Source organism: Arachis ipaensis, chromosome B2, assembly GCF_059453495.1.
Source record: "Arachis ipaensis isolate K30076 ecotype BB chromosome B2, ASM5945349v1, whole genome shotgun sequence".
NCBI classification, from domain to species: domain Eukaryota; kingdom Viridiplantae; phylum Streptophyta; class Magnoliopsida; order Fabales; family Fabaceae; genus Arachis; species Arachis ipaensis.
The window spans coordinates 23,849,583-23,921,671 of record NC_142437.1 but is presented as its reverse complement, the minus strand read 5'-3'; the positions used below and the strand labels follow the sequence as shown (position 1 = coordinate 23,921,671).

Below are 72,089 nucleotides of genomic sequence, written 5' to 3'. Positions count from 1 at the left end.
TTTTTGTCTTGAGACGATTAAAATCATACCGATATTCCATTTTACCAATGAGTTGCAGCATACAACCCTAATTTTCTGTTATTGTTCTTTTTGTTCTATCTTCCTGCGCGCACTCAACCCCAGGAAACCTTTACATTTACACCATATATTAAATTGATTGAGTGAAGAGTAAGGTGGTTAAATTCGTGAGTTTAAGTAAACTCATAGAGCTGATTTAGACTTGATTCGTAAATTCGTACGAGTTTACCATTATGCATTTTGTAAAAGTATATATATATATATATATATATATATATATATATATATATATACTTTTTTAAAACACGTAGTAATTTCAACCACAAAAAACGTAATAAATTAAAATAGTATGTTAGAATACATTCAAATTTTCTACAAGTATGCATCTATTTTAAATTACAGCACAATCAAAACTTCATAAAAATTCGTCCATTGATAGATTTTGAACAATAATTATACTTTACTTTTTTATCGTTGCTATGAACATCAATTTCATTATTTCATCTTACATAACTTTTATTTTCACTTGCATTTTTTCTTCTAGAAATAGTAGGTATTTTTCCAATGTGAAAGTAATTGCATTATTTTAAGAAAGTGATACAAAGTTCAATGTGAGACCAAAGAAATAGTAGTGGGTTCTCCCAATTGAAGTCATAAGTGACTACAATAATAACTAATAAACTAAAGAAAGAAAAATACACTAGAAAATTAGGAAATTTGTCTTCTATTCATCTCTTGGCAAATTTTTCTTGCGGAGTTCGAGATCTGTTGGATAGGAGTTTTCTCATTTTCAAACACTTCTTTATTACATGCTTTCCACAATGCCCAACAAAGAGCAGTGAAGATGTTGAGGAACATGGTTACCTTCTCTCCCATTTCTAGCACCTAATAGTACTTGGGTCCACCACTCCACAAAGAGGGAACCACTTTTCAATGGCTGCACCAGTTTCAAATCAACTGCTCCCCGTACCTCCTGAGCAGGGTCGCACCATCGGAGGTAGTGGATGATGGTTTTCTGGGTTAATTTATATCTAGGACACAAAGGTGGAGTCGATTGGAAATGCTAGTGGATGAGGCTCAGTACAGGTAATCTTTCATGCACAGCTCTCCACAAAAAATTTTAATCTTTATTGGTAACTGTAAGCCCCAAATTTTTTTCTCCAGCTTCTTGGATTTTGCATGATTCCAGGTAGCTGATTGATCGGCTCATGCGCAAGCCGTACGCAACCACATATCCAGATGCCACATCATATTGCTTCTTGGAGTTCAAGGCCCAAATTAGAGAGTCCTTGCTGTTATTATTCAGCTCTATAGAGAGGATGCGAGTTCTTATTTAAGGGGAAAAGATTAATTCAATAAGCTCTCTGTTCCATCTTCTTCCTGTGGTCAGTAAGTCACCAGAGCTCCTAACCTTAATCTAGGAGGTTAGTGACTCATAGCTTACAATGAAAGGTTCGAATGTAAAAGTGGGTGAAGAAGATATGCTGGAGAGATCCTAAACATGGTTGATCTTCTCCTATATATACTAATCTAATGACTAAGAAGTACAAAAATATGATAGAATGATCTTGTAGTGAGAAAATCCACTTCTGAGGCCCACTTGGTGAGTGTTTGGGCTGAGCTAAGGGTGTCTTCACGTGTGGTACTCCCTCTTGGGCGTTGAACGCTGGCTTTGGACTCCTTTTTGGGCGTTTGAACGCCAGCTGCTCCTTTTTGGGCATCCAACGCCATGAATGGGGTAGGTAGCTGGCGTTGAACGCCAGTTTTGGCCCTTCATTTTTAGAGAAAAGTATAGACTATTATATATTTCTAGAAAGCCCTGGATGTTAGCTTTCCAATGCCGTTGAGAGCGCTCCATTTGGATTTCTGTAGCTCCAGAAATTCTCCTTCGAGTACATGGAGGTCAGAATCCGACAGCATCTGCAGTCTTTTCTCTGTCTCTGAATCAGACTTTTGCCAAAGCTCTTTAATTTCAGCCAGAAAATACCTGAAATCACCATAAAATACACAAACTCAGTGGAATCTAAAAATATAAATTTTGCACTAAAACCTTTGAAAATATAATAAAACTTAAACAAAACATAATGAAAACTATATGAAAATGATGTCAAAAAGCGTATAAAATATCCGCTCATCAGAACACCAAACTTAAACTGTTGCTTGTCCTCAAGCAACCAAAAACAAGTAGGATTAAAAAGAAGAGAAGGATACAATAAATCTCAGAGTTCTCAATGAAACTTAGTTTCAATTAGATGAGCGGGACTAGTAGCTTTTTACTTCTGAATAGTGGCATATCAATTTCCTTTGAAGCTCAGAATGATTGACATCTTTAGAAAATTAGAATCCAGATGATATTATTTACTCTCCTAGTTTAGTTCTTTTTTATTGTTGAACACAGCTTCTTTTGAGTTTTGGCCGTGACCCTAAGCACTTTGTTTTCCAATATTACCACCGGATACATAAACGCCACAGATACTTAATTGGATGAACCCCTTCGGATTGTGATTCAGCTTTGCTAGAATCCCCAGCCAGTGGTGTCCAGAGTTCTTAAGCACACTCTTTTTGCTTTGGATCGCGACTTTAACTGCTCAGTCTCAAGCTTTTCACTTGACACCTTCACACCACAAGCATATAATTAGGGGGAGGAGTTCATTTGAACTTTTTAGGCCAAGATTTTGTTTCTTTTAGGCCCTCCTAACCATTGATGCTCAAAGCCTTGGATCCTTGCTCTTGCCTTTTGGTTTAAAGAGCTACTGGCTTTTTCTCTTCCTTTTTTTTTGCATTCTCTTTGCTTTTTTTTTCTTTTTTCTTTTTTCGTTTATTGCTTTTTACTTTTTGCTGCTTTTTCTTGCTTCAAGAATCAATTTTTGAATTTTTTTTAGATTACCAATAATACTTCACTTTTATCATCATTCTTTCAAGATCCAACGTTCTTTAACTCCAACATCAAATATGCACTGTTCATTCATGCATTCAGAAAATAAAAGCAATACCACCACATCAAGATAATTGAACTATTCTTAATATATAACTCGAAATTCAACTATCTCACTTTTCTTTTTCAAATAAAATTTTCTTTTAAGCAAGGTGAGAAATATATGGAATATTTCATAGCCTTAAGACATGAATAAAGATAATCATGCACTAGAAACAGACAATAAGATATAACACCTGATGAAAAACAGAAAAAAAAACTTAGGCAAGGTGATTAAGAGAACGAGACCACCTTAGTGACGGCGGCTACTACTCCCTCTAGTGAATCCAATGGAGCATTTAAGCTCTTCTATGTCTCTTCCTTGCCTCTGTTGTTCTTCCCTCATAACTCTTTGATCTTCTCTTATTTCATGGATGATAGTGGCGTGGTCTTGATGCTCCACCCTCAGTTGCTCCACATTTGAACTTAGCTCCCCTATTGAGGTGATAAGTTGATCCCAATAGTTTTGGGGAGGAAAGTACATCCCTTGAGAGCCTAGAATTGAATAGCAAAACCTTTTGGTCAGGCTCGAAAACTCTTGAGGCTATCTTCCTATCTCTGCCCTTTCCCTGTAGACTTTGGCATTCTCAAAGGCAGCATGCCAGAATTCGTCCAGTTTATTTAGTTGGAGCAACATTTTCTCTCCTTGCGTTCTTGTTAATGATTACTGTTTTATTTTTCACATTTTTCTCACTCCATCATTTGCTTTCTCACGTGTAATCTGACTTATTAGTGTGTGTTTGGATTGTGGTTGGTTAATTGAATAAAAGTAATTTTATAGATTTGATTTTGAATAGAATTAAGTTTGTGTCAATATAATTTATGTTTGACAACTCTATGTTAAAATTGATTTTAATAAAATAAATATTATTTGGATAATATTAGTTAAAATATCACTTTTAGATAGATAATTACTAAAAATAATATGACATTAAATTATAATGTTATTTTTTTATATATGTTTAATTTTTTTAATATTTTCTTCTTATATGTTTTTATATAGTATATTTTTAGTATTCTCAATACTCTTTTTTAGTACGCTATAATTTTTTACTATTATTATTATTTATAGTTAATTTTTTTGTTTAATTTATTTTATCTAATGGGATCAATAAATTATATTATAAAAAGATAATGATAAATATAATGCACAAAAAAGTACCATTATAAAAATATATAATATCAAACAAAAATTAATAAAAAGTATAAATAATAAATAATAATAAAAAAACTCATATATAAAGAGAAATAATAAAAATTATATAAATAATATAATAATATGTATAAAGGATAAAGTTGGTAAAAGAAAAATAAATATTGAATGTCAATGGCTAAAAGCCAATTAATGTAACGCATAAGTTAGAAATTATAGCTTCTTGTATACGTGGTTTTGTGAATAAAATCACTTCTGCCTTTATATAGAGAAGAATTAACCAAATAAAAAAAGAAGCTTTTAAGAAGTTGTAACGTACTTTTTTTCTTCTAATGTGTCTGTGAGTTTGTCAAACACACCCTTATTTGTAGGCTAGATTATGTCTTCACTTTTGAAAAAAATATTTTTATTATTTTATATTTAGATAAATTTTTAAAAACAAAATTTAAATATAAAAAATATTATAATATTCGAATGCACTTTAGAGTAAAAGACAAAAGATAATATCATATTGGGTTAAGTTTAATTTTGGTCCCTAACGTAGGGGTCGAAAATTTGTTTCGTCCCTAACTTTTTTTTTTTTGCTACAAAATAGTCCCCAAAGTTTCAGTTTGTTTTAAAATTGTCCTTTCTACCAATTTTATTTTTTATTACCAAATTACCCCTCATTTAAAAAAATTATAAAATAAAATAAATATAAAATAAATATAAAATAAATAAAAAAAGAAGAAAGAAAGGGATACGAGAAGGGGGGTGGGAGAGAAAGAAAGCAGGGGGGCGCGAGAAAAAGGGGGAGGGGGGAGGGGGGAGGGAAGGGGGACCGCCGCACCATCGCACCGCCGCCTGCCGCCTTGCCCCCCTCCGGCACCGCACCACACCACCACCACCACCACCTCCTCCTCCTCCTCCTTCTTCTTCTTCTTCTTCTTCTTCTACTCTCCTCGCCGCCGCCACCGGTCTTCATTACTGCCGCCGCTCTTCGCTGTTGCCGCTCTTCGCTGCCGCCGCTCTTTGCTACTGCCGCTGCTCTGCTCCTCGGGAAAAGGGGGAAGGGAACGCGAAGGGAGAAGAGGGGAGATGGGGGGGTTTTGGGAAGAAGAGGGGGAAGGGAAAGGGTCTTCACCGCCGCCACCAGTCTTCACGGACGCCGCCGCTCTTTGCTCGGCCGCTGGGGTCGCTGCTCCTCGCCGGTTTTTGGTTTCTGGTTTCTTGTGGTTTCTTCTGGTTCTGCTGCTTCTGCATGCTTATGATTATCAATCTGGTTTCTGTGTTGTTGTTGTTCTTTTGATTCCATTATCCATTGAGTTCTAAGTTATGAGTTTTCGTTTTTTTTATTTTGGGTTTTGAGTTTTGAAGATGACGATGATTTTGAGTTCTGGGTTGTTATTCTTCTATTATTGTTGTTCTTCTATTTCTTGCTGTTTTTATTATTGTTTGTTTGAGTTCAGATGATGATTTTTTCTGAGTTATGAGTTTTGATGATGATGATTTTTCTGAGTTCTGAGTTCTAATTTGGCTTGAATTTGGAATTTTGATACTGCTTAGATCCATTGTTGTTCTTCTGGGTTTGTGCATCTGCTTCTGGTTTCTGGTTAATGTTGAGGAAGAAGATGGGCGTTGAGGAAGAAGAGGGGAGGGAGGGTATTTTCGTCCGTCGGACGATTTTAAAACAAACTGAAATTTTGGGAACCATTTTGTAGCAAAAAAAAGTTGGGGACGAAATAAATTTTCGACCCCTACGTTAGGGACCAAAATTGAACTTAACCCTATCATATTTTATAATATATTTAATTTAAAAGACAGATAAAATATATATTTTTGTACATATTTTTTATTCAATTTTTTGTATCAGTCTCTAGTTAAGACATGGAGTCACATAATTTAGAGGTTATTTTAATATTTTTTTTACCCTTAATATATTTTGCAAATACTAAAACTTGTCCTTCTTTTATTAAAATCCTAACTTCATATTCTTTTTTTAGTGTTATTTCTTCTGACTCCTCCTCTTCCTCTATCTCTTTTTTTTCTTCATATGTGTTACCTTGGCTTGGTCGTCCCTAAAATTTACCTCCACCCTATGCTTACAGGTATCGTAACTGCAGAAGTAAGAGTGAAAAAGATAAAAGGGCGAAAAAGATGAAGGAAGAATATGAGGGTGGAGTAAAAAAAATGAAGGATTAAGAAAATGAAGGAACAAGGAAGAGTATAAATGTGAAGTGAAGAAGATAAATGTTGAACCAACTGGGATTTAATCGAAAAAGATCAAAAGGACATAGAGAAGAGTTTTCTTTTATTATAAGATGGGATTTGATCGGAAAAATATTATAATTTTTAAAAAAATCAAAAGGGTATATAATGTCTTTTGTTATGTATTTAGTTAATTGTATCTATCTTTCTAAATACAAAACAAAGATATTTGACAAGTTTTTGTCAATTGCTTCCAAAAATAATACAAAAGCATAAAAATATTAGAAACTGTCTCTGTTTCTTTGTCCTTGTATTTCTATCTCTGTATTTTAGTCTTAGGTACAACATTTAAATATTTAAGACACTAAAATAATAAAAATCGTAAATTTGAGTGACTTTAGAGATTTAGTTGGTATATGTAATAGAAGTATTAAAACCAAAATAATACTATAAGAATTTTTTTAGTAGTTATTCAAACCAGTCTCTGGAATTTTAAAAATCGAAAGAATCTCAAATTTTAAAATACACAAAACAGTCTCCAACGTTTATTTCTGCTAGACAATATAATCTCTCTGCTAGTTTGATAGTGATTACTGACGTAAAGTGTTAACTCGCATACATGGCTGTTAAGTATCCACATGTGTTAGACCAATCCTATGGTGCAAAAAAAAAAAAAAAATCTTAAAACAGTTATTAAAAAATTCTAAACATTCCAAAACAATTCATTTGAAATTTTTTATCTTTTTCAAAAACCAATATCTTATAATATTTTTATTGATCAGAATAATAAAATATTATTAAAAATTATATAATAAATAAAGAATATAAAAAATAACAAAATATATACTAAAAGATAATTTTATTTATTAACTCTAAAATGTCATAAAAATATTATTTAATCATTAACCTATGATACCTACATAAATGTAATGTACAAACCATAATAATAACAACTAAATTTAAAAGGTCATTGCATTATAAAGGTCATTGTTTATATACTTAAACTCTTAAGATATTGACCAAAACTTACACATTTGACTTCATAGGTAATTTAGTTTGCATTGCATACAAATTTCGAAGTGTTACCCTTATAAGCATTTGCACAAATATTCTCAATTGTTTATGTGAAAATTTTTTTATTAAATGAGAGTTCTTCTATCTTTTTAAACAATACTAGCACATTCTCTTCTTGATAATTAAAGAACGATCATTAATATGATATCTACAAATTAAATTAATATCTTGCATTGTCAAAAATAAATATAAATTTGTTTATTTTAAATTAAATTTTTTTAGATCACTTTTTAAGGCTTCGACTTTTGTTTCGACTTTTTCTTTGCTTTTTTTCCCAGACAGTGGTGCTCAGAACCTTAGGCATATTCTGTATCATTGGTTCACCACTTTAAGTGCTCAGTCTCAAAGGTTACTTGACACTTTTACACCACAAGCATATGGTTAGGGAAAATCACTCTTTTGAGCTTTAGATCACTTTTGACCCTCCTAACTATTGATAATTGTTTTTGATCACTTTTTCTCAAGCAACCAAAAATAATATAGGACCAAGGAAGAGAAAATACACAAGATTCGAGTTGTCAATCAAGCTCAGATCTAATTACTGAATGGAGCCAATGATACTCTACTTCTGAATAGCTTTGGCATCTCACTATCCCTTGAAGCTCAGAAATATTGATGTTCTTAAGAACTAGAACTCAGATGATATTATTGATTCTCTTCTTTAGGCTCTAGTTGATTCTTGAATACAACTTTTCTTTTCTTTGGTGCTTTTCACCTTTGAGCCTAGCCATGACTCTAAGTGTTTTTTTTTTAAGCTTAACTTAAAATATAAACACCACAAGCACTTAACTAGGGGAACCTTTTGGGCTCGACTTTTTCTTTGCTTTTTCTCCCAGACAGTGGTACTCAGAGCCTTAGGCATATTCTGTAACAGCATTGGGTCACCACTTTAAGTGCTCAGTCTCAAAGGTTACTTGACACTTTTACACCACAAGCATATGGTTAAGTGGTGCGAAATTTATAACCCACAAACTAACCGGCAAGTGCACCGGGTCGTACCAAGTAATACCTCAGGTGAGTGAGGGTCGATCCCACGAGGATTGATGGACTAAGCAACAATGGTTGATTAATTTACTTAGTTAGGCAAGTAGAAAATGGTGTTTGAAGGTTCAAAAGCATTAATAGTAATTCAGAATATCAGAAAGCAAGCAGTAAATTGATGTAAATAATATATGGAGAAATAGTTAAGGCTTCAGAGTTATCTATTTTTCGGATTGACTTTTCTTACTAACTATTTTAATCATGCAAGATTTAATTCATGGCAAAATATATGTGACTAAACCCTAATTCCTTAGACCTTTTTTGTCTCCTCTAAAATTCATCAACCGTCAATTCCTTGGTCACTTAATTCCAATTAGAGAGTGAAGTTTAATTCTAGTTTATATGCCACAGAAATCTTAATTACCCAAATATAAGAGGATTATATGTCACGTATCCCGTTAAGTCCAAATAATTAAAAATTTAGAAGAATATATTTTCAAGCTGTTGTTCAAGTAAAGAGCTTTTCCAAGTTATACAAGAAATCAATTAGAACAAGGGTCATACTTCCGTTCCACCCAAATTTATAATATAAAGAACAAAAACAATTCTTGAAATATAAATCAGTACATGAATTAAAATAGAAAAATAATAGTATCAATCCATACAATAGACAAAGCTCCTAACCTTAACAGTGGAGGTTTAGTTTCTCATGGTTCAAAGAGAAAAACTAGGATTCTAAAAAACTGTAAATTGTGGAATGAGGTCTAAGAGAGGAGAAGAGAAGAGTCTGCAGGGCTGATTCTTTTCCCTTTTATATCTAATCCTAATTAATGTAAAATATATTTCCTAAAACTAAAATAATATCTTTTTCTATTTTAAAATAAAATACAAATTAAATCAAAATTAATTTAGCTTCTTGCGTAGCTTTATACTTCAGCCTGGGGACCACTTGAGATGTTGACATCCACGCTGAACTTGGAATTTCCCAAGTTCAGCGTGGAGTGAGTGCAGTACGTCTTGTTTGTTTCCTTTTGATTCCACGCTGAACTTGGATTATCCCAAGTTCTGCATGGAAGCATGCGTAACTCTCCCTTTGTAATTTAGACTCCACGTTGAACTTGAAAATTCCTAAGTTCAGCGTGGAGGAGGCCAAATTGAACTTCTTGTGTGCATTGGACTCCATGCTGAACTTGAGAAAGCTCAAGTTCAACGTGGAGGAGACAGAGTGAAATGGAAGAAAAGGGTATACTATTATATATTGTTGGAAAGCTCTGGAAGTTAGCTTTTCAATGTCGCTAGAATCACATCAAATTGACCTTTGTAGCTCAAGTTATTTCTGTTTGAGTGAAAGAAGCTCGGGGTTGACAGCATCATTCGCTTTCTTCCTTTTCTGCTACAAAACTCCATCAAATCTATCCGAATGCTACCTGAAATAAACAGAAATTGCAAACAACTCAAAGTAGCATTCATAGTGGCTAAAAGATATTTAAATCTTGATTAAACTCCACAATTTGAATGCAAATTTGCTATGAAAAGATAGAGAAGATGCTCACGCATCATTAGGGGAAATCACTCTTTTGAGCTTTAGATCACTTTTGACCCTCCTAACCATTGATGCTCAAAGTCTTGGACCTTTTTCTTTTGATTTTTCTTTTTATTTTTTTTTCTGTTTATTTTGCTCCAAGAATTAATCTTTTTCTTGTTTCAAAGAATCAATAATATTTTTCTAAGTTCCTGTTCCTCGAGAACCAATATACTCAACTCCAACATCAAATATGCACGGTTAATTCATGGATTCAGAAATAGAGGTGAGGCCACCATGTCAAAGTAACTAAAACACACAAGGCATATATAACTTGAATCCTCAAGCACTCTATTATTACTCTTCTTCTTAAAACTTTATTTAAGTTTAATGGTGGTACATGAGTAATTTTCAAAAAAAAAAAAAAAACTAAAAAAATTTCAAAATTAACTTACTAAACTAGAAATCAAGAAATCCTAACAGTGATCATGTAACTCAGAATGAGAAAATAGAAAATCGAATAAAGTACTGAAAACAGAGATAAGATAAGGGAGATGAGAGTGTAACTAAACCACCTCAGTCATGGTAGCTATTGCTCTCTCCGGAGGATCCCTTCTGGAACTTTAACTCTTCCAACTCGCACCCCTGCTTCTTCTACTCCTTAGTCAGCTTATGAAGGATGATAGACTAGCTTATATGTTCATTTTTCAGTTGGTCAATGGTGGATATCAACTGTCCAATGGATACTGCCAGTTGATTCTAGTGTTTGCACGGAGGGATACTTTGCTCTTGAGGCCATTCAGGCTGCTTCCTCTGAGGAGGGAGAACTGGCTTCTGAATTGGTGCTTGCCCAAGTTCCTGAGTGTGCTCCATGCTCTTCTTGGTGATTGGGTTATCTACTGTAATAAATACATCTCTATCAATCTGGACTTTGGCCGTCTTACACAAGCGAGAGATGAGATGAGGAAAAGCCAGCCTAGTGAGGGTTGAGGTCTTTGCTGCATTATTGTATATCTCCAAAGGGATTAACTGATGAACTTCCACTTCATTGTAAAGCATAATGAAATGGATCAACACAGCTCGCCTCAAAGTGACCTCAGAGCGATTGCTAGTGGGGAGGATGGAGCGTTGACTGAACTCTAGCCAACCTCTAGCAACTGACTTGAGATCATTCATTCTCACCTGGAATGGCTGACCCCTAGCGTCCTTCTTCCATTGTGCTCCGGGGAGGCATATGTCTTTGAGCACTTGATCCAATCTCGGATCGGCTTGTACTCTCCTATTGAAAGAGTGAGGATCATCTTTTGATGGAGGCAGCTGATAAACCCATATTTTATGATGTATTTGGTGCTCAATTTAAGTGATTTATTCAATCCTTCACCCACTTATTCATGTAAATTGCATGGTTTCACTTTTCCTTCCTTATTTTATGATATAAGTGAAAAACATGTTTCCTATGCTTTAAAAATATTAATTTTAATTACCCTTTTATTACCATCCGATGCCGTGATTTGTGTGTTAAGTATTTTCAGATCTCACAGGGCAGAAATGGCTCAAAGGACAAAAAAGAAACAAACAAAAATGGAAGGAAAGCACAAAAATGGAGTTTTGAAGAAAATGGCAACGACGCAAACGCATGGACGACGCGAACGCGTGCCCAGCGCGAAAAGGCATCGACGCGCACGCGTGACTGACGTGGACGCGCGCCTTGAGCAGAACGCAATTGACGCGTATGCGTGACCGACGTGTACACGTGACAAAGAAAACTCCCAGATGACGCGAACGCGTGACCCACGCGAATGCGTGACAGACGCCACGTACAGGAATCTGCAGAAAACGCCCCCAGCGATTTCTGGACCTTCTTTTCGGCCCAAATCCAAACCAGAAACACATAATATAAGTCAGAAAATGGAGGAATCAGAGATATACGGAGAACACATCATACATTCATAATTTTAGGATTAGATGTAGTTTTTAGAGAGAGAGATTCTCTCCTCTCTCTTAGGATTAGGATTATGATTTATCTTAGGATTTAGGATTTAGGATTTCAACTTCTTCTCAGTTTCAATATTCGTTTTATATTTTTTTTTTATATTTATTCTAATGCTTTTATTTGTATCTGACTCATGTTACCAATTTAGCTTATGAACTCTTTATGTTTGGATTGATTTTCTTTTATTAATGCAATTGAGGTATTTCAGATTTATAATTTTTATTTAGCTTTTTATATTCTTGGCTTTAATTGATTAATTGGAGACTGTTGAGTTATCAAACTCATCGTGATTGATAATTGTTATTTTTGCTAATTGATTTGGATTCCAATAACTCTAGCATTTCCTTATGAAGTGACTAGGACCTGAGAATCAAGATTGATTAGTCCACTTGACCTTCCTTTGTTTAGTAAAGGTTAACTCAATGGGATTAAAACCCAATTCTCATCACCGTTGATAAGGATAACTAGGATAGGACTTCTAATTCTCATACCTTGCCAAGAGTTTTATTAATTGTTAATTTATTTTTCTTATCAATTAAATTACTTGTTCAACCCTTTTCAAAACCCCAAAAATATACCTTTGCATAACTAATAATAGATCATACTTCCCTGCAATTCCTTGAGAAGATGACCCGAGGTTTAAATACTTCGGTTATCAATTTTATCAGGGGTTTGTTACTTGTGACAACCAAAACTTTTGTAAGAAAGGAATTCTTGTCGGTCTAGAAGCTATACTTACAACGAAAATATAATTTGTGAAAATTCTAGATCGCGCGAGAGTTCTGTTCTTCAAAATGGCGCCGTTGCCGGGGAATTGCAAGTGTGTGCCTTATTATTGGTTATTGTAAATATTTTCTTTTACCTGTTTATTTGTTTTTATTTTTAATTTTTATTATTTACTATGAATTCTCACCCTTATCGCTTTGAGTTTGGTTCCAATGTTGTTACAAGGAATAGAAATTATAACAGGAACATGCATCAAGGTCAAAACAATCAGAGATGAAAGGAGCCTCGAGGATTTGATCAACCTTTTCGGCAGTAACACCTTCCACAATACCACAGACAAAGACCATCCTACAATGCATGCCAAGATAATTGTTATGGTGGACCCTTTTGTGACAACCAACACCCACCAAACTGCTATAGTCAAGAGCCATTCCGAGGTGCATACCAAAATGATAGATATGGTGGACCCCATCATATACCTATGACCCACCTCCTCAACATAGCTTTGAACTACCATACTCACAAGTCCCCTACAACCAAACACCTCCAGACGACCCTAACCCATATCCACACCAACTCTAATCCAATTACTCCCCAGAACCACCACCTCAATATTCACCATCTTCATATCCTTATCAAGAAGAACCACCTCCGTATTATGAGCCCTCTCTCCCAACCAATGAACCCTCATATCCACCCCAATCTCCAATGGATGACACCCTTCGCATTCTTCTTCAAGGACAAGCGAAGATGCAAAGGGATGTACTGGAATTCACAACTGCCTTAACCGAGGTAGTAAATAAATTAGCTTTCCAACATCTGAGCACTCAGGGTACCCCCATGGCTACATGTAGAGAATCAAAAGAAGAGCGTAGTATGAAGGAGACACTAGAAACTTCGGTGGACAATGAGGAACATGGCTTTGTATTGGAACAAGTGGAGGAAGCCATAATAGTTGCAGAGGAAGAAGTGGTTGAAGATTTAGGAGATGCTGAACCTCCATGGGAATTAAGAACTGTAAAGGACTCCGCCGAGAAGCTTGAATTTGATGCTACGGAGGATAGTGCACAACCTCCAAGGCATATACCTTGTGAAGAATTTGGCGGAACGGACCAAGAAGCTGATTCCCTTAGCATTGATGACCATGAATCAAGCTCTCCTAGTAATGAACTTGCATCCGCAACCGAACCACTTGAGCCTGAAGAATCTTACCCAAGTGAATACGAAGATGATGTAGAGGTAGACTTTTTTCAACCTCCGACTTATGACTTGAGTGATGATGAGGAAGAAATCGAGGACTTTGATCAAGACATGGTTGAATTTGAAGAAGTTTGCAAGGAAGTGGAGGAATTCACAGAAGAACACAAGGGAGTAGACCTTGCAGAACCACTGGAAACACCTATCCCAAGGCCATTACCGCTCAATACAAACTTCAAGTGGGTAAAATCCTTAACCTTTATCTTTACTTTTCCACTTGAATATGGTTTGCTTGAAACAGATGGCCAGCTTAGAGCTCTCTGCGACTTTAAGAGTAAGAGGGAAATGGCTCGTACTCAGAGCTGGTGTGCAAGATTCAATAAGGTTCCACACTTCAATCTGAAGTGCAAGGATTGGTATCAAGTTCAATTGAATGGGTCTCGGAAGACGTTTGGTTATCTTGGTGAGAATAAAATTTCCAAACCGCTCGGCTGGAGAATTATATATCAAAACAAAGGCGGATATAAAAGCAAAGTTTGGGATCCTGGAATCTGTTCTGACATTCAACACCCCGGGAACCTCAGAATCTGTTTGAAGCTGCTCAAGGGCTTTACATGCCTAGTTTGGGACCCCGGAGGCTGTTGGCATTCCAAACAGCGGTGGAGATTTTTGGATGAATTCAAGCACAAGCCACCATAGCAGGAAGCTCGTCAAAGGTCCAACTTAAGGACTATAACTAAAAGTGCTAGGTGGGAGACAACCCACCATGGTATGATCGTCCCTTTCTCAATTTTATTTCGTGTTGTTCGTTTTTATTTTATTTTATTTTCATTGAACCTAGAATTATTTATAGCGTCTGCATTAGCATTACATATTGCATACTGCATAATTGTATATAAAAAAAAATCATCCCACGCGAGCGCGCAGGCCACGCGTGGGCATCGAATGGAAATCGGCGTAAAGATCCAACGCCCAGAAAGTTGGGCTAGAATCGTGTGGCTGGTGTGCCTTTAGCACAATTTGGCCCACGCGTTCGCATCCTTGACGCGAACGCGTCACTTGCACTACGCACATCGCACGCGAAAGCGTGAGCGACGCGTATGCGTCGCGCGGATTGTATGGACCCCTTCATGGAAACAGAGAGTTGCGCCAAAAAGACGCTGGAATCGTACATTTCGCACAATTCTAAGCGACGCATTCGCGTGCCCCACGCGTACGCGTCACTTTCATTATCCCACAATCACGCGATCGCGTCATCAACCCCTTTTCGCCCATTTCACGCGATCGCATGCTCCATGCGTTTGCGTGGATTCAAAAATCCTTAACCCCAAACCACACGAACCCTACCCATTCACGCGAAACCCCCTACCCCCCTCTGCAACTTCTCTTCTCCCACCACCTCCCACCCACCACCTCTCCCAGTCGCCCAAACCTGACCGCCGCACCGCCCAGACCCGACTGCCGCGACGCCAGGACCGCCGCCGATGCCACCCCCCTTCTCTCCTTCTCCCCTTCTTCCCTCTCCTCCTCCCTCCATGCCCAACCACCACTGCCGTCACCCCCGCCCAGAACCGCCACCTCCGCGCCACCCCCCTGACCACCCCCAGCCCCCACAACCCTCGCCCCCTTTTCCTTTTCCCCTTTCTCACCCAAACCCTAACCCAGCACCACCAAACCATCCCTGCCCCCACCGCAGAACGCCGCCGCGCCGCCCTCCCTCGCCGCCGCGTCTGCAACACCACCACCACATTCCCCCCATCTCTCTGTATCCAATCACTGTTCATACACACACCAGGTTCCGCCATACTGCGATTCCTCTTTTTCGATTCCTTAGTTAGTTTTTCAATTTTTGTTCAAAATAGGATAGTTAGAGATGTATGTTGTAGTGGATTTCAGGTGGTTAGGTAGCTAGGATGTTGTTAGAGATTTAGGCCTGATATTTGCACCGTTCGTGCTACATGTTTTTACCTAATTGGCAATTCTGAATATGCTGTAATGCTTCTGTTCATATGTTATTCTTCATATTTGTTGTTGCTATTGAACTGTTCTTTACTGCTCTTACTATTTGTTAATCATTTCAGCACTATTTACTTTCATATGAACTGAATTTTTTCTGTTGTTTTATTACCCGGGAACATCCAATTTTAGCCGGAATGCTACCCAATTTTCTGCAAATTTATGGTTTAATCTACTCCATTCATGTATTGGTTTGAAAACTCATTATTTTGCTTTACTTGGCTATAACCAAACCAATTCATGAATGTACGGGCTAGCATTCTTATTCCTTTTTGTTCCTTGAGTACTAAATTGCTTATTGATGATTTTATTCTCATTTTAAACTTACCTTATTTATCAGAATTATCATCAATAAACTGCAATCCTTGCTTGAATATGAGTTAATTGTTCCTCAACTTCGTGAATTTCTTGGTAACTAGCAAAAACCTTTCTCATGCCACTCACTTTAACTTCCTTTTTAACTCCTAACCAGTTTAACTTTCTACCTTCTCTTTTTGGTTTTTACCTAACTACTTTAACTTTCTAACTCAAGGCATCATTATTGTTTTTCCTGATTAACTTGAATTCCACTTCCATTATATTTTGGATTGTAAATTTTTAATCTAAGACTTTTCACTCAAATCCAATCCAAAATGTACATCTATTTACCTCATTTCATGCTTTTATTGCCTTTATGCTTACATTGACAAACCTTACTTGCCTACTTGTTTTCCTGCTTTAATTCTTCAATTATATCCTGTCACTTCTACTTTTTAGGATGTCTGATTCCCAAAGAAAAGGAAAAGGCAAGGCTACTACAGGCAAATGAAAAAGAGGAGAATCTTCTACCTCTATCCTGGATATCCTTCATGACGATTCCTGGCGAGAAAAGAACTTTACCCCGCAGGAAAAGGCCGACCAGCTCCTCACTACCACAGATCCAATCAAATTTGCAAAAAGATACTGTGAGCTCAAGTATCCAGTGTTTGCCAGTGCCAGGAACTCTACATGGAGAGAACTCTTAAAATTCAGAAGAACTCACCTAGTACACCTCGGATCAGATAAAACAAAGAGGCTGGTTCTTCATGGAAAGGAACTTGACAGAGGTCAATGCCAACTGGGTCAGACAATTTTATTGTAACTATTTCAAGACTTCCCTGGATGCAGTGCACCTCAGAGAAAAATAGATTTTGGTCACCGAGGAAGCTATTGAGGACATCCTCCAGCTTTAGCCTAAGTCAGATCAGCCTGACGGTTACCAAAAGGCTGAAGAGGATATGAGATACATGAGATTTGACTGGGATGCAGTCAAGCAGAGAATAGCCCTTGATCCTACTGTCCCCTGGGTCATGGGAAAGAATACAGTGATGTCTAAGGGAATCAAGCTGTTGTATTTGAATGATGAAGCTCGGCTTTGGTACCAGATTCTGAGTAACTATGTGATGCCAAGCACTCATGAGACAGAGCTGCCCACTGTTATGATCACCCTCATTTGGTGTGTGATGGAGGGTAAGGACCTATATCTTCCACGTTTCATCAGGTATTATATGGCCATAGTCCACAACAGAGGCACTCTCCCTTTCCCTTATCTGATCACCCAGCTTGGCCGCCAAGCTGACGTGCCTTGGGAGCTGGCTGATGCGAAGCCAACTGCTGCGGACTGTAAGAAGATCATTCCTCACAGCAGGAAGTTCCTGGCATTTGGGTACAGACCTCCTTTTCTCACTGCTTCAGGCAAGGCAGCCACATCTTCAGCTGCCTCTTCTGCATCCACTGCTGCACCAGCCCCATCTACTGCACATCCACCTGCTCCTGAGCCTATCTACCATCTAATACACCGCCTCTTCACATGCCTAGATCGTATGGAGTATCGCAACAAGCGACGCTATGAGCACCTCAAGTTGATGATCCGATCCGGCGGCAACATCCCCTCTGAGCCTGACACCGCTTCTGAGCCATCTGATGCAGAGCAGGGAGATGATCATCAGGAGGAGGCACATGCCCAGGCAGAGCAGGGAGGACCTGATGAGGATGCACCACACCATGAGGTGCCCCACCAGATCCAGGCCACAGATCTGGAGATTCCTCTATAGACAGAGCCTCCGCTTCAGCAGGCCGATCCTCCTACACTTCCAGAGACTGCAGATCCTCAGCCTACCCCAGAGACACCAGCAGCCCATCCTTCCGGAGACGAAACTTCTCACACCCAGCTTGAGTGAGCATCGAGGACGATGCTATTATTTAAGTGTGGGAAGGTCGCCATCTCCGGCGTACTTTATTTTGGTGAACCACTTTTCAGACTCTTTTATCCTATTTTGCGTATTTTTCTGTATTTTTTATTTTTATTTTTATCTTTATCTTTCAGTACTTGCACACTCTTCTTTTGATGTATTTTTACTATATCTCTATATTTTGCACTTTAGTTTATATATATCCTAGATATTCAGTTTAGTCTAGTTGCAATTTTAGTTATTAAGTTGTGATATAGAATATATAGATTAATTAGTTTAGTTTACCCTTTTAGCACATAATGGTTTGATTTAATTAGAAATAAAAAGAGTAAACTAAAAACTTGAGTATAACAAAATCACAACAATCCACACACCTTGTATATATATATAGCATTACATGTTAGTTAAGCTGACAATATTTTTCAAGAAAAAATACTAAGATTTTAAGGGCCACCCTAAGAGTCACATTGAGCATAATGGGAACTCTTGATTTCTACTTGCATAACATACATAACTGATATATGGTTTTTAAGCCAAAGAATATACAACCTGAGTTTTTGAGCTTATTTGTATGGTTACATTATTTAACCATAATTATTTCATTCTTGTGTGTTCGCCCTTCTTTTTTATTCTGGTGATCTTTACTTTATTTTAATCTATATGTCCAATATAGAATATAGATACATACCAAGAGATGATTGAGGCCATTATTTAAATTTTTCCTCACTTATCCCAAATTAGCCTACCTTTTACATCACCCTTGTTAGCCCCCTTGAACCTTTTTAATCCCCTCTTGTTCTATAACCACATTACTAGTCTTAAGCAGAAAAACAAATTAAAATCCCAAGTTGAATCCTTGGTTAGCTTAAGATAGAATTTGTGATGCACACTAAATGTGGGGAAACATGGGAACATGGATTGATAGGAAAAGATTAATTCAATAAAATAATAAGGATTTTGGGAGCATGCTCATCTGAAACAAAATACCATGTGCATTGATATATGTTCTGTTTATGAAAAAAAATCCTTTTTATTACAAAAGTAAATAAGGGGAAAAAATTTCCCCAATAATAAGTTTAGTAAAGAAATCAATGCACATAAGGTGAAAAATCAAAGTAAAGTTAGTACATGAGCATGTAATATAAAAAGTGAAAAATTTGGGTAGCTAGGTAAAGCGTTTTAAATTATATAAAGTATGTATATGTTAAGTGACATCTTAGACTAATCAAGGATTCACTTTGTTAGCTCACTTAGCCTTATATATATATACCCTTACCTTTACCTTAGCCCCATTACAACCTTGAGAAAGACCTCATGATTTTTGTATGTCTATATTCAATATTTGTTGATTGGTTAGATGAAGAACAAAGTTTTAGAAAGCAAGAATAGAGTGATTAACCCAATAAACACTGAGTGACTAGAGAGTAAACACAAAATCCAGTGAGGATTCAATAGCTTATCACCATATATCTCTGCTTAATTATTTAAATTGTCTTGCAAGTTTGTGAATTATGTTTACCCAACTCAACTGTGAAAGCACTTTAACATGATCTAGGTTTGGCTATGCATATATGATTCCTTGAAAATATGAATCAAATTAACCACATGTAAGCTCTCTATATATATAGGTGGATGATAATTAAAATTGCATGATTCATGTAGGTAGTTTGCATTTAGAATAGATTGCATTGTATGAGATTCCACCATTCTAACTTCACCCTTTCTCTTGGATTTAGCATGAGGACATGCTATTGTTTAAGTGTGGGGAGGTTGATAAACCCATATTTTATGATGTATTTGGTGCTCAATTTAAGTGATTTATTCAATCCTTCACCCACTTATTCATGTAAATTGCATGGTTTCACTTTTTCTTCCTTATTTTATGATATAAGTGAAAAACATGTTTCCTATGCTTTAAAAATATTAATTTTAATTACCTTTTTATTTCCATCCGATGCCGTGATTTGTGTGTTAAGTATTTTCAGATCTCATAGGGCAGGAATAGATTAAAGGACAAAAAGGAAACATACAAAAATGGAAGAAAAGCACAAAAATGGAGTTTTGAAGAAAAGGGCAGCAACGCGAACGCATGGATGACACGAACGCGTGCCCAGCGTGAAAAGGCATCGACGCGCACGCGTGACTAATGCGGACGCGCGCCTTGAGCAGAACACAATTGATGCGTACGTGTGACAAGAAAAACTCCCAGATGACGCGAACGCGTGATCCACGCGAACGCGTGACAGACGCCACGTACAGGAATCTGCAGAAAACGCCCCCAGCGATTTCTGGACCCTCTTTTCGGCCCAAATCCAAACCAGAAACACAGAATATAAGTCAGAGAATGGAGGAATCAGAGATATACGGAGAACACATCATACATTCATAATTTTAGGATTAGATGTAGTTTTTAGAGAGAGAGGTTCTCTCCTCTCTCTTAGGATTAGGATTAGGATTTATCTTAGGATTTAGGATTTAGGATTTCAACTTCTTCTCAGGTTCAATATTCCTTTTATATATTTTTTTTATTTATTCTAATGCTTTTATTCGTATCTGACTCATGTTACCAATTTGGCTTATGAACTCTTTATGTTTGGATTGATTTTCTTTTATTAATGCAATTGAGGTATTTCAGATTTATGATTTTTATTTAGCTTTTTATATTCTTGGCTTTAATTGATTAATTGGAGACTCTTGAGTTATCAAACTCATCGTGATTGATAATTGTTATTTTTGCTAATTGATTTGGACTCCAATAACTCTAGCCTTTCCTTATGAAGTGACTAGGACCGGAGAATCAAGATTGATTAGTCCACTTGACCTTCCTTTGTTTAGTAAAGGTTAACTCAGTGGGATTAAAACCCAATTCTCATCACTGTTGATAAGGATAACTAGGATAGGACTTCTAATTCTCATACCTTGCCAAGAGTTTTATTAATTGTTAATTTATTTTTCTTATCAATTAAATTACTTGTTCAACCCTTTTTAAAACCCCAAAAATATACCTTTGCATAACCAATAATAGATCATACTTCCCTGCAATTCCTTGAGAAGACGACCCGAGGTTTAAATACTTCGGTTATCAATTTTATCAGGGATTTGTTACTTGTGACAACCAAAACTTTTGTAAGAAAGGAATTCTTGTCGGTCTAGAAGCTATACTTACAACGGAAATATAATTTGTGAAAATTCTAGATCGCGCGAGAGTTTCGTTCTTCAGCAGCTTAAAGATTTCCCTCACTTTTTCCATTCCGAACTGCAGAATCCTACCTCGGTCCATGGTGCGCCAAGTTTTGAATTCAGGGTGCTTTTTCTTTTGTTTGTCCGTCATCTATAGATTTGCATAAAATTCTCGGACTTTCAGAACTCCAACTTCAGTTATGGGGTTGGCCAGAATTTTCCAACCCCTAATTTGACTTTGCTCTTGAATTTCTGGGTACTCATCAGCCTTTAATTCAAATTTTACTTCCGAGATTACCTTCTTCTTGCTAACAACATTGTAGTAATGTTCCTCATGAAGCTTGGTGTAACCGGTAGAGCTCGTAAGCAACTATTGAGGGAGCTTTTTCTTTCCTCTTTCTTAAGGATGATTCCCCAACCTTTGGTGCCATGGAGAGTGAAAAGTAGAGTGTCCCAACACCAAACTTAAGACTTTTGCTTGTCCTCGAGCAAAGAGAAAAGGAAAGAAAGAGATAGGATGTAAGGTGAAAGAAAGAAAGAATAGGAGGGAAGAGGTGTGAAAAGAGTGAAGGAAGTATGCGGATTTATAGTAGTGGGGTGGTGGTAAATTCAATCATGGTAGGGGTGAGGGAGAAATTAGAGTGAATATATGATTTATGGAGAGATGAGGTGAAAAGATATGAGTAGAATTCGTGGAGATATAATAAAGATGTAATGGGGATTCAGGGGGATTTATATGAAGGAGAAACAGTGAGGAGGATAAAAAAGATGTGATATGAAAAGATATGGGTGCGAATTAGGAGATTTGGTTGATGTTCAAATCATTGGTGAAGCTGCCCCCTCCCGTGGCGTTGAACGCCGAGAGTGACCCCCTCCTTTTTTTACACCCTTAGTGGCGTTAGACGTCCAATATGGACGTAAAATGCCCCAAGGGGACCAGATTGCACCAAAAAAATGTCCAATTTGGACGTTCAACGCCCATATTTCCATACCCTCCCTTTGGCGCTGAACGCTAGGATAGCGTTAGGCGCTAGTAGAGGGTTTTCTCCCAGGTGTGCTGTTTTGTTGTCTGAGTGATTCTGTCTCTATTCTAAGTACTGTACATGATCACAAACATCAGAAAACCTAGGAAAACATTGAAAATCAGTGAAAAATAAAATAAGATCAAACTAAACTAAAACTAAAATAAAATTGGAATAATTGAAAGGATACTTTTGGTTGGGTTGCCTCCCAACAAACGCTTCTTTACCGTCATTAGCTTGACAATCACTACTGCCAGGTCAGTAGGTGGGTGGATTGCTCGCGAACAATCTCATCCCCTAGGTAGTGTTTTACTCCGTGGCCATTGACGATGAATCTGTTGTCTGCATTCCAGTCTTGAAGTTCTACATGACCTTAGGGGGACACTCCAGTGACCACAAAGGGTCGTGACAATCTTGACTTGAGCTTTTTAGGGAATAGCTTGAGCCTAGAATTGAATAGCATAACCTTCTGGCCAGGCTCAAAAACTCTTGAGGCTATCTTCCTATCATGCCACTTCTCTGCCCTTTCCCTGTAGGCTTTGGCATTCTCAAAGGCAGCATGCCAGAATTCGTCCAGTTTATTTAGTTGGAGCAACCTTTTCTCTCTTGCAGTCTTGGCATCAAAATTCAGAAACCTTGTTGCCCAGTATACTCTGTGCTCCAACTCTACTGGCAAATAACAGGCCTTACCGTAGACTAACTGATAAGGTGACATTCCAATGGGGGTCTTGAAGGCTGTCATGTACGCCCAGAGAGCATCATCAGGTCTCCTTGCCCAGTCTTTCCTGGAGGTGCTCACTGTCTTCTCCAAGATTCCTTTGAGTTCCCTATTGGAGACCTAAGCTTGTCCAGTTGTCTGTGGGTGATAGGTGGTTGCCACCTTATGACGGACTCCATACCTCTGCAGAAGTGAGTCCAGTTATTTATTGCAGAAGTGGCTATCTCCATCACTAATTAGTGTCGTTGGGACACCAAACCTGCTGAAGATATATTTCTATAGGAATTTCAGCACGACTCAGGTGTCATTGGTGGTGATACTATAGCCTCAACCCATTTGGACACATAGTTTACTGCCACCAGGATGTACATGTTTGAGTATGAGGGTGGAAAAGGTCCCATAAAATCTATCCCTCACACGTCAAACAACTCAATCTCCAGGATCCCTTGCTGTGGCATTTCATGATTGTGAGGAAGGTTTCCGGCTCTTTGACATTTATCACAGTTCCTTACAAATTCCCGGGAGTCTCAGAAGAGGGTTGGCCAGTAGAACCCGCTTTGAAGGACCTTGGTGGCCGTTCTCTCCCCTCCAAAATTTTCTCCATCCTCAGAACCATGACAACGCTAGAGAATCTACTGGGCTTCCTCCTCTGAGACACAACGCATAATCATCCCATCTGAGCATCTCTTAAAGAGATAGGGTTTATCCCACTAGTAGTACTTGGTGATGAGTCCATATTTGATGATATATTTTGACTCAATTTGGATGGATTCTAGCACATGAACTCACACTTAAGCACCAAAATAGTATACTTTTGTGTTTTGTCCCCAATTTGATCCTAAATGTGAAAACATGCAATTTTGTGCCTAAATTGAGTAATTTAATTCCACTTTTATGCCATGGGATGCTGTGATATGTTTTGTGAGTGATTTCAGGGCATTGAGGCAAGATTGGCTAGGCAAAAGTGGAAGAAAGCATGTACAAGGGAGAATACATGAAGAAAATAAGGAAAAGCACATACAGCGAAGTGTGCGTGCACACAAGTAAGCGTGTGTGCGCACAAGTACCTGTGCACACACACAGGTCAACTTTCAGCCAAGTGTACGTACGCACACATCTGTGCGTACGCATAGGACCCTGCACGTGAATTCATTAATGAAACACATGCTTTGCAATTTCTGAGGCCTCTTGGCCCATTTTGGAAGGCTTGAAGGCTGAATTGAAGTGCTATATGAAGGGAGTATCAACACATATGAAGGCATTAGGCTTTAGCACATTTTAGTTTTAGTTTTTACAAGTTTTTCATAGAATTAGGAGTAGGAGTAGTATAGAGTAGAATGCTCTCTTAGGGTTTATCAATTTCCATTATAGCATTTTATATCAAGCTTTGCTTTTGAATTTTGCTTCTTTGATTGTAAGTACTCTCAATTTCATCTTTAATTATAGCACTTTTATTTTCATTTCCTTTGGTTCAAGTTACTATGTTCATATTTGCAATTTTGAGTTTCTTGAAGTTTTGATTGATAAATTTATTGTTTCATGCTTCCTTTATGTTTGATTATTTATTTATGTTTGGTTTTGTTGATAGTTGGTTATAGCCTTCCATTTTCCTTTGCAATTTCTTATGTCTTACTTTTATACCCACAAGGTGTTTGTGAAAATGCCAATTATAGATTTTGAGTAGATTTTCACACCTTGGCTTGGAATTTGAGTTCCTAGAATACTAGAGTCATAATGTCCGACATTTAATGGTAATTCTTTGGGAGTTAGTTGACTCTTGTTTCCATTAAAGCTAGCCTTTTATCAACTAGTGTGGTAAGTTAGTTAAAACTTATGGATTAAGGTCAATTATGCTTGCTTGACTTACTCCTCGATGTTAGGGGTTAACTAGACGAGATTGACTCATCATAATTATCATATTTGTGGTTATGGTGATGATAGGATTCCTTGGATCCTTGTTCCCAATTCAAGGCTCTTTATTGCATTTATAGCATTTTCACTAGTTTTGATCTTATCTTCTCTTTACTTGCATTAAATTCAATTTTGATCATTTCTTAGTTCTTTTATTTCTTAAGTTCCATTAATCTTTTGTTCTTTGATTACAAAACCCCTTTTTGCCTCCACAACTGAAAGCGTAATACTTTCAATTGCATCCACGAGGAAGATGACCCGAGGTTGAAAGACTCTCGGTTTATATTTGGTTTGAATTGTGATAACATTTGATTGACGATCAATTGTTGGGTTTAGACTATACTTGCAACGTCAATCCTATTTTTATTGTGAAAATCCAAATTATGCTCTTGGTCGTTCATCACTTGGCATCAAGCAAAAGTTTTTTGACTTGTTGTTTAGTGTACTCTTTGGGAACGAACCTCATGGCCTTATAGTTCGCAATGTCTGCAAACTATGGCGCCTTTTGGATCACAAAGAGGTACTCATCTGGGAAGGTCTCAGTCACAGTAGTAGTGGGAAGTGGTGTTCCCTCCTTAGGTTCAATCCTTGACAAATGATCAGCCACTTGATTTTCTGACCCTTTTTTATCTCTAATTTCAATGTCGAATTCTTGAAGAAGCAGTACCCACCTAATCAATCTTGGTTTAGAATCCTGCTTGGTAAGAAGGTACTTAAGAGCAGCGTGGTCAGTATAAACAATAACCTTGGAATCAATTAAATAGGATCTAAACTTATCAGTTGCATAGATAACCACCAATAGTTCCTTCTCTGTTGTGGTGTAGTTCTTTTGAGCATCCACATTTCTGTAAAGTAATCCAAACACTAATATTTAACAAAAATACTTTTTTATATCTAAAATAATTTCTATTATTATTTGACTTTTTTTTAATAATTAGATAAGATTATAAACTTTTTAATTTAGATGATATTATATTCTTAATTTTTATATTTTTATATAGTTATTTATAATATCCCTCACTCTTTCAACAGGAGAGTACAAGCCGATCCGGGATTAGATAAAGTGCTCAAAGACATATGCCTCCCCGGAGAACAATGGAAGAAGGACGCTAGGGGTCAGCCATTCTAGTTGAGAAGGAATGATCTCAAGCCAGTTGCTAAAGGTTGGCTGGAGTTCATTCAACGCTCCATCCTCCCCACTAGCAATCGCTCTGAGGTCACTGTGAGGCGAGCTGTGATGATCCATTTCATTATGCTTTACAATGAAGTGGAAGTTCATCAGTTAATCCCTTCTTTTTAGGAGGGCTTCGTTAGCCTTTCTCTGTTTCTCCCCCAACATGTTTGATGTGTATATTTCCTCCGCCTGTTGCTGCTACTTTTAATTCCACATTTCACGCTTTACACTAATGATGTTTTTCTTCCCTGTGTAGATCTGCAGTTGGTATTTGCAATGGACTTACATTACTGGATTTAATAATTAACCAGATTCAGGTGAGCCTTCAGACTTCAATTTTTTTATTTTTTACTCTCAATATGCGAGTATAGTAATCACACATGTTACACGCTTAATACTCTCCTTAAATTATTCATTACATCCCACTTCAACCTTTTATCAATAGTGCAGATTGAGCACATGTCTCACAGAGTTGAAGTATATCCAGCTTTCATATTTGTTGCTTTTATTTAGGGTTTTAATTTACTATTGCCTTTGTTTGTAAGACCCTATACTCCAAGTATGGATGCAAGGTTCCATTGCTTCTTTTGAGCAAAGATGACACCCATGACAATACTCTAAAGGTGAATTGCCATTTGGATTTCGATATCATTATTTGATTCTGCAACCTTAGTTATTACTTATTGTTAAAATCTTCAACCTTCTGTTCAGGTGTTGGAAAAGTATCAGGGATCAACTGTTGATGTATAGAGGATTAAGCAGGTTTGAATGTGTTTCATATTTTTTATTAATTGATGATATTACGTGAATACCACATGTATATAGGGTGAAAGTGAATACCGAATACTGATAGCCGATAGCAAAGTGGCTATCGCTCAGTTAGTGTTGATAGAGTGATATAAGTGATATCAGTGGCTCTCCAGGGGTAGTTGAAGGGCAGGGGAGATGCAATGATATTAGTGAGATATCACCCAATTTTCCATTATTGGTTATTATTATTCAGTAAAAGAAGGTAAAACAAAGATATCAGGTATTCGAGAGACCTGAATCTCTCCTAGAATCTGATCCTATCTTTTGTCTCTATTTTCCCATCCCCACTCACTACTTCCCACAGCCCTTTACTGTTCCCACCTCGCTCTCATAACAGAATGCCCACTCTCCTGCATTCACTTTTCAACTAGGCAAGTTAGTTATAAAACCCACCCTAGCCCATCTTTCACTCAATTAGAGTTAGGTCCCTAGTTTCTAATTAGCTAACAAACCTTGAGTGTTATGATATTACTTCAAACCTATATTTGGCTGTAGCTATATATTATAGATGTTAATATTAAGTAGTCATTAATAGAAATACAAAATTATCAAATGGTCCAATTATCATTATCAATAAAAGCGTAAATTGGAGAAATTTGGCAGCATTGATATTCCAATTTATTGAATTTTATGTTCTGCAATGAAAAAGTTGGATTACATTGTAAATACTTTAATGTCTTATATCGATATGTTAACTTTATATGCCAGAGGACATCCTTTTTATAACGGTGATATTTTTCGTTGGGTGATGACTACTGGAACCCTTGATTTTTTACTGTCACAGGTATGAACTTCCTTTGCAGTTGAGCACTCTTCCTTCATTTGTCCCTACCCTTTAAAATGTATGAGCAAGATCTGTAGGAACTTGGATGGAATTACTTACAACACAAGGCCATAATTAAAATGTGTACATATATGTGTGATGCACTTATATCGTTTGTTACTTGTTGACTAGGTTTTTAAATAATGTTTTCCAAGGTAAGGAGTATATCCTTTTGATCAACGAGGATAATGTGGCTACCGTCATTGATCCAAGTATCATTATAATCTTTATTTTTGTCACTAAAATTATTTCTTGCAAGTCACTGCTTCTTGACTAGCATTTAGATTCAAATATTTTGATTGCTGTCTACCTTGATTGCATCTTGTAGATATACTAAATCATTTGGTGACAAATGATATTGAGTGTTGCATGGAGGTACATATTTATGTTCTCATTATTATGTGTAAGACTACAACTTCCCTTTTAAGGTATCGGAGTTTCTTGTCTCATGTCTTTTCTCTCTTTCCAGGTGACACCAAGCAATTCATTTCATTTAATATTAACATCTGTAATATATAGCTACAGCCAAATATATGTTTGAAGTAATATCATAAAACTCAAGGTTTGTTATATACATAGCTAATTAGAAACTAGGAACCTAACACTAATTGAGTGAAAGATGGGCTAGGGTGGGTTTTATAACTAACTTGCCTAGTTGAAAAGTGAATGCAGGAGAGTGGGCATTCTGTTATGAGAGCGAGGTGGGAACAGTAAAGGGCTGCGAGAAGTAGTGAGAGGGGATGGAAAAATAGAGACAAAAGATAGGAACAGATTCTAGGAGAGATTCAAGTCTCTCGAATACTTGATATCTTTGTTTTACCTTCTTTTACTGAATAATAATAACCAATAATGGGAAATTGGGTGATATCTCACTGATATCACTGCATCTCCCCTACCCTTTAACTACCCCTGGAGAGCCACTGATATCACTTATATCACTCTATCAACACTGACCGAGCGGTAGCCACTTTGCTATCGGCTATCAGTATTTAGTATTCACCTTAATCCAGCTTACTACCCGATGTGGGACGTTGGACACCCCATAATACCCAAGTCCCTAAGAAGGTACTATAGTGTACCATGACAATAATATTCAATTTGTCATTCCAATATTTTATAAGAAACCATTCTTAATTATCTTCTATAATCCCACATCGTATGACACGTGAAGGCAGACTATATCATGGTATCAAAAATAAAGAAACTACAAAAGCCTATGTTACAAGCACTTTTACATGGCAAACTAAATTCACAAGATGTTAGGTAGAACATAATATGTAGCTGCACGTATTTTTGTAGATTTATATAAATCAACTACATCTATTTTTCTCACAACAAAATGAATTCAAGAAAGACAAGCTTCGTATAAATTTAAGTTATGTTATAAAAGAAAGTACTACTGAAATGGTAATGGTAATGTTAATCTGAATATTATTAGAATCTCTAAAAACAATTTCTGCTGAAAGTTTAAATCTCTTAGTCTACAGGCATGCATGTGAACATATAGAATCCAATTTCAGACATGGGTATTGTAAGGATGACATACACTTCCTCCTTGCTGTAATGTCCAGCTAATGATTCCAATTCTAGACCTTCACCATCACCTTCACCCTATATACATGTGATGCATTGATAATCAGAAATCGCATAATATCATCAATTAATAAAAAATATGAAACACATTCAAACCTGCTTAATCCTCTGTACATCAATAGTTGATCCCTGATACTTTTCCAACACCTGAACAGAAGGTTAAAGATTTTAATAATAAGTTATAACTAAGGTTGCAGAATCAAATAATGATATCGATATCCAAATGGCAATTCACCTTTAGGGTTTTGACATGGGTGTCATCTTTGCTCAAAAGAAGCAATGGAACCTTGCATCCATACTTGGAGTATAGGGTCTTACAAACAAAGGCAACAGTAAATTAAAACCCTAAATAAAAGCAACAACTATGAAAGCTGGATATACTTAAACTCTGTGAGACGTGTGCTTAATCTGCACTATTGATAAAAGGTTGAAGTGGGATGTAATGAATAATTTAAAGAGAGTATTAAGCGTGTAACATGTGTGATTACCATACTCGCATATTAAGAGTAAAAAATAAAAAAAATTGAAGTCTAAAGGCTCACTTGAATCTGGTTAATTATTAAATCCAAAAATGTAAGTCCATTGCAAATACCAACTGTAGATCTACACAGGGAAGAAAAACATCATCGGTGTAAAGCGTGAAATGTGGAATTAAAAGCAGCAGCAACAGGCGGAGGAAATATACACATCAAACATGTTGGGGGAGAAACAGAGAAAGGATAACGAAGCCCTCCTAAAAAGAAGGTCTATTCAATTCTTGATTGCCTAAATAAAGTGAGCATTATACGAACAGCAAAAGAAGACTCTTATTTGGGGCCTTCCGAACCCATATCTCTTGGTGAGGCAGCATCAAACTTCAAAACAACAAGTTTGTCCAAAAGCTTCTTAGCTTCTTCCATATCTGCTACCAACGAGAAAATTGCTGAGCTCCAATTTTCAAGAGACAGTAATGAGGATCGGTAGAGAAAATAGATGGCCTACCTTGAGACAAGGGAGGTAAAGCGGCATAAGGGAAGACAGGTATGTCGAGGTTTGGCAAATCGATCTTCGCAGCCTTACTTTCTTGAATTTGGAGAGGTGCTGCTTCTTTGAGCTTGCCCTTCTCTTTCTCAAGAAGGAGGGTCTTGGTGAGGAGGTTGCAGAACAAGTAGACAAACTGGACCGAAGGATTGGCGGGAACGGGATAAGCGACACGGGAGAATGAATGGAGGGGCATGGAGGAGTCGACAATGGCGACGACGGGGATGTGAAGATTGTGAGCCTCGTTGGTGACGGAGGACTTGGAGTCGGTGTCGAGGATGAAGATGCAGTCGGGGGGCTGGGTAGGGCCGAAGACGAGCTTCTTGTTGCGAGAGCGGAACTTCTTGGGGCTTTAGCTGTTGGTGAGGAAGCCGCCGGTGCGCCAGAGGGAGTTGGTGGAGGGGGAGTAGGAGCCGACGCGGGTGGTCATAAGGTGGAAGATGTCGTCGAAGAAAGGGTTGGTGTTGATGAACATGAACCGACCGTTGCGGCTTGCAAGGGACCCCATGAAGTTCAGGGCGCTCCTCATGCATATCAGGGTTTTGTCCGAATCTATGATTGCCATCTTGTTCCTCATGCCATACGTGTACTCCTTCAGGTGATGCGTCGCCACTCTCCACCCCATTTGTGCATTCGTGCTCAGCAGCTTCTGTATCACTATCGAATGCACCATCATCCTTTCTTTCGATTCACGCTCGCTTTTAGGGTTTAGGGTTTATGCTTCTTGCTTCAGCCTCTTTTACCGCTAGTCTACTGCACTCCAAATCTCTTCTCTTCTTCCTTTTGCTATTTTACGGATTATGTTCTTCAGATGTTAATGTTAATTACAATATTTGGCCTGAAGGTGTGATTATCAAGGTTTTGGAAATTGAACCCTGCACTAATTACTGATTTAACGGATTTAATTGTGATTCAAGCAGAATAATCGATTATAATAAATAATATATAATATTATAAATAACTATATAAAAATATAAAAATTAAGAATACAATATCATCTAAATTAAAAAGTTTTTAATCTTATCTAATTATTAAAAAAAGTCAAATAATAATAGAAATTATTTTTAGATATAAAAAAAGTATTTTTGTTAAATATTAGTGTTTGGATTACTTTACAGAACTGTGGATGTGTCAGAATTGTACTTACAATATGCAACTTGCGTGTTACTTTTAGCGGAGATTTGAAGCAGCTTTAGCAGAGATTCACAATAGAGATTCATCACGTGTCGAGCTATCGTTCAACACGCACCCTGTGTGTTACTTTTACCGAGATTCTGCGTAGATTCTCAAGACAATTTTAGTAGAGACTCTCAGCAGGGATTCGACACATGGTAGCATCGCAGCAACATGTAGGATGCGTGATTCCACGTGGCTACTCCCCAGCAACACACAGGTTGCGTGTTAACTGTGCAGCGCAGTGTTTCAAGGCCATGTGACAACCTCCCAACAGCACGCAGGTTGCATGTTGACTGCTGCTTCCCGAGGTATCTCTATATAGGGGACAACCCATGCAACGGGAAGTGATAGGAGTAAATGGGTGCCGTGGGTTGGTGAAGGGATGGTGAGTTTAGGGATGTATAAAAGGATGCTAGGGTTTTGGTTGTGTGAGTGAGGGTTGGGAGCAGGTGTTTCAGTGTGTGTGAGTGAGGGTTGGGGTTTAGTTGTGTGTGAGTGAGGGTTGGGTGGTGAAGTGAGTGTTGGGTGGTGAATGGTTTTGGAGAGTGAGTGAGGGTTGGAGATTAATGATCGCTGACCCAGCGTTAGTCATATACAGCCTGCCATAGAATGAATCAGCAGAAGTTGGAGTAGATGGTGAGAAAAGTTGATCCAGAAGGAAGAAGCATCTCCGAAGCCTCAACCGTTCTCATGCCATTGATTTCACACCTATCCAGTAACGTTTTATTTATTTATTTGTTTTATGCATTTTTCACAACAACAATAATCTTTTCTATCTTCCTGACTAAGATCTACAAGGTGTCCATTGCTTGCTCAAACCAACAATTCTCGTGGGATCGATCCTCATTCACCTGAGGTATTACTTGGACGATCTGGTGCACTTGCCGGTCTATCTGTGCGAAACTTACGGAGTCAATTTTGTGCACCAAGTTTTTGGTACCGTTGCCGGGGATTGTTCAAGTTTGACAAACTATCGGACTGTCTTGTTGCTTAGATTAGGTACTTTTTATGGTTTAGTTGCTCTTTTAATTATGTTTCTTAATTTCTTTTTAGAAAACTTTTCAAAAACTTTTCAAAACCTTTTCTCTTCATTAGTAATCTTTTTCCTTTGTTTGAATTTTGTGTCAATCTTTAAGTTTGGTATCTTTTTGGTGTTTCTTTGTTTTTCTTTCCTTAGTTTTTCGAAAATTTCTCTTTGTTTTCCTTCTTGGTGTTTGAACTGTTCTTGTTATTTCTCTTGTTTGATTTCAAAATTTTTAAATTTGGTGTCTCTTTGCGTTTTTCTTTTCTTATATTTTTGAAAAGTATTTTTAAGTGTTTTTCATTGTGTTTGAATTGTTCTTGGTATTTTTCTTGGTTTGATCTTAAAAATTTTAAGTTTGGTGTATTTTAGTGTTTTTCCTTATCAAAATTTCAAAAATTGAGTTTTTAATTTCAAAAAAATTTTAAGTATGGTATTTTCTTGTTAGTAAAGTTTAAATTTTAAAGTTCAAATATTATCTTTTCAAATCTTTATCATATCTTTTTAATTTAAATCTTTCCTATCTTATCTTCTTTCAAATCTTAAATTTTTAATTCTTATCTTTTTAAATATTTTCTATTTTTTAAATTTGAAAATTCAAAATTTGAAAATTCAAGTTTTCAAAATTCAAATTTCAAATTTTAAAATAAAATCTTTTCAAATCCTTCACATTTTATCTTTCTTTGTTTGACTTTTTCTTTCCAATTTTAAATTTCAAGATCTTCCTTTGACTCTTTCTTTTTAAATTTTAATCTTTTAAATTCAAATCTTTTATCTTATTTTCAAATCTTTTTAATTAGTTGTTTGCTTTATCTTGTTTTAATTTTAAGTTTGGTGTTTCATTGGTTTTTCTTTCTTTCAATTTTGAATTTCAAAAATCCTTAATTAACTTTTTCTTTTTAATTTTTAAAATTTCTAATTATTTCTTTTCTATTTTCCTTATTTATTTTTGAATTTGTACAAAAAAAAATCTTTAATTCTTGTTTCTTCTTGGGTATCTCACTAGGATCTCCCTATACTCTGACATAGAGACTCCCACTTTTCTTTATCTCTTGTTTCTGTATGCAAGAATAGGAAGAGTGCACTATGGATCTAGAGGTAGAGGTACAACCAAGAAGAACTTTGGGGTCTTATACAGGCCCCACTCCTGACTTCTATGGAAGTAGCATTAGTATACCTCCTATTGGAGTAGCTCCTTTTGAGCTCAACCCACAGTTAATTACTCTAGTGCAGCAAAACTGCCAATTTCAGGGACTTCCTCAAGAGGAGCCCACAGAATTTCTTGCTGAATTCTTGCAATATATTGACACAGTGTACACTGACGAAGTAGACCAGGATGTCTACAGGTTGTTGCTCTTTCCATTTGCTGTGAAAGGCCAAGCAAAGAGGTAGTTGGATAATCAACCCAAATCAAGCTTGAACACATGGAATAAGCTGCTGGATAAGTTCTTGAATCAATACTTTCCCCCAAAGAAGTTGACCCAGCTAAGACTGGACATTCAAGGCTTCAAATATGGAGATAATGAATCATTTTATGATGCTTAGATGAGATACAAGATAATGCTACGGAAATGCCCTACTGAAATATTTTCAGAATGGGTAAAGTTAGACATCTTCTATTACGGACTCACAGATATGGCTAAGATGTCCTTAGACCATTCTGCTGGTGGTTCAATCCCATGAAAAAGACAATTGAGGAAGCTCACGAGCTCATTAACATAGTTGCCAGTAATCAGCATCTGTACTCATCTAATGAGACTCCAATGAAAGGAGAGATTAAGACAGTGTCCACTGAGTAATACCCTCCTGAACAAAGTGAGTCATTAGCCCAACAACTGCACTCCCTTGCACAACAAATGTTGAAATTTCAAGCGATGCTGCAAGAAGGCCGAGCCTCTAACAGAACTATAGAGGCACAGTTGAGTCAAACTAGAAAGCACTTATCTGAACAGATAAGAGAAGAGTGCCAAGCTATCCAATTAGGGTATACCCTGAACACCCAGCCTCAGAACAGTAAGAGGCAAGGAGAAAAAGGAATGGCAGAAGATGAACAAGCTGCAGCCCAGGGTACCATCAGGGGCGTCTAACACCCAGAAGGGGGCAGCCCAGGTGTTGAACGCCAGTTCAAGGGAGGCCAGACACATGTAAGTGCTGGGAACACCTGTCCTAATCAAGTTGGTAGTCCTTCTATAGGTACTATGAACACTCACCCTACACCACTCATGGCCCATGAGTACAAGGCCAAGTTACCATACCCTCAAAGATTCCAAAAAGCAGAAAAGGATAGGCAATTTGCCAAATTCTTAGAAGCTTTTAGGAAGTTGGAGATCAAAATCTCCTTTGCAGAGGCTCTTGAACAAATACCTTCATATGCTAAGTTCATGAAGGAAATACTGAATAACACTTAAATCAAATTCCACATCCTTTTGCAACAATCGAGAGAGAGGTAACACCACCTTACTAAAGTCCTTAATGAATCACCGGTAAAAACATGCATGTCCAAGAAATGCACGGATTTCCCTCACAGAAGAGGGGTAAGGCATACTAGAAATAACATTGACCTTTGCCAGATCAATAGAGATCCCATCGTTAGAGACAATGTGCCCTAAAATAATACATTGTCTAACTGTAAAATGGCATTTCTCAAAATCTAACACAAGGTTTGATTTAGTACACCTCTCTAATACTTTTGCAAACTTGTCTAGGCAAAGATCAAAGGAGTCCCCGTAAATAGAAAAATCGTCCATAAACACCTCCATGCAATGCTCCAAAAGATCCGCAAATATACTCATCATACACCTTTGGAACGTAGCCGGTGCGTTGCACAAGCCAAATAGCATTCTCTTATACGCATACGTTACGAAAGGGCATGTGAAGGTTGTTTTTTCTTGGTCTCCGGGAGCAATGTGGATTTGAAAATAACCGGAATATCCATCTAAGAAACAGTAATGAGATTTACCACATAGGCGATCAAGCATTTGATCGATGAAAGGCAACAAAAAGTGATCCTTCCTAATGGCTAAGTTTAAGCACCGATAGTCAATACATATCCTCCATGAGTTTTGGACTCTTGTGGCTATAAGCTCCCCTTGTTCGTTCTTGATTGTAGTAACACCGGATTTCTTTGGAACCACTTGGACGGGGCTCACCCACTCACTATCCGAAATCGGATAGATAATGTCTGCTTCTAATAACCGGGTGACCTCCTTCTTCACAACCTCTAGAATGATAGGATTTAGATGCCTTTGAGGTTGTCTAACGGGTTTGGCTCCTTCTTCTAAGAAAATTTGGTGTTCACATACTTGGGGACTAATGCCAATTAAGTCCGCTAAGCTCCACCCAATGGCCTTCTTGTTCCTCCTCAAGACATTAAGCAACTTCTCTTCTTGGTGGGAGATGAGTTCCCTTGCAATTATTACCGGAAACTTTTGGTTCTCCTCAAGAAAGACATATTTTAGGTGGGTTGGGAGTGGCTTCAAATCCGTATTTTGTTCATGACTTGGCACTTTGTCTTCCAGTATCATTGGGGGTGATAAGACCTCTTCTTCACATACATGGGAACTCCCCACACTTGGGTCTTGATTCATACTCTTTCCATCAAAGCCATCTTGATGGACTTCGGCTACAATATTGTCAATCAAATCGCACCAGAAGATAGAATGATCCTCCGGTGGATGTCTCATGGCTTCATCAAGTTTAAAGCTCACTTCTCTTCCATCGATCTCAAACGAGTAGGTGCCTGAAAACACATCCAACTTGAACCGGGAGATCTTCAAGAATGGCCTCCCAAGTAAAATAGATGATATCCTACCGGAGTCACTAGGGGGAATCTTGAGAATATGAAAATCAATCGGAAAGACCAACCCCTTTATACTCACTAGAACATCCTCCGCAATCCCAACCACGGAAATTATGCTTTTATCCGCTAAAATGAATCGGGCGGCCGACCATTTTAACGGGGGTAGCTTTAAGACCTCATAGACGGACAAGGGCATAATACTCACACAAGCGCCAAGATCGCACATAGAATCAACAAATTCTACCCCATCTATGGTGCAAGTTACTAGGCAAGGGTCGGGGTCACCACACTTCTCCGGCACATCATCCATTAAAGCGGAGATTGAGCTTCCCAATGGAATAGTTTCTAAATCATTAAGCTTATCTTTGTTCATACATAAGTCCTTTAGAAATTTTGCATATTTAGGCACTTGGCGGATAACATCAAAGAGAGTAATGGTTACCTCAACTTTCTTGAACATCTCTACCATTTTGGGATCCTACTCAACTCGCTTCTTGGTCTTTCTTGCCAATGTGGGAAATGGGATTGGAGTAGCATCTTGCAAGACATCCCCATCCTTAAGTATTCCACCCCTTGGTTGAGCAATCACTTATTCAACTACCTCTTGGGCTTCATCCTCCTCTTCGACTTCTTCTATCTCAACCACATCCTCATCTTGAGTGACCTCTATTGGACTTGGCTCTTCATGACTCCTCTCTTGCAATTTGGTGCCGGACCTCAAGGTGATGGCATTGATGCCACCCTTGGGGTTGGGTAGAGGTTGAGAGGGTAAGGCACTTGAACTTGAGGGTTGAGTGGTAGAAGTAGAGGTAGAGCACAATTGGGGGGTCCATTCAGGAAATAAGGGCTTGGAGCGTAGAAGTAAGACCGGTAAGGCTTGAGGCAAGTGTTGTTTGAAGCTCTTTTTGTCCTTGGAGGATGGAGCGGAGTGTCTCATCTTGGTTGGAAGAAGGAGAAGGATAAGTGATTTGGAGGGCTTGTGGTTGGTTAGGTGGAGGTGCTTGCCTTTGATGAGGTGCTTGATAGGTTTGGTAGGCTCTTCCTTATTTTGGTTTTGGTTCTGGTATGGGGGGTTTTGTTGGTATCGATTTTGTTGGTTGTTATTGTTGTTCCATCTTTGGTTCCCGCCATTGTCCCTTCCTCCTTGATTATAGTTGTCCCTCCATCCTTGGTTGGAGTTATCCCTCCATCCTTGGTTGGAGTTATCTTGCCAACCTTGATTAAAATTATAGTTGCCTCCTCGTTGATGATAACCTTGGTTTGGACGATTGTAGTAAGCATTAGTAGCCGCCAAGATATTATCTTCTTGGAGGTTTGGGCATTCATCGGTGTAATGGGTGTAACAAGAGCAAATTCCGCACACTCTTTGGGGGACCAATTGTTGACTTTGTTGTGGTTGAGGGGATGGAGGTTGTTGTTGATTGAGTTGGAGTTGCTTTAGAATGTTTGTCATTTCTCCCAAGATTTTGGTAAGGGCAGCAGTCTCACCACTAGTAAAAATTTCATTTATAGCTCTTGGATGGTTGTTTCTTTGTCTAGCGTGTTGGGTGGACTCGGCCAAATCGGTGATCAATTGCCATACCTCCTCTGCCGTTCTATACTTTGTCAAGGAACCATTGCTTAAGGCATCCAAGAGGATCTTGTCTTGTGGTTTCATTCCTTGGCAAAAATAGCTAATCAACACTAGAGTGTTAATCATATAGTGGGGGCATGAGTCAAGAAGTCTCCGAAACCTTTCCCAATACTCGTATAGAGTTTCTATTTCACCTTGGACAATGCATGAAATCTCTTTCATCAATCTATCCGTCACTTCTGGAGGAAAGAATTTATCTAAGAACTCCCTTCTAAGCAAATTTCAATCACTAACAGTCTCCTCGGGCAAAGTGTAGAACCACTCTTTGGCTCTTCCCTCAAGTGAGAATGGGAAGGCAAACAACCAAATAGCAACCTCATCGGAACCCTCCCGCCTTGTTGTTGAACATACACCTTGAAAGTCTCTAAGGTGTCTAATAGGATCTTGGGCGGAGAGTCCATGAAACTTGGGTAGAAGATGAATCAAGGCAGTTTTGAGTTCAAAATTAGCATTTAGCTCTGGATGACTGATGAGCGGATAATTTATACGCTTTTTGGCATTATTTTTAGTATATTTTAGTTAATTTTTATTATAGTTTTATTAGTTTTTATTTAAAATTCACTTTTCTGGACTTTACTATGAGTTTGTGTGTTTTTCTGTGATTTCAGGTATTTTCTGGCTGAAATTGAGGGACTTAAGCAAAAATCTTATTCAGAGGCTGAAAAAGGACTGCAGATGCTGTTGGATTCTGACCTCCCTGCACTCAAAGTGGATTTTCTGGAGCTATAGAAGCCCAATTGGTGCGCTCTCAATTTCTTTGGAAAGTCGACATTCTGGGCTTTCCAGCAATATATAATAGTCCATACTTTGCCTAAGATTTGATGGCCCAAACCGGCGTTCCAAGTCAGCTTAAGAATTCTGGCGTCAAAATGCCAGAACTGGCACAAAAGCTGGCGTTTAACTCCAAGAAAAGTCTCTACACATGAAAGCTTCAATGCTCAGCCCAAGCACACACCAAGTGGGCCTGGAAGAAGATTTCTGCATTAATTACTTATTTCTGTAACCCTAGGCTACTAGTTTTCTATAAATAGGACCTTTTGCTATTGTATTTTCATCTTTTAATCATGTTTTGATGATTGAACCCTCCTTGGGAGGCTGGTCATTCGACCATGCCTAGAACCTTGTTCTTATGTATTTTCAACGGTGGAGTTTCTACACACCATAGATTAAGGTGTGGAGCTCTGCTGTTCTTCATGAATTAATGCAAAGTACTACTATTTTTCTATTCAATTCACGCCTGCTTCTTCTCTAAGATATTCATTCATTCTTCAACTTGATGAATGTGATGATCTGTGACACTCATCATCATTCTCACCTATGAACATGTGCCTGACAACCACCTCTGTTCTACTAGTAATGGCTTGAATGCGTATCTCTTGGGTTTCTAATCTAAGATCGGAACCTTCGTGGTATAGGCTAGAATTATTGGCAGTCATTCTTGAGATCCGGAAAGTCTAAACCTTGTCTGTGGTATTCCGAGTAGGATCTGGGAAGGGATGACTGTGACGAGCTTCAAACTCGCGATTGTTGGGCGTGTGACAGACGCAAAAGGATCAATGGATCCTATTCCAACATGATCGAGAACCGACAGATGATTAGCCATGCGGTGACAGCGTGCGTAGAACATTTTCACTGAGAGGACGGGAAGTAGCCATTGACAACGGTGATGCCCAACATAAAGCTTGCCATGGAAAGGAGTATGAATGGTTGGAAGAAGGCAATAGGAAAGCAGAGGTTCAGGGGGAACAAAGCATCTTCATACGCTTATCTAAAATTCTCACCAATGAATTACATAAGTATCTCTATCTTATTTTATGTTTTATTCATATTTTAATTATCAATCCTCCATAACCATTTGAATCTGCCTAACTGAGATTTACAAGATGACCATAGCTTGCTTCAAGCCGACAGTCTCCGTGGGATCGACCCTTACTCACGTAAGGTTTATTACTTGGACGACCCAGTGCACTTGCTAGTTAGTTGTGCGAAATTGTAACAAAGTGTGATTCACGTTTAAGAGCTCCAAGTCCTTTGGCGCCATTGTTGATGATCACAATTTCGTGCACCAATGACGCACTTGAAGCGGTTTTAGAATAAAGTCTGGAACACCGGCTTCCTTAAGAGTGACTTTCCTTGGAGCGGCCATATTTTTGGTACCTAGATCGATAGAAGAAGAATTAGTAGTATCGATGGAAGAATAGATGGTTTCCTCCTCAAATGACGTTTCCAATTCAACCTTGGATAAGGTTGGTGAATTGGTAGGAACCTTTTCACCACCTCCAAAGGCTAACCGTCTCCGAGCTTACCTAAGATGAAATAAAGTTCTCTCAATTTCGGGATCAAAAGTGGCTAAGCTTGGATCCGGTAGTGATCGCGTCATTCAATGAAAGAGGCATAGAGCTCATGACAATAAGATGCATTAGACAAAGATTAATCCTAACTAACAATTGAACTAGCAAACAATCAAGGAAAAATGAAAGTATTCACATATCCACATATTTACACTAACCAACAACATGGCACACATTTGTAACTCCCCGGCAACGGCGTCATTTTGATGATGAGAAAATTGATGGTATAGAATTTCACAATAAATTCTCGTTGCAAGTACAATTCTAAACCAACAATGAATCCTCACATCAAACAAAATATGGTTGTCACTAGTTCAACCACAATAAAATAACCAAGAGTATTAATCTCGGGTCATTCTCCCTAGGAATTACAATGAAGTGCTTTATTATTGGCTGTGAAGGAATGCTTTGGGATTTTTGTAATAAGGAACAAGAAACGTAAATAGCAAAAGAAATAAACTAATAACTAAGAAAGTTCTTGGCAAGAAATAAGAACTAGAAGTCCTATCCTTATTATCGTCATCAATTGTGACAAGAATTGTCCATTGCTCCACTTAGTTAACCTCTAACTATGAAGGAAGTCAAGTGGATATAATCAACTTGAGTCCACAAGTCCTAGTCAAATCATAGTGAAAGACTAGCTTTAGTGAAATTCAAGTCAACTAGCAACTTCCAATTATCAATCAACAAAAGAGTTTGATAACTCAAGAGTCTCCAATTACTCAACCCAAGCCAAGAGGAGAAAAATCTACACTAAAATCCAACCAAGCATTTTATCAAACACTTGGAAGGTATAAAAGAAAAGCATAGTAAAATGAAAAGAAATATAAAATCTAACACTACCAAATGTAAGGAAATAACAAGAACAAATCAATTAAACAATAAAAGAACATAAAACATAAATTGCATTAATTGAAATCAAAGGGAACAAAAGTGCATGAACATAAAAATGACTAAAATAAGAAATTAACAAAAGGAACTAAAAGAGTAAAGATGTAGCAACAAGAAATTGAAAGGAAGAATAGATGAAAACAATAATTAAAATCTAGATCTAAGAAGAGATTTGAATATAATCTATCCTAATTCTAGAGAGAAGAGAGAGCTTCTCTCTCTAGAATTCTAACCTAAAACATGATAAAAACTAAACTATGACTACTTGGTTCATTCTCCCTTCAATCCTTGGGTTCAATAGCATCAGAAATGAGTTGGATTGGGCCCAAAATGCTTCAGAAATCGCTGGCCACGTTTTTCCTAAAATGACCAATGCTGATTCGGTGACATGCACGCATGGGTGACGCATGCACATCACTTAAATATAAGGAAACTATGTCAAATTTTATATCATTTTGAAGCTCCGGATGTTAACTTTCTAATGCAATTAGAACCGCCTCATTTGAACCTATGTAGCTCAAGTTATGATCGATTTAGTGCGAAGAGGTCAGGATTGACAGCTTAGCAATTCCTTCATTTTTTCATGAGTTCTCCCACTTTGCATGCTTTTCCTTCATTCCTTCAATCCAATATTTGCCTTCTAAACCTGAAATCACTTAACAAACATATCAAGGCATCGAATGGAATTAAAGTGAATTAAATTTAGCTATTTTAAGGCCTAAAAAGAATGTTTTCACACTTAAGCACAAATTTAGGGAGAATCACAAAACCATGCTATTTCATTGAATAAATGTGAGAAAAGTTGATAAAATATCCTAAATTAAGAACAAGATAAATCACAAAATTGGAGTTTATCACGGACCCAGGTTAGTGGCTTCTCGTCTTCATCTTCACTGAGGGTTTCAACTGTTTCAAGTTTGGTTCGGTCTTGGTTTCAACTGTTTCAAGTTTGGTTCCATTTTTCTTCAAGTCTGCTTCGGTCTTGGTTTCAACTGTTTCAAGTTTGGTTCTGAAGGTTGGTTCTTCAATTCTTCTTTTGGTTCTGTCTTGTATTTGCTGGATGCTAATGGTGGAAATTTTACAAATTTGCAAATTTGTACGTATGGTTCTGATTGTATGGTGGAAATCTGTATGTATTAAAATTTGTTTTACCAGTTGCTGATGGTGTTTTACTAGTTGCTGATAGTGTTTGACCAGTGGACTACTTGCTTGTTGGCATGAGCTTGGTTGCTATCTGAATATAAGCATGTTTCTAAAAACTGGACCAGACCGGCCGGTCGAATTAGTTCAACCAAAAACCAACGATTCTAGCGGTCCGGTCCTCCACCTATAACCGCTCAAAGAAAAATTGCTTCAAAATCGTTGAACCGGTTGAGAACCGGCCAATTAGACCGGACCGGTTCCGATAAAAAGCCGCTGTTTTTAAATTTGTAAAAAAAAAAAAGGGAACCACGTGTGAACCAAACCCCCCCTCTTCCCCCAATCATTCATTCATTTAATCATTTGTCACTATACTCCCTGTACTAGAGATTGGAGAACTCTGAAGTGAAGGAACCCTAGCCCTCCATCTTCTTTGGTCTTCCGTCTTGGTTTCCAGTTTGGTATTCCCTTGTATTTGCTGGTGGTTAATGGTGGAAATTTTACAAATTTGCAAATTTGTATGTATGGTTCTGATTGCTCTGTCTTGTATTCACTGTACTCTGATTGCTCTGTTAGTCAGTAATACTTACTCTGTTACTCTATTTTAGTGTTTTAGTCAGTAATTGATGCACACAGAAACTTGTCTCTCAACAATTTTCCTTCGGCAAGTGTACCGAATTGTCGTCAAGTAAAAACTCACAATAGAGTGAGGTCGAATCCCACAGGGATTGATTGGTCAAGAAACTTTAATTAGAGAAATATTCTAGTTGAGCGAAGCAGAATTTAGTTTGAGTGTTGCAGGAATTTAAATGGCTGGAAAGTAAAGAGCAGAAAATATAAATGCCGAAAGTAAAGAGCTGAAAGTAAATGGCAGAAGGTAAATTGCAGAATTTAAATGGGAATGGGGAAGATGCTCATAAAAGTAAATTGCAGAAATTAAAGAGAATGGGTAAGATCAGAAATGGGGATTCATTGGGCTTAGGAGATGTTGCATTCTCCGGATCAAGTTCATTTTCATCTCTTCCTCAATCAATGCATTCATTGATCTCCTTGGCAATCTTAAGTGATCGAATTCCAATTCCTTGGCAATTCAATCTCTCATATCTTTATCAATAGCCAATTCCTTGGTCAATTGCTCATGAGAAGAGATGAAGTATGGTCACTGATTATACCACATGCATTCCCAAATCAAGTGTTAGTAGGATTAGAGTCACCATATCCAACCAAACCCAATTTGGTCCAACATGAGAAAGCATTTCTAGCATGATCTCTTCATTCCTCTTCCAAGGTTCAGAAGAGATCCAAGTATGAATAGCTTCTTTTCCAAGATAACTACCCAATTGGATGAAGATTGAAAGCTTTCTAGTAAAATCAAGAGAAAAGATAGAAGAAGAGTAATGAAAACTAGTATTGATCCATCAAATTACAACAGAGCTCCCTAACCCAATGAAAGGGGTTTAGTTGTTCATAGCTCTGGAAATAGAAAACAAAGATGGAGAATACATCATGAAAATTAGAACTAGAAGAGCAGAAAAAGTAAATTATACAGAGAGTAGTTCTCAATTTCCCATCCCCCAAAAAGCTCCTTCCTAATTCAAAACTACCCCTATATATACTACTCTTCTGATCTTCTAGTTGGTTCTTCAAGTCTTGGATATGGGCCTTTGGATCTTGAGTTTGAAGCAGTTATACTCTTCAGTGGGCTTAGCTTTACTTGCAGAGAGAAAGTGTGAAGTAGGCAGGGTGTTTAGCTCAGGACGTTAGTGGCGTTAACGTTAACTGAGAGTGTGGGTTCGAGAACGTTAGTGACAATCACCTTTTTCACTAACGTTCCTCACCCAGGGATGATCCACGTTAACTTCAATGTTAGTGGCACTAACGTTGCCTCGTGGTCCTTCGCACACGTTATTGGGACTCACCTTTCCCAATAACGTTGAGAGTCTTCCCTTCCCCCTACGTTAGAGTCCACGTTAACTAGGTTAACGTGGCTCTTAACGTAAGCTTGCCAATCCTTCGAGAACGTTAGTGACACTTACCTTTGTCACTAACGTTCCAATGTGCCCCTACTTCCCACATTAGAGTCCACGTTAACTAGGTTAACGTGGCTTCTAACGTAGCAATGATAGCCATTTTCAACGTTAGTGACAAAGGTGAGTGTCACTAACGTTGGCTCATCATTCCCTTATTCACGTTAGCTTCCACGTTAACTAAGTTAACGTGGGAGTTAACATTGCTCACATTGGCTCATTCCAACGTTAGTGACAAAGGTAAGTGTCACTAACGTTGGCGATTCTTGCTCCCTCCACGTTAGCTTCCACGTTAACTAAGTTAACGTGGGAGTTAACGTGGCTCATTGTGGCTTAGCTCAACGTTAGTGACAAAGGTAAGTGTCACTAACGTTGGCTTCTCTTTTGCTTCTCAACGTTAGAGTCCACGTTAACTGAGTTAACGTGGCTCTTAACGTGGCCAATTGTGAGCTTGGTCCAACGTTAGTGACAAAGGTAAGTGTCACTAACGTTGGCTTCATTTATTTCTTCCACGTTAGAGTTCACGTTAACTTAGTTAACGTGACTCTTAACGTGGGCTATTATGGCTTCGAGGGCGTTATTGGCGATTACTTTTCTCATTAACTTTGCAAGTTAGCTCCCATTCCACGTTAGAGGTCACGTTAGTTAGACTAACATGGCTGCTAACGTGGTTCTTCCTTGCTTCCTTTGTCCTGAAATCAAGCAATAAAGTGCATCAAAGCTCTAGTCCAAGTCATGGGAAATGCATCATCCAATTTGTCATTCAATTCATGCAAAATCCTCATGAAATCATGTAAAGTGCACAATGTTTGCTTGAATCAAGATGTAAGTGAAATTCTACCCAAAACTTGCTTATTCCCTAAGAAAATGCATGAAACTACCCTAAAAACAATAAAGAAAAGGTCAGTAAAACTGGTCAAAATGCCCTGGCATCAGTAATACTTACTCTGATGGCTCTGATAGTATTTTACTGGTTTACCAGTTGCTGATGGCTCCTAATTTGTTTGTTGCAATATTGTTAAATGCTGTAGGCTGATGGCTCTTAATTTTTTTTGTTCAAATTTACTGATGGCTTTGTTTGTAGTTGCTAGTTTTGCTGGGTGAAGGTTTAGTGTTTTGGAATGTTTCATAATGTGCTAATGTTTGTAATTGCTGGCTTTGTTTGTAATTGCTAGGTGAAGATTTAGTGTTTTGTGATTATTGGTTAATGTTTTGGTTCAGTATTCTCCCTTTTCCAGATTTTCCTTCTCCCTGTATTTCTGCATGTTGCTGAATTGGTAATTGATAAATTTGCCTTTTTGCTGTAAATCAGGACTTTACTAGGATTTGTTAAATTTGTTGCTGTAACTTGAATTTGTTGCTGAATTTGTTGCTTCCCAGTCACAGAATCAGAACAGAATGCTCAGTCAGTGCTTGATTGATTGGCTTTGCTCACTGATTATATTTGATGATAAATTTTAAATTTTAAATTTGCACTGCCTATGTTACTGATTCACTGTTCTTTTAGTGCTTTTTGTTGTTGTTAATCATTGTGATGAGCTTTGTTAAAATTTGCACTGCTGACGTTAGGATTTTCTATCGGTAAAGAAATTTTATAAAAATATAATCGCGTTGTAAGTATAGTTTCTAAACCAACAGAGAATCCTTTCGTGCAAAAGTTTTGGTTGTCACAAGTAACAAACCCCTAAATAAATTGATAACCGAAGTATTTAAACCTTGGGTCGTCTCTCAAGGAATTGCAGGGAGGTGTTCTTATTATTGGTTATGAGTCTTGTAAATTGGGGGTTTTGGAGTTTGGGCAATGGGCACAATATAATTATAAATTAAAGCAATAAAAATAAATAAAAGATTTTATGTAATTAAATTAAAAGCCTTGACCCAGAGAAGATTAATCAGAAGTTCTATCCTCGTTGGATTTCTCAAGATTAACAGTAATAGGTTGTTGTTTCTACTTGGTTATCCTTTACTAAATAAAGGAAAATTAAGTTGGGAGCCAACTTCTGTTCACAAGTCCTAATCCTCTCCCTTGGAAAGGATTAGCGTAGTAACTAGAGTGCTAGCCAACAACTTCCAGTTACCAATTAATTCTTGAGTATTCCAACTCAAGGGTCTCCAAATAATAATCAACCCCAAAATCAAGTTGGGAGTCTACTCAGTTAATATGAATGTCATTTTCATAAATCATAAAAGAAGTAAAAAAGGGAACATGGTAATTAAAATTCAATTGGAAATAATTAAACAAATAATAGATTTAAATGGAAAAATATTATGGAATAAATGCAGAGTATAAGAATCTTAAATTAAAAGAACATTGAACTTGGAAATTGAGAAGAAGAAATCCTAATCCTAAAACCTAAGAGATAGGAGAGAACATCTCTCTCTAAAACTACATCTAATCCTAAAATTGTGTATATTAAAGCTTGATTGATGAATGAATGAATTCCCCTACTTTATAGCCTCTAATATGTGTTTTCTGGATCAAAAACTGGGCCAGAAACAGCCCAGAAATTGCTGATTGCGAATTCTATCACGCTGATTTTTGTCACTGCGATGCGTCCGTGTGGATCACGCGTTCGCTCACTTATCGTCAGGGCAACTATGCATATTGTATATCATTTCGAAGCCCCGGACGTTATCTTTCCAACGCAACTGGAACCGCATCATTTGGACTTTTGTAGCTCAAGTTATGGTCGATTTAGTATCAGGAGGTCAGGCTGAACAGCTTAGCAATTTCTTCAATTTCTTGTATTCCTTCTACTTTTGCATGCTTCCTTTCCATCCTCTAAGCCATTCCTGCCCTATAATCTCTGAAAATACTTAACACACATATCAAGGCATCAAATGGTATAAAGGGAGAATTAATATTAATAAAATTAAGGTCAAAGAAGCATGTTTTCAATCATAGCACAAAATCAGGAAGGAAAACATAAAACATGCGATTTCTATGAATAAGCGTGAGAATAATGGATGAAAAACCACTCAATTTAGCACAATATAAACTATAAAATTGTGGTTTATCAACCTCCCCACACTTAAACATTAGCATGTCCTCATGCTAAGCTCAAGAGAACTAAAAGAGTGAAGAGGAATGGTAGAATGTATAAAATGCAACCTATCTATATGAATGCAACTACATGCTAAGATGTTTCTACCTACTTGGTTAAAAGTAAAAAAATTTTTCAAGACAAACATAATTCAGATTCCACTAATTCAAATCATACAATAAAAGACAAGTAAACTTGTAAGAAGACAACTCATGAAAGCAGGGAACATAGAATCAAGCATTGAACCCTCACTGGTAGTGTATATGCACTCTAATCGCTCTAGTGTATAGGGTAATCACTCTACTCTTCTCTAATCATGCTTTCTAAATTTTATTCTTCACCTAACCAATCAACAATATTTAATGTACCAATGCAAACATCATGAGGTCTTTTTCAAGGTTGTAATGGGGCAAAGGTAAGGGTAAAGGTATATATATGGCTAAGTGAGCTATAAATTGAATCTTTGACTAACCAAGCTCTCACTTAACATACATACACTCTATATAACTCTAGAATCATGCCTAGCTACCCAAAAATTCTCATTTTTTTTCATCTCATACTCATGCATCAAACTTTCTTTTAATTTTTATCACATATGCATTGATCTTTTCCTTAACTTAACTTAGCATTGGAGTAATTTTGTCCCCTTAATTATTTATTTATTGAATTTTTTTTGGTTTTTTTCTCTTTTTTTCTCTTTTCTCTCTTTTTTTTAAATATAAAAGTAAACGTAACATATGAATGCACATAAATTTTTAATTTTTCTAGTCTCACATGAGTAGGTACCCAAATTCCCAATATTTTATCAAAGTAAAAACATAACACATTCCCTTATTAACCCATGTTCCCATAGTTTTCCCACACTTAGTTGATACACAATCTCTATTTTAAGCTAACCAAAGATTCAATTGGTGTATTTTAATTATTTTTTCGCTTAAGGCTAGTGATGTGGTAAAATATAGAACAAATGGGGGTTTACAAGGCTCAAAGTGGCTGACAAGGGTGATTTAAAGGGTAGGCTTATTTGGGATAAGTGAGCTAAATAAGTAATGGCCTCAATCATATGCAAGCATGTAAATACACTAAATATTGGACATATAGAATAAAACAAAGCAAAGATTGCAATCATAGGGAAGAAAACACACAAGAATAAAAATTTATGGTTAAATAATGTAACCATAAATAAGCTCAAAATCTCATAGGTTGTGTGTTCTTAGCTATAATTCATGTTCCAATTTACAATCTTCAAACAAGTTTTACACAAAAAAAATTTCAATTTAAATTAGTGAAATACTATAAAAATTTCTTGAAAAAGAAAATATTACTTCAACCAAGTGGTAAAATATGCACAAAATCAAATAAACATACAATCAAACATGTAAATGCAACAATGAACTAATAAAGAAAATAAGACATTGGTGTTGAGAAGAAAATAACTAACCCATAAAAGTCGGTATCGACCTCCCCACAGTTAAAGATTTGCACCGTCCTCGGTGCATGCTAAGATGTACAAGTGGATGGGTGGCTCCAACTGACGCTTTTCTCCAAGGATTGTGCAGATGGACTTGTTTGTCTCCCCATGTAAAGGTTTTCCGTTTTCCTTCCTCGGTGGCCATCCTGAAAGAAGAGGAAAAAGAAGAAAAGTAACCCAGGAATAAAGAGAAAAAAATAAATAAAGTATGGGTGGGTTAATGCCAAATAATGGGGGTCTCAACTACATGGTAGCTACAACATGTAAGTGAGAAAACAATAGAAGCACATGGCATACCAGTGGTGTAAAAGTTGCAACAATGGGGGAGAGAGTGTGGGTAATGCAAGATAGTGTAAGTTCATGTCAATGCAAGATAAGATAAGTATCATGAAGGAGTAGCATTGACTTATGAAGAATAATACCCAGTCAGAGTAAAACAAGTCATGAAGCACCAGGATAATTCAAGAGAAGATGCAACAGTTAAATAAGAAAATTTAACACCAATGAAAAAAAAATAAAATTAGAAAAGAAAATAAAAATATGCACAAAATTAAAATGCAATGAATGAAAGTATGCAAATAAATTAAGTAAAATAGAATGAAAGTGAAGAGGGGTGAGAAGTTAAAGAGATGAAGAAGAAAAAGAAAGTAAGAAAGGAGGAAGAAAGAATAAGAGAAGATAGAGGAAATTAGGATTAGAAAAGAAAAGATAAGATAATTGGTGCTGATCTGGATAAGTTGTGCGACGCATGCGACGCGGACATGTGGTTCACACGTTCGCGTGATTGGCGATATTCTCAAGTGACGCGGACGCGTGACTTGATTTGTGCTAGTGGCGCGAGAGCAGCCTCGCGTTCGCACAACTCTCTGTTTAGTTTGCTTATTGCCAAAATTTGGGGTGACGCGTTCGCGTGGGTGACGCAATCGCGTGAATGACTTGATTTTGTAAAACGACGCGGCCGCGTGGGGCACGTGATCATGTGATAGGGCTGGTGCTTCCAGCATCATTCCAGCCCAACTCCATCATAACTTGCTGCCATACACCTCTTTTACGTCGATTTTTAGGGGCACGCGTTCGCGTGGGTGATGCGGATGCATGGGAGGCTATTTTCCAAAATGACGCGGCCGCATCAGCGACGCGGTCGCGTGGGCATGTTTGTGCCTAAAGCACGCCTTCAGCCACGCTTTCGCGTGACTTTCTGTTCACTTTTCTTTTCTTCCTAATGCACCTGTGACGCGGACACGTCGCGTGCGTGTTTTTTTTTTTTTTTATGCAGAATGCAAATGCAAATGCAAATGCATATGAATATGCAAGAATTATGAATGAACACTAATAAAAATAAAATAAAATAAAAATAAGCAATTAACAAATTAAAATAAAACTAAAACTGAAAGAGAACGATCATACCATGGTGGGTTGTCTCCCACCTAGAACTTTTAGTTATAGTCCTTAAGTTGGACATTTGGTGAGCTTCTTGTCATGGAGGCTTGTGCTTGAACTCATCGAGGAATCTCCACCAATGTTTATAATTTTAATGGCCTCCGGAATCCCAAACTAGGCATAAAAAGCCTTCAAGCAAGTTAAAGTAAGTGACAAGGCCCCAAGAGTGTTGATTTCTAGACTGAATTCTGAGTTCCCAAACCTTGCTTTTGCACCCGTCTTCTTGTTGATCATCATGATTCTATCCGGGTAGCAAGCAGTTTGAATTCCCACTAAAATGGCCAACCAACTTCCTAGACCCATTCAGTTGAGCTTTACACCAACATTTGCATTTAAACTTTGAGCTTTCCACCATATTGAATCTTGCATGACGACTAACCATCTCCCTCTTACTCTTAAAGCCACAAAGAGCTCTGAGTTGCCCATCTGTCTCAAGCAAAGCATATTCAAGTGAGCTAATTAAGGTTAGAGATGAGAGATTTACCCACTTGAATGAAGGGATGGATGGTGATGGCTTTGGGGGAGAGGTCTCCAACAACTTTGGCAAGGTGATTTCTAGCTCCATTCCCTTGAGTTCTTCCTTGACAACTTCCACCTCCTTGCAAGCTTCTTCAATTTCAACCTCTTCCTCTTGGTAGCTTTCTTCCAATTTGATCTCTTCTTCATTGTTCACCAAGGGCATGGGAGGTTGTGCTTCTTCTTCTTTAATTTCCATGTCAAGTCCAATGGGAGAGGATTCAATTGTAGATAAGAATTCATCAATGATTGAATCCATCTCTTGATCAACCTCTTCAAAGTCTTCAACCATGATATGCATTGGAGGTTGTACACCCTCCTCAATATCAATTTCAAACGTCATTGAAGGAGGCTCTATAACTTGACTTTCCCATGGAGGTTCAGCATCTCCTAAGTCTTCAACCACTTCTTCCTCTTCAATAATTACAGCTTCCTCCACTTGTTCCAGTACAAAGTCATGCTCCGTACTGTCCACTGGAGTTTCTAGTATCTCCTTCATGCAACGTTCTTCATTAGATTGTCCACATGAAGCCATGGGAGTTTCTTGAGTGTCCAAACGTCGGGAAGGTAATCGATTTATCGCTTGATTCAATTGGTGAAGGATTGCATGAAATTTATTCATTGTTTCCTTGAGACGCTCCTTAATGGATTCCTGGGTTGATGGATATGGACATGGTGTATTTTAAGGTGGTGGTTCTTAGGAGTAATTGGGTTGGAATTGGGGTGGTTCTATGTATGGTTCATATGGCTCATAAGGTGGTTGGTATGGTGGATAAGGGTTAGAGTCATATGGAGGTGTTTGGTTGTAGGGGGCTTGTGAGTATGGTGGTTCAAAGGTATGTTGGGGAGGCGGTTCATAAGCATATGGTGGGCCTTGTTGGTAACTACAAGGGGGTCCACCATATTCATCATCTTGGTACACTCCTTGGAATGGCTCTTGACCATAGTAATTTAGTGGAGGTGGTTTGTCACGGAGGGGTCCACCATAACTATTGTCTTGGCATGCATTGTAGGATGGTCGTTGTCCATGGTATCTTGGAAGGTGTTATTGCCGAAAGGGTTGATCAGATCCTCGTGGCTCCTTCCATCTGTGATTGTTTCGACCTTGATGCATGTTCCTGTTATAATTTCCATTCCTTGAAATAACATTAGAACCAAACTTGAAACCAGAGAGGCGAGAATTCATAGTAGCTAAATAGAAATTAGAAACAAAAACAAATAAACAAGCAAAAGAAAATAAAATAAAATAAAATAAATAAGAGAAAAGGTTTGAAAAAGATTTGATTTTAAGATTAGAAAAGATAAGATAAGTTAGGTAAAAGAAGATAAGTTTTTAAATTAAAAGGTTTTGAAATTTAAATTTTTGAATTTGAAAATTAAATTTTGAATTTTAAATTTTGAAATTTGAATTTTAAAATTTTAAATTTGAAATTTTAAATTTGAATTTTAAATTTTAAAATTTGAATTTTGAAAAAGTCAACAATATAAGATAAAGATTTGAAAAAAAGATTTACATTTTGAAAAAGTTTGATTTTTTTAAAAATTTAAATTTAAATTTTGAATTTTAAATTTTAAATTTTGGAATTTAATTGAAATTTGAAATTTGAATTTGAAATAAGATAAGATAAGATTTTGAAAAAGATATGATTTTTGAAAAAGATTTGAATTTTGAGATTTAAAACTAAGATAAGATAAGATAAAAATTTTAAAATAAAAATTTGATTCCTTTTTTCGAAAAAAAATTAATTTAAAATTAAATATTTACAATAACCAATAATAAGGCACACGTTTGCAATTCCCCGGCAATGGCGCCATTTTGACGTTAGGATTTTCTATCGGTAAAGAAATTTTATAAAAATATAATCGCGTTGTAAGTATAGTTTCTAAACCAACAGAGAATCCTTTCGTGCAAAAGTTTTGGTTGTCACAAGTAACAAACCCCTAAATAAATTGATAACCGAAGTATTTAAACCTCGGGTCGTCTCTCAAGGAATTGCAGGGATGTGTTCTTATTATTGATTATGAGTATTGTAAATTGAGGGTTTTGGAGTTTGGGCAATTGGGCATAGATATAATTATAAATTAAAGCAATAAAAATAAATAAGAGATTTTATGTAATTAAATTAAAAGCCTTGATCCGGAGAAGATTAATCGAAAGTTCTATCCTCGTTGGATTTCTCAAGATTAACAGTAATAGGTTGTTGTTTCTACTTGGTTATCCTTTACTAAATAAAGGAAAATTAAGTTGGGAGCCAGCTTCTGTTCACAAGTCCTAATCCTCTCCCTTGGGAAGGATTAGCGTAGTAACTAGAGTGCTAGCCAACAACTTCTAGTTACCAATTAATTCTTGAGTATTCCAACTCAAGGGTCTCCAAATAATAATCAACTCTAAAATCAAGTTGGGAGTCTACTCAGTTAATATGAATGCCATTTTTATAAATCATAAAAGAAGTAAAAAGGGAACATGGTAATTAAAATTCAATTGGAAACAATTAAACAAATAATAGATTTAAATGGAAAAATATTATGGAATAAATGCAGAATATAAGAATCTTAAATTAAAAGAACATTGAACCTGGAAATTGAGAAGAAGAAATCTTAATCCTAAAACCTAAGAGAGATGAGAGAACCTCTCTCTCTAAAACTACATCTAATTCTAAAATTGTCTATATTAAAGCTTGATTGATGAATGAATGAATTCTCCCACTTTATAGCCTCTAATCTGTATTTTCTGGGGCGAAAACTGGGCCAAAAACAGCCCAGAAATTGCTGATTGCGAATTCTATCACGCTGATTTTTGTCACTGCGATATGTCCGTGTGGATCACGCGTTCGCGTCACTTATCGTCAGAGAAACTATGACATATTATATATCATTTCAAAGCCCTAGACGTTAGCTTTCCAACGCAACTGAAACCGCATCATTTGGACCTCTGTAGCTCAAGTTATGGTCGATTTAGTACTAGAAGGTCAGGTTGGACAGCTTAGCAATTTCTTCAATTTCTTGTATTCCTTCCACTTTTGCATGCTTCCTTTCCATCCTCTAAGCCATTCCTGCCCTATAATCTCTGAAAACACTTAACACACATATCAAGGCATCTAATGGTATAAAGGGAGAATTAATATTAATAAAATTAAGGTCAAAGAAGCATGTTTTCAATTATAGCACAAAATCAGGAAGGAAAACATAAAACATGTGATTTCTATGAATAAGCGTGAGAATAATGGATGAAAAACCACTCAATTTAGCACAATATAAACCATAAAATTGTGGTTTATCAACTGCCTATATTACTGAGTTTTCCTTCAGTGCTTTTTGTTGTTGTTAATCATTGTGATGAACTTTGTTAAAATTTTCCCTGCCTATGTGACTGATTCACGGATTCATCCCTCTCGTCATTATCATTGGCATGAACTCCGAACCAAAATCCCAACTCTCTGGATAAAATTGTAACGAAAGCTGATTGGGATTTTTTCTTCTACTTAAGGTATGAATCAGATGATGAGGCCAAGTTGTGCATACACAAGTGTCAACGGACTATATATATATATATATATATATATATATATATATATATATATATATATCATGTTATTCGAATATTGAGGTTCAACATTTAAACTCTCAGCTTCTCAGCCCTGTTTGATTCTTCATCTCAGGCAATTGAATCAAATCAACCAGGCCTTCCTTTTCTTTTTCTTTTAGTTGATTTTTAATTTTTCTAATATATGTAGCTTTCTGAATCAAGTGGATCAGATTATGTAGTTTTTTTGATTTGGAATATTTTCGGAGACACATTAGAAGAGCTATTTTATTATTATATTTGCTATAATAATATTCACATGTTCTGTATGCTTGTGATTGTTTTGGTGTTTACATTTTTTTTCCAAGTCACTTGTTGTGGTTGTTTTTTGAGTTAAGGCTTTGTATGTGTGTGTGAGAATATGTGATAATGTTGAATGTTGTTGCATCTAATAGGAGTTCTTGGAGTATCCTCATCTTTGGTCCTTTATAATTTATTTATTATTTTATTCTAAAATAATTTTTTCGGTTGAACCACCGCTTGGACCGGTTAGACCAATAAACCAGTAAACCAATGACTAAAACGATTTGATGACCAGTCCAATTTTTAGAACCTTGAATATAAGTATGAAGTTGTGTAACTAGTTCTTGAGAAGAGAATTTTTTCCAAGATTTAAAGCATTTGGCAACAGTGAAATGGATTCTTTTGTTTTCAAATACTATTTTTATCTTATAGTTGACTTCTGATTATATATATATAAGACGATTATGTACTTTTCTTATCTTCGGAAGTTTACTTTATTATTGGGAATGTGTGAAATGTTACATACTTGCTTGAATGAAAAATTCTAATTAGCAATAACTAAATTGGGTTTCTTCTCTCATAAGAAAGAAGTTATTTTGTTGGGACTATGTCAAATTGAATTGTAATGTTGAAAGGTTAAACTGTAGTATATCTGACCATTTGATTTTGATCAAGGTCAAGCAGCTTCTGCTCTAAATTCATATTCAAGTCTTCAAGCTAGACTCTTGGATAATAGCAGTCCTTATCAATCTTTAGATTCATCTGCTCACAGCACTGCTCAACAGTTATCAGGAGGAAGGTATGAGACAGTGTTGAGCATACTTGATAACTTATGGTGGTTGTTTTATAAGCAAAATTTCAATGTGCTGGCTGCAATCATTTTGTGTCAATACTAAGATGCTTATGGTGTTAAATGTTTGATAATTTTAATAGTGCCGTTTACTCTCAACATGAACAATTATGAATGTAAATGGAAACTATGCCAAAATCAAATTACAATATTTCTCGCTTGGGCCAATTAATGATTACTATTCTATTTTGAGAAGTTTGTATTGTTGAGTGTTGACCTGTTAGAATGTGCACTTTATTTTTCCGATTCATTTCAGGAATTCAGCTGGTAATGTAGCAACAGTGGCTGCTAGTGTTCCACAGCATCATGTCTCTTTACATTTTATTGTTACTAATCCTATTTTAAGATTTATATTAAACTATAATTATATTTTAGGATGTTTATTTATAATATTTATTATTCTATTCTAAAACGATTTTTTTGGTTAAATCATAATTAGACCAGTTAAACTAATAAACTAATAAACCAGTGATTAAAACGGTTTGATTGATGACCGATCCGGTTCTCAAAACCTTGCTGATAACTATGCTCTCATCCCCGACGCCGCAGCAACGCATTCTGATTTCTGAGCCATGGCTGTTTCACTATGGAGAGCTCGCTTAGCTTCCTCTCTTCTCTCCAATCTCACCAACTCTCTTCGCCGTTTCTCTTCCGGTAACCCTTTGTTCCCTATAATTTCAACAAAATCACAACTTTGTCTTAGTATGATGCTTGTTATTCAGTGAAATTTGAGATATTGGTGTTTCCTTTCAATTTTTATTTTATTTTATAAGATTTGATTTTTTTCAGCCTTGTACAAATAAAAGCATATTCATTTCCGTGTATTTAGGATTAAATTTAATTTTGTTAAGTAACATTCGTTAGTTTTAGGTGAACATTATGAATCTGATGTTATAGGCATTTTTAACTATCTTAAAAGAAAGAACGGTGATCTGGGGAAGATCTCTATGTTAACTTAAGATTAGGGTTTATGCCTTTATTCATGTTGACAAATCCAAGTATTTTTCAAGTGAGATGAATAGTGCGAGTTATTATTGTTTAACCTGCACAACCAATTTTATCATAGCCAATATAAGATGAATGTATAAGAGGTTATGGGATTCAGTTTCATACTTTCATGCTTATAATTAAGGTATGCGAAGAAGAGGACCCAATGCACATTTCTCTCTTCTGATTATTACTTTTTATTTGAGAATTTCTTAGGCGTTCTGACATTAAATGAGAATTTTTGCTTTAGTTCATTTATGGTTTGACATATCAGGAATATTGGAAAGAGAGGGGGTATTATTGGTTTTTCTTTTTAATTTTGAAAAATTAATTTTTAACAATAAAGATAACCTATGTGTCACACAGGATCAATAGAATAGAGCAAGAACTTCATTTGCTTCTCTTGGAGCATCTAAAAATTTCTCATTTATATAAAAAAAGAAAATCAAGCACATGATATTTTGCTCGTACTTGTATATAAGATTTTGTCTTGTCTTATGTTCATAAATCATAATATTTATGAGTTCCTGGAATAGATACTAAATATCTTCCAAAATCCTGCAAGTATTTTTACTTGTGGCAGCAGTGAGTTGTATACATTTTGATACTCTTGTCCTACTGGAATGGAGACTCTAGTTTTTATGTTGCTGGCGTATTTCTGTGATGTTTCATTGTTTCTCACTCTTCATGGATGTTGTTGCAGACACAAATGCTCATAATGCTCGAGAGAGCATGATGAATCAGATGATGTATTCCGATATAAATTCTCGAATTGGGAGTTGTATGCCATTATCTTCTATGCGAATCGGAACTATCATTCACAATATTGAATTGAACCCAGGGCAAGGTGGCAAGCTGGTTAGAGCTGCTGGAACTTGTGCAAAAATCCTGAAAGAACCCACATCAAAATACTGTCTTATCCAGCTCCCCTCGGGTGTTAAAAAAATGATTGATTCTCGTTGCAGGGCCACCGTTGGTACTGTCTCAAATCCAAGCCACGGAGATAAGAAGCTTAGGAAGGCCGGACAAAGCCGGTGGCTTGGCCGGAGACCAGTTGTTCGAGGAGTGGCCATGAATCCAGTGGACCATCCTCATGGTGGAGGAGAGGGCAAGAGCAAGAGTAGTGGTCGGTGGGGAAAAGGATCTCGAACTCCTTGGGGTAAGCCGACTAAGAGTGGATTCAAGACCGGGCCCCTGAAACGTAGGAAGTAGTATCTAATATTCACTATAGATGCTTTTCATGCTTCAAATGTTAGCTGCTTGTGATAATTGTTGTTATGGGAATTGTTGCTCCTGCCTAGGAGAAGTCTCTACTTGTAGTCCTGGAATGAATAGGTTAAGCCAATTGACTAGTTTATTATCTCTTTTTACATTATTAGTAATATCTAAAAATTGATTCTTGATTGTTATTAATATGTTTGTAAAGACATACATTTTAAGTTTTAGCTTTTGATTTTATTTTTATAATTTTATATTTTTATTTAATTATGATCGGGTTAACTGAGTGATTCAATGGTTGAACTACAATCGAGTCAATTACACAATATATTAAAAAATACTATATTAGTAAACAATACTATATTAGTAAAAAATACTTTTAAGTACACTACTTAAAAAAAATTTAAATATATGAATTTAATTTGTCAATATATTAAAATTAAAATTTGAATTAGTTACTGTTGCTAAAAAATTTTGAATATGGAAAGACCAAAATAAGAATAAGGGTAAAAATGTAAACAAGTCAAGGGGAGAACATTTTAACACAAATAAGCTAAAGCAAAATCTGATTCATCAATCAATCAAACCACCTTTACATGTAGTTCGAACCTACCTGCTTCGAACTCAGTTTACATGTAATTCAAACCATGTAGATTCGAATTACTCACTAACACCCAAAGCCACATAATTCGAATTCAGCTGATTCGAATTACACAGCAACATGTAATTCGAATCAGGTTGATTCGAACTACTTCCATGCACGCCATGCAACGTAATTCGAAGTGGCTTAATTCGAATTACACAAAGTGTAGTTCGAACCAGGCTGGTTCGAATTATAAAGGAGCAGAGTTGTATATATATGGTGTGAACGTGAGTTGCTCTCATTAGAGGGGTAAAATAGCTAGTGAGGAGAGTTTTGTAGTGTTGGTTCACCAAAAATGATCGATTAAGAGGAAAACACGTTCCGGTGTGAAGTTCACTGATAAGGATCCTCTCTGTATTATCGTGAGGCCTACGACTAGGTATGATGACCTTGTTAGCTCTGTACTGCTGAAACTTGGTCTGGAAGGTGTGAAACGGGTTAAGAAGTTTTTCTATCGCATTCCAATCACGGTGCTCCAATAAACCGTGAAGTATGATTGTTTCACGATCGGGAGTGATGAGGACTTGCAGGTCATGTTTCATTGTCGCCGGCAATTTCCCGAAGTGAAGACACCAGAGCTGTTGGCAAAGTTGGTTGATGTGGTATCCAGCTCGGGGAGTTTGAACCGGAATATCCCCACTTTAGGCACGGTAGCCGGTTCTAGCTCCAGACCTGCCGGTGCTTCTTCGTCCGTCCCTGTGTACGAGCCAGCCGTCCAGCCTGTCGCCTCCCCTTCGTTCGCTGTTGATCTCAACGGCAGTGTAGGCGTCGAGGTGGGAATATGGGATTTTGTGCCCACCTCTTTACAGTGTGTTGCACCGGCTGGGGTTGGAGATGAATTGTTGGATGATCCAGAGGACGATGATGTGGAGCCGGATATGATTGCTGATGACAGTGGCGATGATATTGGTCCGAGTGAGCCTGCAGGGGCCGGAGGTGGTTCTAGCTCTAGCACACAGCAGTACCTTCCACATTTTTCATCTTTGGACTTGGATGCCATGAGGCAGGAGGGGGTTCCTGGGGAGCCTGCTGGATTTGGCACTAGAGATGCGGAAGGGTCTGCAGGTCTGACAGAGTTTCAGGTTGGTCAGCAATTTCAGGATAAAGATGAGGCCTTGTTAAGTGTCAAGACTTACAGCATCCGCCGAGGGATACAGTACAAGGTAGTGGAGTCTGACTATCGCCGGTATGTGGGCAAGTGTTCTGAGTTTGGGAATGGGTGCACATGGTTGATTTGGCTGAGTCTCAGGCAGTGCAAGGGCATTTGGGAGGTCAAACGGTACAATGGACCGCATACGTGTCTCGCGACCTCCATCTCCAGCGACCACAGGAGTTTGGATTATCACGTGATCTCGGCATTCATTATGCCAATGGTTAGGGCTGATGCATTCGTCAGCATCAAGGTGCTCCTAAATGCCACGGCTGCACACTTTGGGTTTAGGCCGACGTATAGGAGGTCTGATTGGCGAAGCAGAAGGCTGTTGCCCTCATTTATGGTGACTGGGATGAGTCGTACAACGAGCTCCCTAGGTGGGTGTTAGGAGTTTAGCAGACGATGCCTGGTACTGTTGCAATCCTTAGGACGAGCCCTGTTCGAGTTGGGGGACAGATGGACGAGTCTCAAGCTTATTTTCACCGACTGTTCTGGACGTTCCCACCATGTATCGAGGCACTCCGTCATTGCAAGCCGTTGGTTAGTATTGACGGCACCCATCTGTATGGCAAGTATTGGGGAACGTTGCTTGTCACGATTGCACAGGACGGGAACTCCAACATTCTGCCGATTGCATTCGCACTAGTCGAGGGTGAGAATGTCGAGTCCTGGTCCTTCTTTCTCTCCCACATGCGTCAGCACGTGACACTGCAACCGGGTCTGCTGGTTATATCGGACAGGCATAACGGCATCAAGGCCGCGCTTGAGGCTCCCGACGGAGGATGGCTACCTCCAGCTGCATACTGTGCATTCTGCATTCGACATGTAGCAGCAAATTGTGCCCTAAACTTCAAGGGCAAAGATGGAAGGAGGCTTCTTGTGAATGCAGCGTATGCTAAGACCGAGGTAGAGTTCGATTACTGGTTTGATATTATGCGGTCTGAAGACCTGCCATGTGTGAGTGGGCGAACCAGATTGAGTATTCATTGTGGACACAACATTGTGATGAGGGTCGGAGATTCGGGCACATGACGACAAATATCTCTGAGTGTGTTAACTGAATTCTCAAGGGGATCAGAAACCTCCCTATGTGCTCGCTGGTGAAGGCAACATACGGAAAGTTGGCCGAACTATTTGTCCGCAAGGGGAGGGAGGCTGAGGCCCAGCTGGGTACCGGACAACAATTCAGTCAACATTTGGTGAAGTGTATCGAGGCCAACTTGAAGACGGCGAGGTGCTTCACGGTGACTTTGTACGATAGGGATAACTCGGAGTTCATCGTCGCAGAGACGACTCCCACTGGTTCGTTCTCACTGGGTAGCTACAGGGTCTCACTTGGATCTCAGACATGTGATTGCGGATACTTTTAGGCACTTCATTTCCCGTGTCCTCATGCCATGGCCTGCTGTGCCTACTCACGGATAACTTGGCAGCCGTACGTCCACCAGGTGTACCATCTTAGTTCGGTGTTCAATGTGTATCGGATGGGGTTCACACCTCCCATTTCGGAGGGTTTCTGGCCACCATATGATGGGCCGACAGTGATCCCAGACCCGAACAAGAGGCGTGTGAGGGAGGGTCATCCCAGGTCCACCCGAATATGGACCAATATGGACGAGGCAGATCCGAACCGACCGAAGAGATGTGGCCTCTTTCGGCAACCCAGACACACGTCGGAGTTGCCCACAGGTCGGAGGATCAGCCCATACAGAGGGACATCAGTAGGTGTATTGTTAGCTTTGGTACTTTGTTGATTTCACTTTGGCATTTAGATTCCACTGTTATATGTTTCCTTAGTTGTATTTGATAAGCGTTAAAATTTGTTAAACTTAATGCGATGTACTTTGCATGGGATATTAATTAATGAATATGTTCCGTTTCTGAAGTGAAGCATGAAATGTACGATGAATACACAAGGCAATAATGCCATCTACAAATTACATGAATACATGATGGGGAAAATATCCTAATAACTTAAAGAAACAATGAACACCCTTTTGCAAAGTAACGGAAACATGATGAAGCAACAAAGTACTCAAACATAAATAACCAGAATACAAGTTGGATCGTACACGTATATGAAAGACATAAATAAAGGTGGCTAAGATACAATGCTGATCATCAAATAAAGTCATAGAACATACACCAATCATCTGAACAGATGCGAATCGGTGAAGCAACGACGGGGTACCCATGTCCTGTGGCCTCTCCGGATAAGCGGATCCTCGTCCTCGATCTCATCCTCCTCCTCATCTGGGGCAGGCTGTGCAGGTGGCCTAGGCTGGACGGGTGCCCCAGACGGCCCAGCATCTGAATCTACCCCAGCAGTATAGGCTGAAGGAGGGGTACCACCCAATGCAAAAAAGTCAGGAGCAGGCATGGTAGGAGGCTCGTTTAGGTCGACATCTAGAGGTGCCTGTGTGCCCGACATCTGACCACGCCGACGGGCCGCATCATCCTCCTGCATGATGGCACTAATCTCATCTAAAAAGTATGACCCGCCAAAGTCCGCATCAAGACCATCACCGGCTAGGAAGTCTGAAAACATCGTCCCCGGGCTAACCCATGGCGTACTCTCCTGAAGTGTCTGGTCATGTGCGGGGACACCAACAAAGTAATCGCCTAGCGGCCCTAAGCCAAGTCCAGCATCACCCTGGTCAGCCCCATCACCCATACCGGACCCGTACCACTCTCCACCATGCCCGCCATGATAGGGACTAGCACCCCCCAACTCCAGCATGCCCTCCAGCGTCCCCCCCACAGGTCCGTGCTGATCATCGTCGTCATCGTCACGATGATCACCGTGATCGTGATCCGCAGCACGCACTCTCCGTCTGCCTCCACGCCCTCCTCGTCTACCTCCACATCTACCGTCTGTATCACCGTCGTCCATAGCCTGGTCCAGCCACCTCCACTCATGCTGGTTCCGTCGTGTCCCTACACAAGCTCTCCTCTCAACCTGACGCCTATCCGGCACGTCGTCAACACGATCCTTATCAGGAACTCGCCCAGCACCCCTCTGCGTAGCCTCCACAGGAATAGGAACGGCTCTCGGATCCCCCAGGTACATCTTTGGTGACAAGAACCTCTTTCCATGCTGACTCCACCACTCCAGGAAGTCATGTGAGGGTCCAGGGTCTGCGGCAACATTGAACCAGAGAACGTGGTCCACACGGCTCTCCCAATGAAGATGCCAGAACTGCAAACTGTACGGGAACCAACGATCACCTCCTCTCCCGTCTTTCGACATCAGAAAGTCAATGTTCAGGGCGGGCTGGGGACGGGGCTGCACTCTGCCGAACTGTGGTAAAACCCTATCTATCTGATGCCACTCTATCACGGGAAAATATATCAGTGACGTCACAGACCGCCATAACGTCGTTTGACGAGGCTCCAATACCTCCGGATGCACAACCTGTAGTACCTCGGGGGAGCTATACGGCATCCAGATGAACTGCAAAAATATTTCAACATTGTCAGGCCATTTAATGCTCTAAAGTCATAAAGGTTTATTAATTAAATAAACATTGGCGGTTACTATACTCACATTCATGGCCTGTAACATGTCTATCCTCCGTCTCCACATCTGCACTCTAGGTCCCTTCTCGCTACTGGAAGGGTTGTAACCTGACCACCTGCATCTCACATCGGTGTTATAGCTAATTAAAAGTGTGACAGAATTGTATTACATTACAAATGTATATGGAATTAATTAATTTAACTTGAAATAGAAGAGTCCGAGAATGGTACCTCGAGGCCAACGGCCAGCTGCACGTATCATACCCAGCAGGCCTAAACCTAGGAAAACGCCAAAAGATCCAAGACTGAAGTAACTGTAATGGGTCCGCTAACTTCACCACATGTCTGTTGGTCACTCGGCACATGCACCGGTACAGTCATGCTAATGCTGCAGACCCCCAGCTGTAGGCACCCATCTCCTCAAGCCTAGCCACGTAGGGTAGCCATCTGATGTGAATACGGTTGCCGGACTTGTCGGCAAATAGTTGAGTACCCAACAACATCATGATATAGGCACGAGCAAAGCGCCGCACAGTCTCCTCATCGGCTCTCGCAGAACACTCTCCAAAAGTCTCCTGGAATCAGGTGCAGTTTACTACGAACTTCTGAACCTGGCTCGGAGGATGAATCACTCCAAACAACTCCTGGAACCACACCCAAGCTGGACAGCAACCCTGGATGTATATCTGGAAATCTGTAAGGCAACCACTGACATAACGCCCGTCCACTGGTAACCCCAACTGGTACGCCACGTCCTGAAGTGTGATCGTGCACTCTCCGAACGGCATGTGGAAGGTGTGCGTCTCCGGACGCCACCGCTCGACAAAGGCACTGACAAGGGGCTCATCTAACCGGAACCATCTATCGTTCAGCCTTGCAAGATGGTATAATCCTGCCATCTACAAGTACGGAACATACCGCTCATCGAGTCGCATGCCCTGCTGCCGCCGCATGCTCGAGATGCATCGCTGGGGCTGCACATTACATGGACCACATTATTAGAACTACTTACAAAACCACTAACAAAAACAACTAACAGCAGAAACCACTTATGAAAACCACTAACAGAATCTACATGCAAAACTAATATAATAAACCACTAGCAAAACCAAATGCTTAAACCGCTAACATAAACCACATGCAAATCCACTTACGAAAACCATATGCAAAACCACTATCATAAACCACATGTAAAATCACATAATAAACCACTTCCAATACCACCAAAATAAACTGCCAAAATAAACTGCTAACATAAACCATCAACAAAACCGCATACAAAACCACTAACAAAAACCACTAATAAAAACCACTAACATAAACCGCCAACAAAACCACATGCAAAATCTCTAAAATAAACCACTTGCAATACCACTTGGATAAACCACTAACATAAACCACCACTAAAACCGCATGCAAAATCACTAACTCAGATAAACCACTGGCACAAATTTTTCTATCTATTAACCTCGTCGTTGATGATCTCGGCTGTATGAGCAACTCCATCCAACCAATATAGCCTTTCCGGATCGTCCCCCATCGGCTGAGTATTCTGCTCGAGTCTTTGTCGGATCGAATCTGGGTTGTTTTCTCTGGAATTTGGTGGGGGGTATTCGAATGGAAAAGTGATTCAAATGAGGGGGATTCGAACTCCTTATATAGTCGAATCTAGTGTAATTCGAATCAGCCCCATTCAAATTACTTGGGGAATCGTTCACAAGGGTAACTCGAACCAACCTAGTCCGAATTATGCTTCTTTGTAATTCGAATCATGTAGATTCGAATTAGTGTGGGCTTGTGTTCCTTTATAATTCGAGTTATATTGATTCGAATTACGCGTAAATGTAATTCGAATTCAGCTGTTTCGAATTACATAGTAATCTGGTTTGGCTTATTCATGAAGCTATTTTCAGTTTGGCTGATTCGTATAATTTGATTCTTCCCTTGGCTTAATTGTGTTTTTTGCCCTAAGAATAACTAAAGATGTAATTTAGATAAAGTAGAGTAGCAAAATAATGTTTCGTTAACGTAAATTTTTATAATGTACTATGCCAGGTTTCAACTCAAGTGTGAATTTCTCAATTTCTTAACATAATCCATTTAAGTTGTGAAAATTTATATTATTTTTATAAGATAAGTCTTTATTTATAAAACTAATTATCTTTTAAATTTTTCACATTTTCCGGCCAAATTAGCTCGTTGTTGTAGTTTAGCGATTACTAATGCGTTGGAGAAAATAAAGAATGCAACTCTCTTTGAATTTTGAAGTCTAAATTCTAATCATAAATTTTAAATTTAATATAAAATATAAAAAATAAAAAGTTGAGATATTTTTAACGAACAAGAAAACATTCCTTATTTCCTTATTTAGTAAGTAGTGTCTAAAGATGAACATATATAGTTTTGGTGGACATAGTATAACTCAAATGTGGATTTCACATGATGGTCATGTTTTATTGTTTTAACTTCTAAAAAATATGACTTATTATTTAAATAGTTTATTTTTTATGTATTAATAATTTAATATTTTATACCGTAATTCAATTATATTGGCTTTTTTATGATTATTTTGGTGATTATTGATCAATGTTAGAGATAGTTGTTACGATGATGTTACACGTACAAGCATTTTTTTTTTAATCAAGTTGGTATAAGTCAGCAAAAAAATGCACTCATGCGTCATACACTTTTGTTTTTTGTTTTTCCGCATTTTTTCAGCAAAGAAATTTTTTTTTTGGTGAGCACATAAATTTTTGTACATAGTATAAACTTATCATATAATAAAAAAATTTTTACACACAGTACATAAATTTTTATATATAGCATCATTTTTTTATATAGCACATAAAATTTTGTTGTGAATGTATTTCGTTGATTTTATGAGTCAATATTTTGGATATGTGGTCCTTTAAAAAATTCTGTGTTTGCATAAAAGTTTTTGTGCTATGTACCAAATTTTCTGGGCTATATATCAAAATTTTTGTGCTTGTGAATCTTGTTTGTTGAATATCAATGTTTCTGCACATGTAGTTTTTTAAAAATTTCTATGATATACACTAAATTTTATGTTATGCACCATTATTTTTGTGTTGCGTATATTTTATTGGTTGGGAATCAAAATTCTAGATATATAATTCTTCAAAAATTTGTATGCTATACACTCAAAATTTTGTGCTGTGCACAACATATATATATATATATGCTTAATAATTTTGCTAAACATAGAAAAATAAAAAAAAAGATGATGATAAAGAAGATCATAATGATGATGTTGTTAAAAAAGAATCACACAAAAAAAGAAGAAGGAGAAAGAGATGATAAAGACAAAGACGAAACGAGCATGCATATAATTTACAAAATTTGATTGGACATGGTTCAAAAATGATTTAGCCGCTTAGTTTTATTAATTTTGTTGATATAATATTACGTAATTAAATATATATGTAAAACTATTTTACATTAACATTGTATCAAAATTAAATTCTTATTTAAAAAAGTAAAAGATATTATCCATTTTTAAGAGAGTGCTTTAAGATTTTTTTTTGTTGTGGCGCTTTAAGATTCAAAAGCTTGACCTTTTCCGTCTAATAAGTAAAACTCATTTAGACTTCTTCCATTTTTATTAGGGGACTACTCAAATAAAAATGCCTATTTCATGTTTTGCTAAAGATGTTTTCGGATTGCATTTTAATTGGTTTCGATATAATTTATTTGGTGTTTTTCGTCACATATTATTAAATTTCTTAAAAGATTTTTTTCAAAAACAATAAAAAATATTTAAATTAGACTAAAACAAAAAAAGTAATAGATTAACTATTAGATTTCTTTCTAAAATTGTTTATATAAAAGAATAAGTCAAACTCATCAAATATATATATATATATATATATATATATATATATATAAATTTTTTTAAGTAAAATTTATCATACTAGTTATATTGATAACAAAACTCAAATCTCATAAAATTTTTACAAATAAAAAAATAACTAATTTAAATTCGTGCAATATATAAAATAATTACTATATTATTATTACATTATAAATTAAAATTTACTAATTTAAATTTGTTTTTATTTTTAATATAAGAATTAAAAATAAATAAAATTTTTATAATTAGATGTAGTGTAACAAAATATATATAATATTAATTAATTTTTAAAAATTTTGAAAATATAGTCTCTTTTATGTTAGTCAAATAACTATTTATTAAAGTGGACAAACTAATTAATTTTTTTCATATACAGTTTTTAAGACATAAAAGTAATTAATTGGCACATTGGTTGAGATAATTAAAGTAATTATTTCGTTAAAATTTTAATTTAAAGAGAAATTTTAGTTAATTTTGGTATAGAAATTTTGAATTTAAAAACATTGATAAAAATTATATTGAATTTTGATTTAGTTTATTCTCATTTAAATTAATCACTACATAAGTTAAAATTTTGTTTTAAAATTATATTTGAACTTCAATCTGATTTTTAAAGTTTCAATTTACTTAGTTTGATCTTTTAACTTAGTATCCGTAACTCACATTAGGATTTTAAGTGTTTTATTAAAAAAAATTAAAGTATAAAAATTTTAATTGTTACATCAAATAGTCGCTAGAAAGTACAGCGTAGTAGTCGTAGTCTATCTCAACATGTCATTAACGATTCTGTGAGACTGTGACAAAAATAAGATCAAGAACCAATATGAGTCATAACTACCAAGTGACTAAATTAAGTAAATCGAAATTTTTGAAATTAAGTTGTAACTTTAGAGACCAATATAAGTATTATATCTTTGTTGATAATTAAATTGTTTTAAATCCACGGCTGCTCAAACCACTAGGCATTTCGCAAACAAGAAATTTCACAGCACGGGTGCCAAGATCATCCAATATTTCTATGCATTCTTCCACATCTGAGTCATTTACCATCATCATCCATTCGTCTTCATCGTCGAGATACTTGAGTTGGAAAGATCCGATTCGTAATTTGAATCTTGTTGCAACTTCTTCATAGAGCTGGAGACAACCAGCTGCAGGATCAAACTTGAAACGGATCATATCTTCTTTGTAGGCAGCTTTGACAATAATTTTTTATCCACTATCAACACAAGGTGATTTTCCTTTCAAATGTTTCCGATTCTCAAATTTCCATTTGACGAGTCTGTCATGCTTGAAGTAGTAGGATTGTGATGCTCGCCGAGCTTGTCAGCCCCATTCAGATAAGTTTCCATCTCATCAGCAACCAGGGAGTTTGGACTATGATATGCTACATCACATCTAGAACTTTCCAAAATAGAAACCGGAAAGGGTTCCTGGCATAATCCACCATCATCCTTGGCTATTGGTTTTGAATCTACACCAACAGAAAAAGCTTTGTTTTTCTTCAACTCACCCTTGGAATTAGATATAAGCATGTCTGAATGCAGAAGCTGGTTTCCCAACAGACAGACATCATTATCATTATCATCCTCGAATTTAACGGCTAAATTCTTACCTTTGCTTCCAAATGCCGGAGATATGGTGACTGCATCTTTCGCTGCAGGATCAGGATGTTTTACAGAACATTTCTTCTGAAAGAGAGAACTTTTACGTGCATTAATTTCTTGGTTGATTGATCCACCTGACATAAGTCCCCCCGTGTAAGGATCAAACTTCAGTCCTCCTTCCACACCCTGGACCGAGTTAAGCACGGTTTGTATTTTTTTTAAACGATTAACTTTATTAATCTTGCGCGATGGCCATCTTGCAATTCCGTGTTGCCTGCATATCCTTTTCCGGGTTGTTGGGCAAACTGTTCAAGAAGAATTACTTGTCAATAATAATCATCTTGGTGTTTTTCACAAATATTTATCATCTATCATCTAACCCAAAATAATATGCTGATTGAATAAATTAAAAGAAATAAGCAAGGACAAAGCTGTAGTAGTCTTATCACCAAGGCTTTTAGCCGCATCTTTAAGACTACCAGAGAAGTATTGCTGGAGAACACTCAAGCTAACATTCTTCTTCACTGGACTTCTCTTTTTCTCAATCTGCTTTCTTGATCCCTCCATATCCTACAAAGTTGAATCATAAATTATAACAAATGATTTCTCAAATGAAGCAACTGTTAAGATATACCTGGTTATGAGCAGTTTCAGTTTCATTGTTTGTCAAGGACATACAGGAAAAACTCGAGCCTTCTATCCCGTATAATTCAGCATCCGAAACTTTCCTCAAAGTCTGACACTTTCTCTGCATAGTACCTGATAGATTGTCTAATAAAAGTTGCTGTTCTTGACTTCGATTCATATTGACAGGTAGAAAGAATTCTATTATGTAATCATCATCATTGGTATGAGTACTCCTTAGCCTGACTGCAACGGCAGCATTCAACTTATATTTTCACGCATGGTGTACAAGTTATAGGCCTTCACATCGGGATAGAAGAATGGACGATTTGATTGAAGAGCTTTCCCAGCTACACCTTGCCCTTCCTCGAGATAATGTTTAACACATGCATGAACAAATCCTCCTACCACAATATCATTTATATAGCTAGCTGATTCTTCAATGCATAGTACAGTTTTTTCACCAGGAATTTTACGCCCATCTTTAATCCGTATTCTTGAAGCTTCATCTCCTATCCCCTCACTATAATAACAGGGGATCCATGTCAATGCCAGTGGCAAACTATGCGCATGACACACAGCTCGTAACACATCAATTATCTCTGTTAAAGCTGCTCTTTTGTTATTTGATAGACACTGCACAGAAAATAACCAATCTGAGTAAGAAGTTTTTAAATCCATATGAAAACACATCATTGTGAAAGTTCAACTTTGTTTTTGCCTCTTGTCTTCTATTTATTGTTGTTGGGGGCGGTTGGGGGAAGCTTGTTCTTTACAGTACCTTGACATAAGACGTGGAGGCGTAGTAGTCCTTAGATTAACTAAATGATATTAAAAATATAATTATTAAAAGAAAAAGAAATAATATATGAATAAAATAACTTGTGAATACAATTAAACCAAAAATTAAAAAAAAATTGTAAAAATCTAGTATTTCAAGAATTTATCACTTCGTACATATGTTTATCAAACTAAAAAAAAAAATTGTGGCTATCAACTGAATTTTTTAAATATTTGTGCAAAATATTAGGAAGAATGGAGAAAAAAAAATAAGTGGCATGATATTATGTGAAAGAGAAGATAAAGAAGAGCTGTCAAGTAGATGTTGATTTATATAGAAAACATAAGGAGTAAGTATAAAAGAAGAGGATGGCCAATGAGTTATAGCTCAAATGGCATAGTCTCTTCATACTCAATTAAGAGGTTACGGGTTTGAGTCTCCTATCTTTGGTAAAAAAATAAATAAAAGAAGAGGATGAATTATGTTTTATACTTTTATTACTCAATTTATATCCATTAAAGAGAAATAACATTAACATTAAAACCATACAATATCTTATATAAAAATAAATAGCAAGAGACTATAAAAAGTATAGAGTAACCTATATAAAAATAGAGAATAGAAAAATATGAAACTATAGAGTAATCTAGAAAAAATAAATGTCATTAGAGTGAGAAGAAAAAAAATCCTAAGCTATAATAATAAGGCACATGAGAAGTAGAAATAAAATAGTTAAAAGTAGTTCAATTAAAAACAAAAGGATTAAAAAGTAATTTAAGTCAAATCTTCTTTTTTTTGGTTAGTTGAGTCACTGTCATTTTCTTCTTCACTTTCTTTCTAATAAATACAATTACATAGTCACTTACTATATATATTTAGCAAGAGTGCTAGGACAAAAAAAAGAGATATGAGATTATGTGAGGAGGGATAAAAAAAATTATATAAAGTGAATGTTGATTTATATAGTGATATAACAAAAAATAAATATAAAATGTGAAAATGAATTATAATTTAACTCAATTTATACCTATTAAAAAGAATTTATTAACATTAAAAGAATATAGTAACTTATATAAAATTAAAGAATAAGAAAATATGAAAAGTAATATTTAAAAAATCCTATTAACATTAAAAGCATAGAGTAATCTATATAAAATTAAAACACAAATAAAATTGATATATTACGTATCAAATACAATTTAAATATGTAAATATTATCCAATAATAAAATTTTTCTTTGCCAAGGAGAAGACGCGGGTTCGATTCCACTATTCGCCCTTTCCATTACTCAAAAGAAAATTCTAACTCTTTCTTAAACCTAATAAAAAAAACTATTTGTTGCGTGGCGGTTCTAAAAAACTGCACCTCGAGACCCAAAAAAAAAACTATATTAGTTGCGTGGTATCTCGAGATAAAAAAAATTCTTGGACAGCACAATCACTATCACTATATCATATGCATGACAGTTTTAAAAAACTCTTGGTAAAAGAAAAGGTTTTTGGATAACGCAATCACTCACTATATTAAATGTCAAAATGAATTAGAATTTAACTCAATGTATACCTATTAAAAAGAATTTATTAACATTGAAAGAATATAGTAACTTATATAAAATTAAAGAATAAGAAAATATGAAAAGTAATATTTAAAAAATCCTATTAACATTAAAAGTATAGAGTAATCTATATACAATTAAAACACAAATAAAATGGATATATTACGTATCAAATACAATTTAAATATGCAAATATAGTCCAATAGTAAAATTTTTCTTTGCCACGGAGAAGACGTGGGTTCGATTCCCACTATTCGCCCTTTCCATTACTTAAAAGAAAATTATGACTCTTTCTTAAACCTAATAAAAAATTATTTGTTGCATGGCGGTTCTAAAAAACTGCACCTCGAGATCCAAAAAAAATAAATTATATTAGATGTATGGACCGCATCTCGAGATCCCAAAAAAAAACTATATTAGATGTGTGGCAGCTCTAGATAAAAAGAATTCTTGGACAGCGCAATCACTATCACTATCACTATCACTATATCAGATGCATGACGATTTCAAAAAACTCTTTGTAAAAGGAAAGGTTTTTGGATAACACAATCATTTACTATATTAGATGCATGACAGTTCCAAAGAAACGCACCTCGAGATAAAAAAAATAAAAAAGGCACTTTGTAAAAGGAAAGGTTTTTGAA

General features: G+C 37.1%; 4 protein-coding genes, 1 long non-coding RNA gene and 1 pseudogene across 12 annotated transcripts in view; 3 read left to right on the top strand and 3 right to left on the bottom strand.

The window, feature by feature from the left end:
* Positions 1–48, top strand: part of LOC107625109 (UTP--glucose-1-phosphate uridylyltransferase) — a 9,807-nt gene extending 9,759 nt beyond the window's left edge. For all 6 annotated transcript variants that reach the window (XM_088505050.1, XM_016327688.3, XM_021115666.2 and 3 more), the window contains exon 22: positions 1–48. This exon is cut by the window's left edge and continues 283 nt beyond it. The gene's annotated coding sequence lies outside the window, so the exon portion shown is untranslated.
* A 26,264-nt stretch (positions 49–26,312) lies between these two features.
* Positions 26,313–27,988, top strand: LOC107625107 (uncharacterized). The gene is made up of 4 exons (XR_002357238.2): positions 26,313–26,373; positions 26,602–26,679; positions 26,768–26,818; positions 27,651–27,988. It is a non-coding gene; the product is annotated as an uncharacterized LOC107625107 (long non-coding RNA).
* Positions 27,989–29,094: 1,106 nt separating this feature from the next.
* On the bottom strand, positions 29,095–31,136 carry LOC107625106 (UTP--glucose-1-phosphate uridylyltransferase). 2 transcript variants are annotated; one of them, XM_088505048.1, is made up of 6 exons: positions 30,264–31,136; positions 29,968–30,183; positions 29,825–29,885; positions 29,518–29,595; positions 29,379–29,429; positions 29,095–29,300 (listed from the first exon to the last, which is right to left on the bottom strand). In XM_088505048.1, exons 2-6 carry the CDS (start codon positions 29,976–29,978, stop codon positions 29,166–29,168), a joined length of 336 nt encoding a protein of 111 aa, XP_088361174.1. In that variant the 5' UTR covers positions 29,979–30,183; positions 30,264–31,136; the 3' UTR covers positions 29,095–29,165. The 2 variants fall into 2 exon arrangements, with proteins under 2 accessions (XP_088361174.1, XP_088361173.1); XM_088505047.1 differs by having other exon boundaries at positions 30,074–30,183.
* A 24,844-nt stretch (positions 31,137–55,980) lies between these two features.
* LOC107625104 (large ribosomal subunit protein uL2my, C-terminal part) lies at positions 55,981–57,958 on the top strand. The gene is made up of 2 exons (XM_016327682.3): positions 55,981–56,141; positions 57,178–57,958. The coding sequence occupies exons 1-2, from the start codon at positions 56,060–56,062 to the stop codon at positions 57,684–57,686; spliced, it is 591 nt and encodes a 196-aa protein (XP_016183168.1). The 5' UTR covers positions 55,981–56,059; the 3' UTR covers positions 57,687–57,958.
* Positions 57,959–61,637: 3,679 nt separating this feature from the next.
* On the bottom strand, positions 61,638–63,074 carry LOC148573312 (uncharacterized). Its single transcript, XM_088504451.1, has 2 exons — positions 63,036–63,074; positions 61,638–62,942 (listed from the first exon to the last, which is right to left on the bottom strand). The coding sequence occupies exons 1-2, from the start codon at positions 63,072–63,074 to the stop codon at positions 61,638–61,640; spliced, it is 1,344 nt and encodes a 447-aa protein (XP_088360577.1).
* A 4,728-nt stretch (positions 63,075–67,802) lies between these two features.
* On the bottom strand, positions 67,803–69,802 carry LOC107627019 (protein NLP9 pseudogene; annotated as a pseudogene). Its single transcript, XR_015905361.1, has 3 exons — positions 69,120–69,802; positions 68,935–69,055; positions 67,803–68,790 (listed from the first exon to the last, which is right to left on the bottom strand). The product of XR_015905361.1 is annotated as a protein NLP9 pseudogene (transcript).
* Positions 69,803–72,089: the final 2,287 nt, after the last annotated feature.

Excerpts from the sequence above, each read along its gene's own strand:
- LOC107625106 (XM_088505047.1), bottom strand. The coding sequence starts at position 30,132 with ATGCTGCCTCACCAAGAGATATGGGTTCGGAAGGCCCCAAATAAGAGT. Across the intron at positions 29,886-30,073 it reads AATAAGAGTCTTCTTTTGCT|ATCTACAGTTGGTATTTGCA; the intron begins GTTCGTATAATG and ends TTCCCTGTGTAG. Across the intron at positions 29,430-29,517 it reads CCCATGTCAAAACCCTAAAG|GTGTTGGAAAAGTATCAGGG; the intron begins GTGAATTGCCAT and ends CCTTCTGTTCAG.
- LOC107625104 (XM_016327682.3), top strand. The coding sequence starts at position 56,060 with ATGGCTGTTTCACTATGGAGAGCTCGCTTAGCTTCCTCTCTTCTCTCC. Across the intron at positions 56,142-57,177 it reads TCTTCGCCGTTTCTCTTCCG|ACACAAATGCTCATAATGCT; the intron begins GTAACCCTTTGT and ends ATGTTGTTGCAG.
- LOC148573312 (XM_088504451.1), bottom strand. The coding sequence starts at position 63,074 with ATGTGGAGACGGAGGATAGACATGTTACAGGCCATGAAT. Across the intron at positions 62,943-63,035 it reads ACATGTTACAGGCCATGAAT|TTCATCTGGATGCCGTATAG; the intron begins GTGAGTATAGTA and ends ATATTTTTGCAG.